At 41.3% G+C, this 72,089-nt stretch overlaps 1 pseudogene; it reads right to left on the reverse strand.

Annotated features, from left to right (window-relative positions):
* Positions 1-36,340: 36,340 nt before the first annotated feature.
* LOC131268282 (uncharacterized) lies at positions 36,341-58,767 on the reverse strand (annotated as a pseudogene).
* Positions 58,768-72,089: the final 13,322 nt, after the last annotated feature.

Consider the following 72,089-nt stretch of genomic DNA (forward strand, 5'->3'; position numbering starts at 1 on the left):
ATTCCTAGAACACAGAACTTCCCCGGAATCGGTAACTGATGCGGTGCTGTTAAGCGCTGTGACTTTATTGATTCTATTGAACAGATTTACTTTCGCCCCGCTATTAGAGGAGATGGTGGACTTCGCGTTCCACGCAATTTCGGCTAATTTTACACTCAATAAGCTGTAGGCAGCTCATCAAAAGCCAGCCAGCATAATCCTGATAGCGAAAAGCAAACGTTATTGATTGATTGGCTATTGTAGTGTTGGTGGAGGGCAACAAAACACCAACGTACCAAATGAAGCGTCCGCGACGGACAAGCTTTCTCGCCACTTTGAACCCACGGGGCAGAAGTTGCTACAGGATAAAGGAGGAAAGTCAGAAGCAGAACTTCACGTTCACAGTCCGCATGCCGCTGGAAAATGGAAAAACGAGGAGCAAGATCTTGGAGCCGCTGGAGACATGGTGCCGGAAAACAACTTTCCCCGCAGCGCTTGCGAAAGAATTCTCAACTGGTAAGAAATTGCGAAGGAGCCATCGACTGTCGAGTATTTCGAAAAGCTGCTTTTCTCTTCTCAGCATCACGATTATTCATCTTTTGAAGGCTGATCGGATGATTGTTTTGACGTACCAGCGAACTTTGCAGAGTTTGGCTCACAGTTTTTCAGTCTACTGATCCCCACTGTATATGTGTGCCATGAGTCTATCGGGAGATTATTTCAGTATTAGGGCTTGAAGTTTTGTTTCTTGTTAAGTTTTTGTAAAATTTATTAATAAGTGTTAAGGACTTAACTCCATTAAAAAAACTTTTTCCCCTTGATTTGTAAAATGTTAATAAATCTACATGAAGTCTAATTCACTTATTGGTTTTTATTCATTAGATATATCAGTTTTGGCCACTAAACAGGTTATCGCATATCACAATGATACCACATAAAAAATCTCACAAACTATTTTCAACTCCAGTCCATATTATTCCTATTGAAATTAAAAGGTTCGTAGAAGTTTAAACGGAAGTAATAAAATTATGTATTTTTAAAATCTCAATTGAGTTTGCTATGTGCAGGGTAAAAAATCTTTATCGTATGTTTTGCTTTTTTTATATAAGTAAAGTGAAATTAAAAGAAATAGAAGCAAAGCGAGCAGAGCATAGCCATTTTAAAATGATGTACTGTATTGTGATTGCGTTTGCTGAACACAATGATGAACTACAGAAGAAGAAAAGGAAAAACTATGAAATTGATCTCAACTATAGTAAAACAATAAACTATAGATGAAACAATGGGAGCAAGCTATCGTTAGAATGCAAAATATAGAACTGATAACAATAAAATGAAAAACAAGTCTTGCCCCGGTGTATAAATACACTGGTCCATGATGTTGTTTTCAAGTTAAACATTTGCAAGATAATCCGTTTTCCCCCACAATTCATACCATTTTACTCATTGGTTAACTTGCATTCCGTTTTGCTATAACGATTGGTCATTGATGCTTAACAATATTTCTCGAATGGATTTCCAGCGCACCATTTTCCCGGCTTCTCGTGTTTCGTCCATGCACCGTTTTTGTAATTATTTGCATCCACAGCGAGAAAAAGTGTAGCACCACAATCCATAGTCGCTGCCAGTTTGAAGAGCTTTACTTCTGCACTCTTGGGCAGGCGTTTCCAATTGACTCATTCGACACTTGCGTTTTGTTTTCATCTTCCCCGTATATGCTGATGCATTTTCTGAGTGCATGATGGGTGGATGTATCCGATATCAATTGCATTTTTTGTGAACTGCAGCTGGCTGGCATTTGAGTTATGCCTGCAATCCGGGCTTGTTTCGTAATTATTCGCTGAACTTCACCAAGCTCCGAATACCACCTCGTCCATTCCGCTGGATGCTGGATATCTATCACTCACGTTTCCTCTATCCGATGGGAGGTCGAATTTCACGCTACGGCGCGCCTCGATGGCGTTTTAATCCTTTTTCAATTTGCATCGAATGCGGTAAATGGTGCACATTCCAATTATCGAGGACTGGTGGTACAAATACACTGTTGTGATTTACAACATGACAAGAAGTACGAAATAGGCGAACCGTTGTATTATGGAACAATGAACGGAACTTATTTAGCCGAAGGTAGCTCAATCTCTATACAATGGGTTCATTATAAAGGTGGCACATTTTCTCGTTCAACAATAAGAAAAATTTTGTCGTAATACGACATAAAATACATTACATGAATACTCTGAAAACTAACAAGAAACAATCTCGACGAATGCTGTTTCAATACACCCGGAAATCGTTTTAAAGAGCCATAGTGCCACAGATGGCAATGGAAAACCAAAAGCATACTCTTTCAAACTCGTCAGTTCCCAGACGTTACTAAACGCAAAAACGCGACATGCCACATGAAAAATTGGATGAATCGGTAAAAGTAACGACGAGCGTCGGAACTCAACGATGCCATGAGCTTTATGCTACTTCATCTTGTTTTGATTTCTTTTCGTCCTTAAAAGATCTCGTCCGGTGGTGAAAAAGGTGCTCATGACGTATTTATACCTGTGTCGTTCGCTCATGCCGACCAAAATTGACCGTCTTGCTCGAGGGAAGCAGAAGGTGCGCTGCCGGTTGGGAACTCAAAAATTCACCCGAATCAACACGTGGTTGTCTGGATCCTTCGGTTCGTCTGAAGGAAATCTTGTTATCTCTGTTTGTAATCCTCTTTGTATTGCTAAGCTCTCCTCTCCCTGTTCTCATGATAAACGCGCATGTATTTATGGTGAAAACAGAACGTAAAACGAATAGAGTTCCTACCAATGAAAGAGAAAATGAGCGAGAGAAACACTGTAGTAAAACTGAGAAAATTGCTTCACTTTTCACATTTATGTTGATTTGCTTATTCGCCGACCGTTGCTCTGACCACACTGCTTAGGGGGGGTCCGCGACAGCCGAGCGGTAGCGCCGGTTAGAAAATCGGCCCATGAGCGCCGGAGCTCACCGCCTCGACGGCGTGGGTTGGAATCCCAACCGAGACCGGACCCTCCCCTGTACGAGAGGACTGACTATCCACGTACAACAGGGACTTTCTACTTTAAAGCGCACGATACACATTTATTTGTGTTTTATATTCCTTTTTCCAACACTCTCTTGGACCCACACGAACAGACACTTACACGAGCTGCATTTTAGCGAACCGCAAAAGAGTCCCTGTCATGCACTAACATGCATGGTTCTAATTTCCACACATCAATCTAAATTAATTACGCCCTGTCTTCGGTACATGAACAATTTCTCATTAGTTTACACGCAAACGTCCGAGCTGGGGACTGCTTGGCGCTGGTTGTTCGCCCATTCTCAGATCGTTTGCGGTGTTTCCGGAAGCCGTATAGAGTGCGCTCCTCAATTCGTGACGATAATTTTCATCCACATGCTTCCCCGGGTTCGACGTTCACCTTTCGTCGTAGGCACGCACATGTTCTTCCACGTGCCTGAACGTGCGTGTGTACGCAAAGAAGTTTCAAACAGGAGCAAGGAAAAAAGAAACTCTTCTCCAAGCTTTTCACCCCGGGGAAGCCGCGTTGCGTTGAGAAGCAACGAGTGGTTGAATCCCGGAACCTTGCCCTCGTGGTGTGCCGATTTACACTTACGAACCCTAGGCTAGGTTAGGTCGCATCGAAAACGGAAAACGGACTGGAGGTTAGGTGTTAAAGCACCGGAATAGCCGTAAGCTGGAGTGACTAATTAATATGATTTACATCATTCAATGATTGCACACCGGTGACGAAATTCCGGAAGTTTTTCCATCCCTCGTTACCCGTTGCCTCAGGAATGATACGTTTGGCTGTTCGGGGCTGGATTTACCATTTGAGTGGTTTGTTTATGTGTCAACGTGAGCTTTCGCCGAGGTGTTCGCGTGTTGATGGTGTGACACATGATAGCAGAAGTTCTGCAATCAATTATTCAAATGATTATCGATCAAGGTGTGCAGGACACGACATCGGGTGGGCTTTTACACGGAGTTGTGGATCTCTAAACGACCTAACGTAACTGCGCGGCTATGTTTCGACGGAAAAGGTATTTATATTTTTTCGCAAATATATCAACTACTTGAAGGCTATTATAAGCTCCAAACAAATGATCCGGATAAGCATCAATCATCGGAAGGTGATGGAAAAATGGTTACCGATTTGGGGGAAGAAAACAAGTTGTACAATTTGAGCGGTTCTTCGAATTGTGTGCCTAGTCTTTGCCAGAATTTGATCGGATTCACTGTGGTTCATCCCCATGAATATTGCTTAATCCTATTTCGGATGCTTTGACTCCATGAATGGTAGTGTGTTGGAAATTTTCTTCTCCATTTCATCCATTTCAGTTTAGCAAAAGATGGTAGTATTCCGGCGTATTATGCAGTTAGATGATTGTGATTATGTTTTGCTTTCACACTTTCACATGTTTTGCATGTTGGTACTTCAGCATCGGCATTTCAAGAGACTCCAAATCAACGCCAGTTCCATTTTGTTAACAACCCCTTTCGCCGAATCAGCCGACAGGAAAATATACGCAAAATATGAGCCCACCACGGCGGAGGTGCACGATGCGGATGTCGTTGGTCCTGCGGCCAACACAGGATTTATGGTGGTTGGTTTCCTCACACGCTATGAGGACACTTTGCTCGATCCTCCGTGGGCTGGCAGTGACAGTGGGTGGGGGAAACGTACAAATTAAGATCAAGACAAATATAGCTCTACCGAAAAACCAAAGCGCTAGTTTAAAATTGGGTAGAATTGTTTCCGTATGAATCGTAGTAAACGTTGATTTTGAAGAAATAATATTCATCCGCGTGATAACAGGTTTTTTTTCCTTTTGGGATTTGCACATAAAACCTCTGGCACTAGACAGCTTAACCGTTGTTTTTGATATGTTTGTCTCTGTAAGCAAATGAACCATCAAGTATTTATGATAATAAGTTGTAATCTCAGTTTCAAAATATAAGCGAACTGTAGTGAATACATTACATCTCCAAAAAACCAACAATAAAAACAAAATTCGTTATTATATTGTCTGAGACTTATTTTATTTCAGCTGTTCACAGGACAACTAGCATATTGCTATTGAACAACTAGTCAATGCTGTCAGTAATGCATCAAGGAACATCTGAAGACAAACATGTCAGGCTGTTGTCAGTGCTTTGTAGTACGATATTTTATCGGACGTCAGAAATACCAATTTTTCTGTAATTTTTAAATTCTAAGAAAATTTAATGAATTTGATTATTTTTTCTAGTAGAATCATCAGTTACGACTATCAGATGAAATCAAACGCTTTTGATTTAATCGTTCGAAAACTTGCAGCTGTCAAATCCCATACATTTTTGTCGGTCAAAACCTGACGCGGTAAAGCAATGACACCAGCCTTATTCTCAAATGGAGGCGCCTGGTGCTTTTCATTTGTTTCAATCAACTTCTACTGAATAAAGGGGGTGAACATTTTTGCGTTGTTTATTTAGTTAATTAACAGCTCTTAAATATTAATGAGCTGTTTGTAGGAGCTATGTTATAGATCTAGGGAAACGAAAAAAGAACTAACCATACGGCTGCCTTTTTTATCTTGAGTCAAACAAGTTATTTCTGAATGGAGGCGCCTGGTTCTTTTCATTTGTTTCAGTCAACTACTACTGAATTTGTTGCGTTCTTGATGTAGTTAAGTAACAGTTCTTAAACACTATTGATCTGTTTTTCAGAGCTGTATTCTAGATTTAGGAAAACGAAACAAAAACTTACTATACTGTTGCCTTTTTATCTCAAGTCAAACAAGTTATTCCTGAATGGAGGCGCCTGGTTCTTTTCATTTGTGATAAAGAAATCACAGAAACTGATTGCGGGGTGAAAAAGGACTGCAAATGTAAAATTAATAAACCAAGATGCGGAGGGTAATCTTTTATTTCGAATGCTTTTTTAGCGGCGATGCAGATAACGTCTGTAACGACTGTTATTTCAACCTTCGTTCCTTCAGAATGTTGAAATGTTCGCTTCATTGAAATTACTGTTGGCGACACTAGTAAACATTTTTTCACAGTGTTACTTTATTTTTTCTTACCTCGAGCACTCTTCGTCATTGTTAATTGCGTTCCTGGACGTTTTAAATACACCATCATTGGGGAGCAATAGCAAAACCGTAACACTGGCACAATTCCCTAGGCCGGTTTTGCAGTGAGTTGCTGTTTACCTTTGTGCGCTTTTGCCGGTTTGTCTTTCCGCTACAGGATCATTGCGCGTAGGCTATTATATTAATAACCTTCTCACCAGCTGCCATCGTTCTTGTTGGACAGCCCTCTCAGACTACATTTACCCAGCTAAAAACTCCCACTTCAACCTCGACAGTTTCATCTTAATCATTTATGAAAGCTTATGAGTAACGCTGTTTCGCAAAGCGCCTAAGACAATGGAGAGAAAGAAACAATCAAGCATTAGGTGTAGTGAACGTTCCTGCAAGGCGATGCACATGTTTCTTGCGTACGAGTTGAACCACTTCTGGATGCGGACTCGTCGTTCCGAAGGCAGTAGATGTAAATATGGGAAAAATGTCCCCTAGGGAGACAGTGATATGGATAACAAATGGATGCAAAAACGAAATGGTTCTGGTAGAGGCCAAAACATAAATTAATTTTTAAAATGCGTATAACAAACAGTAAGAGTACCTAAATGAGTTATACAAAAAAACAGAAAAATAAGCATCATAGCAAATCAATGTAAACTTTTAAGAAAACCATGATGATGATTTTAAGCAACTGTTTACAAATTAAAAATTCAAGAACTTTCTAGCAATAACAAAAACTGTCCTGGTATTTTTTCACTAACTTACCAGCAATGCTCCCACTGTGCCATGATGTGTGACATTTGTCGCGATCTTTGACATTAAACAAAAGGCAAGAAGAATATGCAGTTTTGGTTTTTGTACCTTCCGCTGTATTTCTATCGTTTCTGGTTCTGATTTTGCTCAACGTCGACTTTTGCTTGCCATGGTTTTATTCCAGACGCGTCTCAAACAGCTTCCTTCAACACAGTCCCGGTGCCGAGAAACACATAAAAACTCGCGTGATCAGAAAACGTTTCCTTGTACAGAAACTTTGCACACTTGTTTGCAGCATTAGGCGTATGTCATGTTGCTTTACAATCACTCAAAATGAACCGAAAGCGTTCCAGATTCCAGACCAAGAAAATTGAAGAACTCTTCCGAATTCCACGACAGACGACAAAAAGGAGTGAAAAAGTGAAACATAGTCATATGAAAGAGACAGAAGAAAAACGAATAAAACGCAGTTCGGAACACCAGAACATCCGGGATAGAATCTGGCGTACCGTGGGCCAAGGTTGTGATCCGTTTTCCGCTTATTGTTCGATAAAAAAGAATCTGGTAACCGAACGTTTGCGTGTACGAATGTGCCCAAACCGTGCCACCAAGCATCGAGCTCAGGTGACACGTTTTCACGCTTGAGCCCAACGATTCCCCACAAGTGTAGCAGCGAAAATTCTGCAGCGGAAAGATTTTATGTTCGAAATATTTTTTCATGAAGTCGATATTCTTTATGCTCTCTTTTGTAATTTCGCGACCTTAGCGCGTTGCGTTTGCGGTGTATTTTACTTCAATGTATTCCAATTTTAGTGATGGAAAACACGAACTCTTCGCTTGCGCTTCGGTTAACTATCGGCGGAAGAAAATAAAAACATAAAAACTCACAAACACACAGATGCGGAAGCCTGTCAAAGTTGAAAAACGACTTTTATGTCGAGATCATAAACATCACACATCAATTCTTTGCAGACTGGATGAAAAATCTCTTACGGAAGCGTTATAGAAACGCGAAGAGCAGAGGTTTCCGCAAAGAAACTGTTCTAAAATTTACCACCCCACCGCAACTCGTCCCAAAACGTTCCGATGCTATGGTAAGTGTGGGGAAAAATAAAACCCAACCGCGTAGGGGCGTCTACCAAGCAAATAGCAAACGCGTCCAATGTTTATGGTGTTTATGGAAGATGTAGAAGCCTGGATCGTGCAGCAGCCTTGGGTTACCTGCGAGCCGGTCGGAAGTTTGGAAAGCACCGGAACGCAACGTGACTGGCGAACAAAATGCGTCAACTTCCGAATGCTTTGACTCGCGCCGCCAGCGGCTGACTCGGTCTTCAAGAGCTATGTGTGATTTTCCGGCTCTCCCGCACTGCGAGCCGTCGTACTTGCAAGTGCCGAAGCAGGCCCTTTTCCGGCATGAAGTTGCGATCCATCGAAACTCCGTCGAAACTCCGGTGTTTGCATGGCGCAAAGTTGGCGCCGACGATGATGCGCTCACATTTTTGAAGTTTTAATCCACGTAATAGCTCGTTTTCTTTGGAATTCCACTCATAGAAAAACTTCGTGGGATGCGTCGGTAGCTTTGATCTTGAAAGTGATAGGAACACGAATATTTGTGATTGTGTGTATGTGACATTTGGTTTACCTTTGAGGTCCCGTGGGTCGTCGTGTTCAAAACTGGCAAACTTAAATACAACCCTACGCGGGGGGAAATTCCTTCGAGCGGTTGATCTTTCGATGCTGCTGAAAAAGAACTCGCATGAAGCATGTTTCGTCAAGTTTTTATCGAAGCCTTGTGCAACAGAACCGAGTAGGTAGAATAATGATGTTGGGTGCCTTTGATGATAATTTGGAACCCACCCACCCCTGCTTGCATTATGTATCCGCTTTCATAGAAGAACTTTTGCATCATCTTACAAAATAGTATCAACAAATGGAGGTTGTAAGAATCATTTTTGCTCAGGTGGCAGACAAAACGAGCTGCTAATGCAAACATCAATAATTAAAGGGACTTGATCAAATAGCTAACCAAGGTTGAAGTTTCTCAACAGCGGTAACAACAGAAATTCAAATCTTTCCGATTTGGAAGAAAGAGTGATATCAATGATCAAAAATAAGGAGGAGATGTAAAGAGAGTGAATTGGTAATGCTGTAGAATGGTAATGGCTGCAATAAAACTGTCAAAACTGCAAAAACATTTCTGACAATAGCAACCATTCTTTTACAAGTTGTTCAAGCGCATCAGTTCATTTTGATTCCGAAGAACAGTTGTGGTTTTTTTTAAAGACATATTTTCAAGAATGCAGAATAACATTTTCCACTCATATACTTCTTAAGGTTCAATTTGCTAGCTAACGGTGTACTACAAGGACACCTTCCCAGCTGATCGAAATCAACCATCGCGTCCACCTAAATCCCGACGGGCTACGAAAGTATTCAACCAAGCCGAGCCGAGCGATCATGATAAATTAATATTTCCACTGCACTGATTCTGCCATAGTATATATGGCCGGTGATGAAGGTCCACCAAAAGGTGAATGGAAACCGCGACAGAACAGGGAACATTTTTAGGGTAATCCGAGATAGATGCCACTAGCGACCATTCGATCGGTACTGTTCTTCTACTGGCAACCCATTTCGGGTCAAACGATAACCCTCTTCTGCAGCAGATAGCCGCTCATTTGTCAACAGATAATATACACTTCACCCAGGGGTGGGAAGAAGAGATAGAGGCTAGAGGAGAAGCCAATCCGTTTTCCCCCGGTCCGAGGGAAATTTTTCACGCGACACGGAGTCGCCATGAGGAGGGGTCGTAGATAGCAAGAACGGTCCGGGCCCTCGAAGTTGGCATCACGCTGGAAAAACTATTCCACCACGCACCACGGGCTGACCTCAGTCCACCATGGCCAAATAAAGCAGAACGGGACAAATAAATTTTTCGAGATTGCATTCCTGAAGTGTCTTTCCGGACGGGTTCGTTGTCAAACCCGTGAGAAGAAGGGAAAACGGAATGCGGCGGTTGGAATTGTTCTGCAGTCGGAGCAGCAATTACAGAAAACAGCAAAAAGGAGATACCATCCAGGAGCGGGAAGCATCCTGCTAAATGGCGACATATTTGCTCAATAAATCAGTGAGAATTTAAATTTCAAACCCTTTGTTTTCCTGCCGGGTGGTCGAGTGGGTTTTTCCGTTCCTGAGAGCGAATTCTGAAGAGTTATTTCGGGAAAGGATACCTTCAATATAGTATTCTAGGGCTAATACTGTTGTTGGTTTTATTGAAACTGGCTACGATAACCAAGTGGTTTATTTAATTTGGTCCTCGTTGCTTTTTTCCACCGAACAATCCCTTTTCTTTTGTTGCCTTTTTGACCCAATCTGTGCTGTTGACTCCTTTTTGACCACTGACTTATGTGTTTTTTTACAATGTTGCGACTAGAAAGATTTATTTAGATCCCTATAAAGAAGAGTCAGTCTTATTTTCCTAGGCCGCAATCAGTAACAGAAGGTTCGTCGTCTGGAAATTTAAATCCTCGACCTCATGGAGGGCACATCCTACGGATTTGCACAAGTTTTTTTTCTCTTCTCGCTAATTCAAACGATAATTTCGCCAGAACACCGATAACGTTGTCCTCATTTGGCAATTAATATTCCCACGAGCTGCGAAAACTTTCTCCATGGAGTTTTTCCCGGCCCGTACGAGAGCCGTTGTTTTGGAGGATGTTTTATTAATTATCGATCAATTTAAGGGTGTAAGGGACGGAAGCAACGGGAAAGGATTGGGAATCCTTTTTGGAGGATGGTTATTCTTCACTTAATTTGACTTTTGTTGCCTCGCAACGGAAAAACGAAAGCAGATGGTGAAATGGAACTCGATGATTGTACGGATCGAGATAATGGTGGAGTTTTATGGTAGGAATAAAAAGCGGTCCTTTTTGGAGGAACCTTTTCGAAGTAAGAAAACCTCACCAAGTGAAACTTTCGTTCGGTTGCAGGAAGGTATAGCAAAAAGGCTGTTTTGTTCATACAATTTAATTGCAGGCTTCTTCGTTCAGAAGGGATTTCGGTATGTAAAGCAGAACTTTACAGGTGTTCATTATGATGTTGGGGTAAAAGAAATCTTAATAGTCATTTGGGCAATTTCTGATGTGAAAAGTAAGATTGATAGAATGGAACACAGCATTGATAACGTGTGTAATGTGATATGACTTTTATATTTACAAGCATACAATTTGGTATACGCTCTTTGAATGTTTCGGAATTGGAGAAATGAATTTCGCTACATCTCGTTGGAGAATCGAATATTTATTTTAAACATTCTTGTTTATTATCGCGCAAACCATCAGTTCTATACTTCACATTTGTTCATGAATGGTTTTTCAACCCTTCATTGAACCAACCCACACAATCCAAGCAGAAAGTTACGATCTCCGCAGTGGCTTTCTCTGTGATTTGAAGTGCGAGCTGCAAAGCAATGGATGTTTATCTTGCATCTTCATGAGGCGTGAAAAATCAATTACGTTTCTAATTTTTCCGACTACGGAAACTGAAGCACCCTCGTTCGGTCCAAAGGAAAGTGGCCGATTCTCCCTCGGGGTTCCCGTTCTGTTCCTACCCGTTTAAGCAGCGAGCGAAACGATGTCGCGTCTGGCGACAATTAGGTCAATTTACATAAAAATCAAATAACCACCAAATGTGCTGCCTTTTGGGTCAGCCATGTGAAAGGTGGGGTTGTGGGATGCCCTTCCATAGTGTTCTGATTCACCATCTTGATGGTAAGTCTCGGAAAGAACACCAACACCTAGCAGTTTTCTTCTGGCGGGACGAATGAAGACGCGTGCATGAGGGAAAACTTAAAAGAGCCGAAATAAATATACACTGCTGTCATTACAATAGAATTATAAGAAATAGACAATTTTTAGCACCTCAACTACGTAGGCGATTATACAGCCATAACGAACCTCTGTTAGTGATGATGCGAAACTTTAATAATTACTATGAGTACTTTGACTTTAACTCCTCTATGTTACGCTTTAAAAATGAATTGCTGCTTCTTTATGCTAGAGTTAGTCCTTAGTATTAAGCTCAGTGTCCAGGCCGTGATGTTGGCCACACACTTTATAAGGAAATAAATAAATAAATAAATAAATAAATAAATAAATAAATAAATAAATAAATAAATAAATAAATTACACCTTTCGGCGCACAAGGGTACGAACTTGGTGGAAAAGAAAAACATCGCACACTTTTTACTAGAACGAAATCTCGGCGAATAAACATCGTGTTTAACAAGCTACTTGAAAATTGAACAATCGTAATAATAATATCCACAGCACACGTGGAAAAGCGCCCTTAAAACACGACCCCGACCATGAAAAATAGGGTTCCGAAGGGAAGAGATGAATCTAAAAACATTGCACCGAGAGAAACATGAATCCGACCACGATAGGAATTCCTCGGGGAGGAGCGATAGGAAAAACGAAAATAAATATTCCCCTAATGGTAAGGACTCCAAATGTAATGGTAAGGTCTAAATGGTAAGGACTCTGAGCACTTGGTGATTTGTTGCAATTGAAGCCACCCTAGAAGAATCGAGCGGGAGAGAGAGGGCATGTCAGCCTCGCATTTTTCAGAAGCCCCAGAGGTCGTAAATTTTTACTTTTGAATGGTCTCTTTTGTAAGAGGCTGCACAGAATTGAGACACGCGCGCGTCAAATGGACTCGTTTATCACTCGTCTTGTAAGGATTAGTTTTGAGTAGATCTCTACAGGCGGGCAACCTGTCATCCTTACGTGGACTTTGTAGTGTGATTCTCAAATTATCCATTCGTAAAATGTTATTTTGATTTTAGAATAAATTTATGATGACTTTGTTTAATACTATATATCTCAAAGATAATCTGTCTCATCTCAATCCTGTGCAGGGGTATGAGGTGGGCCAACATCATCATCATGATGAGATCACAAATCAATTACAAAATGGTAATCTCTTTATTGAATATAAGGAAACATCCACGAGTAACTAAGCAATTAATTGATGGACCTTTCTAACGATGACAAGCTTTGGGTTTTGGGTTCATATGGAGCATAACTTGCAGTTTGATGTGCAGGAAAAGTAAAACAAAAGGCGAATGTAATTTCGAAGGTACAGCAAAATGCAAGTAATTCTGATGAAGGGAAAAATTTCTTTATGCTTGAATAATCTTCGGCAAGGGCTTCCCAAGAAAATTGGTTCACCGAACACGGCCATGAACCGGAAATAGCAACCCACAGTGAGTAGAAAAATGTTAAAAAATATTATTCACTGAGCACATTTTGCTTTTGTTTTCAACGAAGAAGAAAGTGACGCTTAAAAGCCTTCTGATGGGAAGTGATGGAACAGTGGAGGCAAGGAAGACGTTTGATAACTATGCACACAATTAGAAATGTCAGTTCCTCATAGCGTACCCTTCTCTATTTTGTTTCGCTACGCATTCGGAACGGAAAATCGGAAACTCTTATCGAAAAACCCTTGGTTGAGTTTGTCGGGTGGGGAAGCGAGGATTGATCGTCCCTTGTCCCTGTGTATCGGGGATGATTTGTTTTGACATAGAGGGATAATTCCGGACACCGGCTGTAGGAGGAATAGTTGCTCCCTGCTTATATGGAGCGTATCGGGAGTACTCCCTCTGGGGGCTGGTATCAGGGTAAAGAAAGTTTACCCGTTTGAAATTGAAATTTATGATCAAACGCATGACAGTTTTGGGAATTCTTTGACTGAAATTTACCGGAAAGATTGAGGTTGAGAAATTGATCCCAGCCTTCGAGAGAACCCGGTTGAACCCTTGGATTGGATTCGTTAATTAATTGGTTGTACATGCATTGTAAAATGGTAATGAATAATCATTGATGCTCAAATATGTTGAAAGAGACAGTTGCACCAGTACCGCATTGAAGTTACCGAATTTAGCGTGACTAATGGGGGTTTATCTGTGCATCAAATAGGTGAAAGAGGAGAGAACTTTTTGCATGGTGAAAGATAGTGGATTGCTCGATTGATAGTTACAGATGAACAGTGTGAGTTTTTAAAGTGGAATGGTTTATGATAATTCAACTTGTTCAATGACAGATTTTTCTACTGTGTGATGAGAAAATAGTCGAGTGGCTCTCATACCTAAACACCTTGGAAGAACACTCCAAAGCAATGCGATCAAGGGATCCTCACCCATATCAGAATTGGATACACTTGACTAACCCGAAGCAACACGCATCACCTGTGGATCTCAACTAACCGTAAAGCAGGTTACAATGTTACACAAATCACAATATAATTTGTTGAGCAAGTAAAATATTATTCAATTTGATTAATTTTCCAATATGTTGTTTGTACTCTTTACAGAAAATCACAAATAAATTAAATAAGAAAAGGTTTGAAATTAAATGAAACCGGAAGAAGATCATTTATCGGTTTCAACGGACAGCCAACGCCGACATCTTGACCAGCTCGGAAACAAATTGTTCACAGTGACATTGAACACAGTTGATTGCAGAAAACAAAACTTAGAAATGCCACCAAATACTCAATGGCCTCCGAAGCGAAGATCCTCTTGAGGTTCAAAAAGTGGCGTACACTGTTTTGTTGTTTTTTTTTCACGCACACGCGGTTTTTGTATTCTGCCAGCGACAACCGAGAACGGAGAACGAAACCGAAAAACAGAAAGGTAAAAAAAAACACATCTCCTTACTCCAACCAGTCAAACTCTAATGGATGGGTTTTCGCTTTTCGGCTCGTGGCAAATGGCAGAAACGTAAACACCATTCTGCATTGGCTAAATGAGTTAAGGAAAAATGGGGCACTGGTAAAATGAAATTCACCCATTTCACCATGTGTTCTGAATCCGTTCGTTCCAGTCATTTTTTTTTTGTTCTATTTTATTTCTTCATTCTATCGGTTTGCGTCCCATTTTCCTGCACTCTTCAATGCCACGTTTCTGGAGGGTTCGGGACGCCATGTTTGAACGGCAGGACGCGGAAGGACGGAGGAAGGAAAAAAAATACTTTCTGCTACAGTACTGCTTAAAACCACTCCACTCCAGCCTCCATCCACGAACGAACTTATGAAAAACGCAGGCCAGAAAAATGGCGCTTCACACCGGTTGGTATCGGAGTTCCCTGTGAGGTGCACCTTTGCAGAGCCAAGCGCCAAATGAATTGCAAACTTCATACAAAGCCGACCTTGCCAATTCTCACGTCGGTAGAAAACCTTGCGCGCGAACGAGCGTACGGATTTTAAATTAAACGTCAATGCTAGGCCAGCTGCCATTGGCAGTTCCCCTGTGAGAAGTGATTTTCGATTTGGCCCATTCCCGTTGAACTCCACATATTTCAGTGCACTGGTCGGGATATAGCGGCTGGGAGGAGAAGGAAGGAGCATTTCCTCCTCCAGCATTTTCCACGAAATGCATAAACATGCCCCATGTCAATAGCAGTTGTGCAAAATGCAGCGAGAGAAATGCGGGCCATCTGGAATATTTGCACATGAATGGGTATTTCGCCATTTAACCATTTTTTGTTTTTCTGTTTCCACTTTTCCGCTGGATGGTGGCTCCGGGTTGGCATAATTATGCTTCTTGTGTTTCACTTTTTCGCAATCGACATGAAGGAAACTGTAGTCATTCTATGCGCGCCCGCTTATGAAATTGAATGTACTGAAATTGAACTTCAGGATAAGTGCAGAAAATGAAAGCGCAATGCATTCATCGATATTCAAAAAATATGTTTCCTCTCCCTGAAAGCCCTTATTATGTTTTACCATCTACTATAAGCGTCGCTCACGTTCGTGTGTTTTGAAACATTATTTGAAAGATCAACAATGTATAACGACAATTGGAACTCTTAATTATTAATGTAATGTAAGAGTCTTCTTCTTGGCGAAACCTCTTGGTCATGCCTGCCCGTTAAGGGCTTACGAGACTTGTTTCCCTGTTGTACGTGGATAGTCAGTCCTCTCGTACAGGGGAGGGTCCGGTCTCGGTGGGGATTCGAACCCACGCCGTGTAAATAAGAGTGTGGAGAAAATTTATGTCACAAAATAAATTTCTAAAATAACATAGATGTTTGTACGAGATTGCATTTTATTGTCATGATAATTCTTGTACTTTAATGTACTGTGAGCGTTTTGTCAGCCCTGTGCAACTAGAATTTAGTCAGTGTCGAGAAGATGCATTATGTTTGGTTTTTTATCATAAGCTTTAAAATCGAGACGTATAAAGTTTAATAACAATAATATTAGTGATTATCCAACAGTCTAATGAAAAGTATAGGGAAGTTCATCAATTTGAAATTAAACTGTAATTTGAACTTATGCCAAGTTTGGTTACATACTTTTCAAGAAATACTGCTGAGCTGCCAGTTTCTTCGGATGCAACATTTTTGAATCAAGAGTATTTTTACTTAACATCGATTTACAACTAAAAACTTCCACCTCTAATCTAGTTAATATTACAGGGTTTACCATTTGATAGGACAAAATAATCAGATGATACCACAAACGCAGAAGATGATTCCACAAACGTGACAGATGACAAGCCAAGTGAGGCATGTATACAACAATCGTGGCAGATGATATCACAATTGTGGGAGATGATAGCACAAGCCAGTACGATGGTGTCAGTGAAGTACAAAATCGCGCGTATAAACGAAAGTCAACGCGGGTCTACAAGTCTGCCGAATCGCTGTGGATTCGTTTATACGCGCGATTGACAGACCATCCGTACCGGCTTGTGCTATCATCTCCTACAATTGTGATATCATCTGCCACGATTGTTGTATACATGCCACACTTGGCTTGTCATCTGTCACGTTTGTGGAATCATCTACTGCGTTTGTGGAATCATCTGATTATTTTGTGCTATCAAATGGAAAACCCTGTATACGGAAATGTGATCCACAATAAACAAAGTTGTTTTATGATTCATAAAACAGTTACAACTGTCTCGCATTTTTTAGAAGTTCACATAGGTAACAAATGGAAAGGTAAAACGTTAAACGATGAATAACCATCACATGCGGTTTCAAATTCCTGAAGGCTTTCTTTTGGCATGTTTCATTTATCATAAAATGAACATCGCGGTTTCCGAAAAGAGGAAAACCCTCGTTTACCGATCTTTTCCCTCCATCTAAATGATGCCTCTCAAACTGTCAGCTGTAACAAGCGGTATATTTCGTACCATCCGAACGAACGAATCTTCCCAGAGTTGACAAGGTAATCCCCGTAAAGACCACCGACGAGTCCGAACCCGCATGCTTCTTCGCATTACACCATCATTAATAACGACACGGTTCCGGTAACGACACTTTCTCGAGTATCCATTCCGGACATTTCAAGTGTGAAGGAGGTGTTTTGCATCCGACGGCATGATCTCGCCCTTCTCGACGTGCGAATAGCAGAAACTGACAGCCGGCTTGTGAACGAAAACGAACAGCGATCGATACACATTTAGCACAGTTTACTTTATTTCTTATTTTCTAACCCCAACCCCTACTCAGCGTCCTGAACCCGTCATCGCCTCATCGGAAAGAAGTTATCTTAAAGCCAATACACGTCAATAGATTATGTTTGCACGGGAGATACGGTTCTCCTTTTCCTCTACAAGCGTGTAACGACAACAGTTGTGAATGGTTCCGGAGAGCCATAAGGGAATAAGGATACGAAAACAACCCAATCATCCGCCCGGTGATGGCGCCGACAAACGTATGCCGATATTTGTGTACGACGATCGGTGTTTCGATGAATTTTTACCCACCTTCTCTCCCCAGGGGCACGAGAGGACATTACAAACCAGCGAAAATGACGATGACGACATGGGAAACATCGCACACCCTCCTCAAATAGACACACACCAGCAACACGCGCGGTTCCGACCGCCTGCGGTGTGTTTAAGTTTAAAGGCATCCTCCGCTGGGACTTTGAAGGACGCTTCCCAAGAAGAAATGCAAGGAGAAAAAACGGATACGTACAAAAAAAAGGGCAAAGTAGATACATTTTCGTATCCTTCCGCCGGTAGCTAAAGAAAACGATCAGCCAGCATCGTTTCGTTTTCAATAGATTTATTTAGGCGTAACATCAGTCACATCGGAAATCTTACGTGGAAAATTGGGGAAAGCGCGGGAAATTCGGAAGCCATCAAGCAAGAAAGTACATTAAAAACGGAACCCCGACCGCGAACGCTTTGCATTGATCATATCACCGATGTTATTTAGCCTATTTTTGCCGAATGCGCCCGGGGGAAAACCATCCGAACCATCCGCTATCATCAAAAGCTGTCAGTTTCCAATATTATTTATGAATCATTGTATCGGAATCGCTTTTGATTTACTTATCATATATATTATATTTACAATTTACAACAACAATGCAAATTTTCTTTTTTGTATATGTCTTTTCTGTCAAACCTTACGAATGTTGTTTTGTAAATGTTATGAAACAATTTAAAGATGCATATGAGTTAAAAATTAATAAATTGCTTACTTTTCCTCTTGATTCTACCGCAAACTTAAAGGCATATGTTCCCCAAGAAGATGTACGCAAAAAGATAAACTTTGGCCATATGTGTCAAGAAAAACTTTTGCTACACTGAAAAAGGTTTCAAACTGTAACATTATTAATTACAAGACTTCACAGCACACACATCAGTTTTCCATAAAACCGGGCTGCTGAAGGACGTCTGTGAGTTGTTTGAACTTTTCTACTTACACGAACCGCAACGGTCTGCAGGCTTTTGGTGAGTTGGAAAACCAAAACGCGCCAGTGGCAATTGTAGTGTCCTAACGATCATTATTTGCTAGTCGTTCCTATCTCCCACCAATACAGACCGCTAACGAGCAGTGGTTTCTCATCAAACAATTCAATGCAGCAAAAGGACGAAGGCTTAGAACAATGGAGAATTACAGCGAATGCCGGAAGGAAGGAAGTACAATCAACGCGGAAAAGAATCCTACCACCCATCCATACACACGAAGCAATGAAACAATTACAATTAGTTGGAACTTTTAAATTCCAATGACAGCAACTACATTTTCATCCATTCTTTTTCGTCACACCGGTAATAAATGCGCTTTGCTGCACGGATGGTCAAAGAAAACCAGGAACCAACCGTCGATGGAAAACCGGAAAAAGACCCATCATGTTTCAGATGCAGTTTTGCAATACGCCAGCGCAAACTCCGCCGTCCATGGAACGTGTTGTATGCTAACGAACAGCATTTTAGTGGCGCAATAGCAAATGCAAATTATTCAATTAACTCTCAATTGCTCTTTGGAGTATGGCTTTGAAACCTTCCATACCATTTTTCTTCTCGCGTTCTAAACCGTTCGCTGCCTTTGTGGTACCTTTTTTAAACCCAAGGATTTGGGACGTTCAGTTTTTCACGGGAGATTTTGTCTGATTGCATATTTGTGCTTGCACCATTTCCTCAATATCAAGCAGATTGGAATGTACTTTATTTATCTTTTTTTCCTCCACCACAAGCACATTCTAACGATCGATTGAAGCCCCGTATTGTCCTATAAGAGCGGCAAACAAAATCACGCACCGTTGAAGTTACGTGGTTTTATTACTTTCCTTCGTGAAAAACGAACGGAAAAACGGACAAATTTATTTTTTCATCCACCAACTAGTTCATCCTATCATTACCATTTCAATTGGAGCTGGTTACAAGTGTATGAACATAAAACAAAAAACAAAATGTCGGTATAAAACACCTATGGCACGTTTCAAACCTGCAGGCCATCTTCGATTGTGGAGGTGGGATGGGTTTAATTATGTCTTCGTCGTTTTCTCTTTAGCCTCCGTCCATAAAAAACACAACGTACAGGCTGCAGATGTATCAATAGGTGTATCTGTGTACTCCGGTCGTCGGAAAAACCAAAAACTGCAATAAATTTTTAATTTTCTCAACTTGTGCTGTTAGCTTCGTGTTCTTTTTACTCTCACCCTGTGGAGTGCGGAATTCACTTACTGTATATTTTAGGTTCACAAATCGGGTGCGAAAAATGTTGTACAAAATCATCTGTTCGTTGTTTGAACAAGGACTAGTAACATTGATTTTTTAATTTAAGTTTTATTTAAAAGTAAAGTCCCTGTAATGGTAGTGAAAATATCAGTGTTGGATGTTATTCAGAAGTGGATATATTTCCTACGATTATTTTTATTAAAACTATTTTTGCCCATTTTAGAACCACAATTTTTCCTGATGTGAACGTATCAAATTTGCGGAAAGTGCTGCGGACAAATGGCGTGATCTGTTTTCCACCAGTTTATTACAGCACAGGAACGTGTCTGTTTCGAATCTAACATGTCTTCTTAACTTGCAAGTTCCTTCGGATCGAAACCACCACCCTCTGCAATCGATACACACAAAAAAACTACCTCACACATGTTCACAGAGCCGTGTGAAATATGGATTACGAGTACGGACGACTATAGTGGTGATCATTTTAGTAAAAATGTTTCTATTTGACTCAAAACTGAAAAACCATCGTTTTTAGCGAGTATGTAACTGGATTTTAATATTCATGCCGCGGGGGAAAGCTTGAAATTTTATTTCATCATAGTTAGCTACGATAGGAGTGTGTTTCGTTCTAGAGGATTTCTTTTCTATATTTTTATTTTCTCCACACTAAACACATTTCCCACAATATTCCTTTTGCCGACATGAAACCATTAAATTCGTCGAATGATGCTTTCGTTTAGCGCCGATTCAGATGGTTCAGCAAGGGGGAATGTTGTTTCCGTGCGCACCGAGAAGATTGAAAAAACATTACATAAATAAAAACGTCCCGCAAAACACCCGGGAGGGTCTCATACGATACCCGGGGCCGAACGGCATGTTGGCCTCGGTTGGCCTCGGGGAAAACCCGAGCATAAATTGAATGAAAACAGAGACTGATTACTTTAGATAATAAGACGCAATTTTCTTTTTCAGTTACTGTAACAAGTCGGACCGTCCTTTCCTGAAATTCGTCAGTAGTTGTTCTTCTGACGACCCGACCGAATAATTCCGTCGGCAGTCATTCGTTGCCCTCGGTTCCATCCGCTGTTCTTCGCTCGCAATCGAAGAGAAGCTCTAACTTTTCCCAATCCCTCTTATTTTTACTCTTGCCTTTGTTTGGGCTCATTTAATTATCAAATCTGATGCACGCTAATCCTAGCACCTCCATTCATCTTTTCATACATTCGTCTATCGGATCACCGCTAGCGAGCGTACGAGTGTGCCAACGGGCCAGGAAAAGACTTCGAACGAATTCCGATGGGGATTTCGTTGGTGCGGTACGATAAAATGAATCGCAGATCCGCCTGGTATTACGCAAGCGGTCGATGACAGAGCACCGAGAATTAACACGTCAAATCGTCCAGTGAAACATTCATTTCCTCTCCAAAGCATCGTTTTTTCAATTTAAAAACCAAACACGATCTGCCACGGGGCGGTATTCATCCTCGGTTCTGATTCTTTCGCACTCAACATCCATCCGATTTTGGCTGGCAGCGGTACTAAACTGCAGTAGGATGGACGAAATTAATTTTGACATTGTTGATTATGTCATCGTGTCAATGTGGCATTGGAGGATGGATGGAAGATGGACGCAAGTGGCGAATTACTCGGAATCAGTACTCATCATGTTTCAATTCAATTGAATTAAATAGAAAATTAAGCTGTCAATGTCCGGCATCGTTTAAATGTACTTTGTAAAACCCATTTCATATAGCAACTAGATTTTACGAATGTATCCTTTATTGCATATATCATGCGCATCAACAAACATTGATTTTTGGTAATCCCTCTCTATAATTAAGTAATGGCCATAGAATATTAAATCATTTGAAAGATGAAAGAAGTATCTTAAAATCATTTCCATTGTAGATCCAGACTTTGTACAAGTTTAATTCATTGTTACAAAGTTTTGTTTTATATAGTTGGGTATGGGTTCCAATCCCAACCAAGGCCGGACCCTCACATAGGGTAAAAGTTTCGTAAGTCCTTAACGGGCATGCAGGACCAACAAGGTCGTTACTCCTAGAAGAAGAAGAAGGTTATTTCTATTCTATTATTCTATATTGCACTTCTATTCATTTAAATCAAAGAGCAAAACCAATCTAACCATGTCTTTAAAGATAACAACATAGGTTTTTACCTATGAAAAGTCTAGTCGTCTAAACCCTACATTGCATCTGAAATGGAAAACCAAATTCTCACCATTTGAAAAATATTTTCAATAAATCATAACCAATATTTCTTATTGTAGTGTGAAAGGTTGGCCAGAGCGAGTTTACAATTTCTTGATTTTAAACGAACGGGTTTAAAGAATAATCCACAAGTTGAATTATTTTAAGGTCTCAAGTAAAGATGCATCAAAAGTAAACAATGATCAAACTGTAATGAAACTGCAATGAAATATTTTTGTTTAGATATTTCTATGATAATGTACACTTCTGACGCTTACAGTCACGAAATTGATACCCAAAACACCCTTCTGAGATTCTGAGAACAAAACGAAAACCCTAAATGTAGATATTACAAAACAGCTCCAGGTCAAATCGATACCGGTAAGCTCTAGCCTTTTCTTATGGCGCTGTAAAAAACATACACTGCATCCAATTCTGTACAGCTTTTCCTTGCATTTTCAGCTCTTAAGGAACCCTTTTTTCTTTGGGCACATTCCTTCGAGTGAGAATGCCAAATATTTCCCCAACAACGTGCATTTCAGACAGTTCCCCCTCGCCGTGAAAAACTGCCGTTACTGCCTCGAGAAGGATCACCCAAGGCAATTTTTCCTGCTTCCCACGCTGGAGCACTCTTCAAACACGATTCGGTTCACTTCATTCTCCCCAAAGTTCTCAAAACCAAAGTGACCTCCCCAAACCAAAAGGAGGGGGGGGGGGGGGGACCAACCCCTTTAGTTTGATGCAAAACCGGCACAACCCGAATTGAATCCAATGGATCGGAAAATAAACTTAGGTTTCTCGGTTCTCCTCCGGAAGTGTTCGTACCCGACGTTTAACAAACCTCCTCCTTAAGTTCTCTTGTCGGAATGCGGGGGAATTTTGGTAGATTTACTAGCAGTGTTTACATAAATATGAAGCATGTGTTGTTGCGGGGTGTTCGTGAGCGGGAGGTTTTTTGCATTTTTGCTGGTATGCACAACGCCGAAAGTTCTTGAAACCTGAGAATCGAGAATGGAAGGCATAACCACCAAGATAAAGAAAAACTAACACTTCCTGTTTCGCGCGTACCAACAGCTTACCAAGGAATGGCATATCGAACCATGCACCATATTGTACCCCAATGGAGAGTGGCCAGCTCAATCTGTCGAAAAACTTTATGTCTGGTAACGAGAGTGAATCCTACGAAGATCAGCGCTCGATAGAAGGCCGAGGGTGGGCCGGAAAAGTTTTTAATATTTTCTTTTGCAAAACGAGTATTTTTCTCGGCTTTCTCCAACATTTAAAGCCCTGGAACATCGATGGCGTTCGCTGGTTCTCGAAATAAGGGGATGAACTAATACATACCGCCTTTTTCAGTACGTCAAAGTTTGTCTGATCATCTTTTTTTCGGTGTGTTTCCTTTCCGTTCTCGATCAATTCAAAGTCGGCTTCAAAGTTTCCAAACGACCACGACTTGACCTAATGAATATCTGTGATAGACACAATTAGTGACTTTATATCTCTGGTCGAACGAAGCCATAGACGAACTTTACTTCTCCCGTTTGGAGTTGCTGTTTGTGATTAGGACTAAATAAAGAACGAGCACTTCTGCTATCATATTCACTCTCTTTATCCATAGTTAACATATTTCTGAAAAAGTTCTTTATTGAGGTAATGCAAAGTGAATATTGTATCAAGGGAGCTTTGTCAAGCTATCCTAGGATTTTGAGGTATGTTTTAGCCTTCAGTGATCCAATTCAATCTTAATCCAAGTACATGCCATTTCGAACTAGCTACACTTTGTGTTGCAACGACAATAAACGTATGTATTGTGTAAATCAATCCCTTCCTGAATTATTACCAATTTACAGCATTATGTTACTAATTACCATGTTATGAATAAAATCACCCACAGCTTTACGTTAGCTTATTATTCCATAAAATTATTAACAATGCCTGTGTCAATCAGAAAGTTTCAATGTATCATACTGTTTTCAATAATGTTATGTTGGGTAGGTTTAAAATAAAAAAATTACAACGAATATTACAAAAAGGGATTTTAAACGGATGAGGTTTCATTATTCATCGTTTGCAAACAACAGAATGGTAAAGGTCATCTCACGAAACGGCCCGAGCCACGTGTGTGCATGTGTGTGTGTAATTACCACCCAGTATTACCGATGGGAAAACTGCCATATGCGACACTTTGTTTCGGGAGGCACGATTTTTACAAAATCCATTACAAAATCTCTCTGTTAGTAGGTTGTTAAACGTTTGTCAAACGTAAGCAGGAAATTAGCAAAACTGCACAAATGATGAGCGTTTATGGAGCTACACCCGACCGTCGGACATTCACCGTTTAAAGGCCACCAACGCTCGCCTATGTGTTGGTTAGTTGTACGACATACACTTGTCTTCTCGCCACTAAATATGCCTACTAAAATATCCGGCTGTCCATTTTCAGCCGACTCTGCACATTGACACTGCTACTCCCCATTTTCCTCTAATCAGATATACACACACACACACCGTGGAGTCACGTTGGACGATAATAACCATATTATGCTCTTACGCCTCGAAATGTAACACGTCATCAGACGGGGGGAAAAACACCCAACCACAAATTGTAGAACCATGCGCAATCAGAACGCGAAAAACGCATCATTTCCCGGGCGCGAAAAACCACACACCCACATTTATGTCCCTACTGTCAAGCCTTCCTTTCTTCTTTCCCTTGTTTTTAGTATAATTCTTTTTGTCCGAGGTAAAAAATATATGTTTCATTGACACACCCGACAAGCTCACACTACGGCTTTCAGCCCTCCCCTTCGATTTCGCCAACAACGTTGCGAACACTAATGCGAAAAATGCGATGAAAAACGAACTTCTTTTTCGCGTTTTGTTCCGAATTGCGTTGAGCGGAAAAACTATTTGCTTCGTTTGAAAAATAACAAAACTCACCGTAAAAAGCAAGTGTACAGTATATTAAAGGTATTAAATACGAGGCCTTTAATACCTTTAGGGGTTCCGCGACAGCCGAGCGGTAGCGCCGGTTAGAAAATCGGCCCATGAGCGCCGGGGCTCACCACCTCGACGGCGTGGGTTCGAATCCCAACCAAGACCGGACCCTCCCCTGTACGAGAGGACTGACTATCCACGTACAACAGGGAAACAAGTCTCGTAAGCCCTTAACGGGGCAGGCATGACCAACTGGTCGTTACGCTAAGAAGAAGAAGAAGAAGAAATACGAGGCCATCTCTACCGAAAAACGGTGCGGTGTGAGGATGTCGGGGAAGCTGGAGGAGGCCAAGAGGAACGGGACGAGTAACAATCATAAACTTAACAAATTTCCCACTCTTATCATGCCGTCTGCAAAAGGGTGCACGGCGTTTTCACTCGTGCGGTGGCCGGTGGCGATCCTTTGGACGTTGCTGTCCCATATTGGTGTGTGTGTAAGGAGAGGGAGGGGTGCAAGACTGATTACACCACGAACACGTTACACTTACACCAACAGCGTGCGATCTGTGATTCTTGCACCATTCCCGGAACAAAGAGCGATGGTCACCGATGGTAAAAAGCCAATGGGGGTGCAAAATTCATCTCGCGACGTTCATGACTTTCCCGACGACGATGACGACGACGACCGCCACACCGACCGCCAAGTCAATACGAAGATATACTGCCTCGGTTTCAGTTAGCCTGGCCACTCTCACCCTTGGTTTTTATCGCCTATCGTTTCTGAAATATGCAGCAATGATGCGCCACCCGTTATTCTTTTGCGATTCTATACTCTGTTTTGTGTTTTGTTCATGTTTCTCCCTTTCATGAGTCCCTTTACAATGGCCAACTTTATGTGCCACGTGGACGAAGGCGGTCGACAAACTTTTGGCTGCTATAAAACGGACCACCGCGAGTAAAGGCAGGTAAGGTCATTCAGAATGCTGGTGGCTCCTTTCTTCCATTTTTTCGCTTTTCCGCGCTGAAAATGTAGAAGCCATAAAGTGTGTCAAAATTGCGAAACAATCTCCTGCTCGGTGCTGGAAGCTTTCATTGTTGGTAACTAACTAACGACGATGGGTTTCCTGTGCCGCAAAGGCCCGCGAGGACGTAGAACGGTATGAGGAGTCCTTTTTGTTGATGTTCTATTACGTTCAACATCGGTGGGTTCAACTTCAAACTAGGAGCATGAGAAATCAATACCCAGTGACAAAAATTTGATAATGTGTACTACGTGCACACAAAAATTGCTTTTAACCTGTTCTTGGGAAGGCATTCGAAGAACCTAAAAAATTCATTTAAAAGATTAAATTTCATCGGTAATAATAAGAAAACTACACAAAAAGTGAGGCTACAAAGTAACATCAATTTAGTATGTCAAAATAAATATTCCGAATGCAGTGGGTGATCTTACAGCATCTGGCCGGAGCTTAAGCTAAAGTTCTTTTCTCTGCCGTCTCGGCCACTATTCCCATCCCGTTCTCTCGTTCGTTGAGAACGCGAAGTGACTCACAGATATTACTCCGCGATAAAACAAAATTGTTTTAATGCATACGTAAGTGAATCCTGGATGATCCTGGATAGATCCATCCTGGACAACTCTATGAAACACACGTAAAAAGTTCATCGTTTCTGGAATATGCAAAAACTAAACTCACAGACAGATAGTCAACATACATTTTACCGACACATTTGATGTTGGTGATGCGTGGTTTATGTGTACAATGAAATAAAAACAATCAATTTACATATCGCAACCATTGTTGAACCGAACTCCGGAAAAGCATGCTAACGATTGAACTATGCGGACAGACAGTGAAAGAACCCGTCACGTAACGAACTGGTATGCAGCGAAAATGTTGAGCACCATTTCTTCCCTGCAGCAACATTCAACCTTTCTTCCACATGCTGAACAGGGATGAAATACAAATGCACCAGCATAATAAATGGGCTTAGATATGGAATTGAAAAATCTTCCGGTCTCAAACGACCACCAGAAAATAAGGCGTTTAGGTTCGCGTTGAAAGACACCAAAAGAAACCGGTCTTCCATGCAAGAGGTGTCGTCTGCTGCCTGGTAGGTGTTTGCCACCAGCACCACGACGATAGCGTTTACTTTTTGCCTCTAAAATAGCTCTTGCTGGAAAATACTGCTCTACGCTACCGAAAAAGACAAAGTGCAGATGTAAATACCCTCAACTCACACGAAAAACCTCTGGTCGGCTTCGCAGATGGTCCGGTACGATAGTGTCCGGATTAATAGTGTGGCGTTCCGAGCGAGTTAAACAACATGCCGATATTCTTGGATCTGGGAAATTTTGGAGCGTCTTAAAAGATTTCGGCCCTCCGGATCCCGCAAATCCTTCTATTTACCTCCTTGCAAGCGCTGTGTTGTTCTAAGTGGAGTATTTTGTGGTATTGTTAGGGATTGTGGGAAAACAGTGAACCCAGAAATAATGATGCTGCTATACCAGGGGTAAACCGCACTATTGCAAATAACATGGCAGGATATTCCATTGCACACTGTTACACTGTTGGAATATGTTCAATGACGGAACACGCTTGGCGAAACAAACGTAAAAATGAGATTGAACAAAATAAGAAACCAAACTAGACTACAAACTGAACATCATTAAATTCAAAAGTAATTTGCTAAAATCTTTCCTAAGAATGTCGTGATTTCCTAAAACATCTGTTACAGATGAAAATAAACATCCAAATTGTAATCAATTTATTTCGCAACATAAATGCTATATTTTAGTTCTTTTCTATATTGCATATCTCCGCATTTAATTGGTAAACTAATGAAACTGAATCTTTTGACATACTACTATTATAACTTGAAGATTAAAACCTTCTCTCACAAAATTTCATAAATGAAACTCAATTTTAAATTATTTGTATGTCCTTACCAAGCATACAAGGGACGATACCTCACTGTTCAGAATATCTTGAGTAATACTTGATGTAGTATTTATGAAGAACCTTTGCAGACCGTCTACAAATCCACTGGACACCGAGCAATGGATCTGGTTGCAAAGCTGGGCACTGAGCACAAGAAATTGAATCATGTCCTCGAGCTATACAAAAATATCTGGATCTTATGGATCATTTGACGTTCGCTGGATGCGACTGCTGGAAACATATCTTCGCAAATGTACTAGTTCCCGTGCTCACGGTCAAGTTCCGTACCGGTGACTTGATTGTATTTTTTTCCCTTTGATAGTGAATAAAAAGAATGGTAAAACCTTTTTCCTTCGTGAGAATCGAGATGATGTCGTTTGTTCTTATCTCTTCAAACGGAGCTAAACGGCATGACTCCTTGAAGCGCGCCGCTACCTTTCGTCAAAGTTTGAACGTGGCCTTTGCGGTTTTCCCAATAAAATTTATCATGCTGCATAAAAAGGACTTTTTTTCGCCTTCGCCCAGAGTCATTTTCACGCACGGGGTTAGAAAAACAACTTGCAGCCAGAAGCGGGGAATCCACGATGGAGCATGGGTGAAAGGAGAAGGGTAGAGGGAAAAAGAAACAGGAAAAAAACCCGCCCTCCTTTGGCCACTCTCCAGTTTGTACGGTTTTATGGTGAATAAAGGTAAAAGTGAAGTTTTATTGTTTTCGCGTAATGTTTATGCCTTGCTAGATAATTTCGAACATCATGGAACGCCACATCCGGTCGGGCAGCTCGCAGTAGATCAATAATTGATGCGTCGGGTCGCTTCATCTACCCTCGTGCGACCCTTTTTCCTCCTGGCACGCGAAGAACCCACCTTTTGCAAGGTATCATTGTACAGTCGAATTGCATCGTCTTTCTTGCGCCTCCAAATCAGTCTTCTTATTGGTGGGATACCGCGATTTATCTTCTTACTGCTTCCGTGTAGTGTGAAGAATGTGATTTGGAATGAGAGTCTCTTTCTGGGGAGTGGTTGCGTGTTTCTTCGCATGCTCGGGAAACAAAAGGGAAAAACCACCGGATGATGATTGAGAATGCACGTGGAGCCTGGTTGTGAAAATCGTGACCAGGATATTGGCGGCCTGGTTCCAACCCGTAAGAGAAAAACGTTAATTTTCCAGGCGAAAGCCAATGCCAGCTCTCAGTTGCCACACCCATGATAACGAAAAACGGTGTATTGCAGGGAATCGTGTACGAGTATTCTTTTTTTATTTTGCACAACGTATATTTTTGCTTATGCGGTATTTGCATTCGGTTGTAAAATCGTGATCGGTTAGGTTGATACTCCCCCATCATTTATACAGAGAATGTATAAATGATAAAATATGTACAATTTTTTTGGAGCCTCAAGTCAGTCATGGTAGAGACACATTACTGCGCGTCCGAGCTATTTCGATCACGTAATGCACATAAACTCAATGTTGCATTAGCATCGGTCCATCGCCGCTCGATAGCAGATTCCCCCTTCCGAGGGAGATATACTCCAAAAAGGAAGCTTTCTTTGACAACAGTTTATTTTCAATTTTGTTTCCTTTTGCAAGCATTTGAATGTCGCTGCTGGCTGAAGGGAAAATGAAAATAGGAATCAGCCATTGTTTTCATTTTTACAATCTGTCATCTGCATTTTCAACGCGTCGAAATAATATGGAATGTCGAAACGGATGGAAGTTGTACCCCATTCGATCACGTTGACAGTTGCACGCCCTCGCAGCTCGCGGATAAATGATCTGTCGGAGCTGCATTAGCATTGATTGATGCATGAATGATACTCGATTTGAATGCCCGGCGCCAGCAGGGTACAAACAAACATTACGGAGTTGTTATAGAAATCCTGAGCAAAACTGGTATCGCGCCTCATGTTCGAAAATGTTTCATAAATGTTGTTGTATTGTCTTTTCTGCTTTCGTTTTTAGTCTTTATAAACCTCATATTAAGGTTTACCACATTTTGAGTACATTCATTATTATACTCAACAGACCTATTCATTCATACAGGAAATATTCATTAGCAGTGCTAGTTTTAGCAATCACAATGGATTGTTTGTCTTACGTTTCAATGTTTGCCCACAAAAGTTTTACATCTCCTTGTGTATCTACATCATAGTGATAATGGGGATATTTTTAAAGTGAATTAAATACCCCGTCAACAGAGGTTTCAGTGACCAATGTTATTCTCCATACCTCTTTGTAATTTGTCCACTTTAGTGTATTGTTAACTTGCTTCCAACAACAACCCAATGGACAACCATAATGACCCAAATTGGCAACTCTTTGAATTTTATGGCTTGAAACGGTTTCATGTACTTTAATTAAATCAAATAAACCAACTCAAAGTCTATCTGCAACGAGTTCCGCATGGGGGGCTTTTTAAGTCTAGAATTTTCTACTCCCGATCTTCTCCACCCCCAAGGGAGAACAATAGGACGGCGGTGACACCCACTCGATGGCTATGACCTATCATCTACCAGGCAATCGACGGTTCATCTAAACAATCCGGAAAAAATATTGACTCCGCCGTCGAATCAGAACCCTTTGATTGCAAGATTTATGCGGCACCGTTTCCCTGAGCGCTTCGGTTGACAGCTGAACGGAAGGGCCTGCGAGAACCGGTTGGTAATAAATTCAGCTCGATGAAGAAACACCGGAAGTCTCCTTGGCATCCCGGTGGTTCCAGGGTGTGGAGTCCCCATCGGACATTCCCAATCGGAGTGACTAGAGAACCATCCGCGAAACTGACCTCCTCTTTGGTCATAAAAAATGCGCATTTTCAACTCCTCCCGATGGGCAGCGGAATTCAGAACCCTCGTTCCTGCTAACTAAATTATTCAACCAGGTTTTAATGAAGCTCGCGCGGGATGTGCAAGAGCCTGGAGGATCACGGGAGCTTGGACGTTGAAAAAAATTTGCAATTCAATACCACAGACAAACACATAGATGTAACGAGCAGCCTCTGCAGAAGCCGGACACTCAGCTGACCGACAAAGGTTGACACTGACTCCCTTTCCACGATGGTATCGGTACTTCCAGTTTTTCCAACATCCAACTACGAACTGCCCCTAAAAGACCAGTGTTCAACAACAAATCCACGCCAAAGACCAGCAGGATCTGTAACCTAGCGGGGACGACATCCTGGACTTCCGGATCCGATACGGCAACTACGATTCGTTGCATCCAATTGCATGAATTTCATTGTTGGATCCACTATAAGTCAGTGCGAACAAAAGCGGAGAAGATAAATATAATCGAGCAATTTCAGGAATATATAAAATTTGGATGCAACTTCACTTTCTCTGCTAGCAAATATATCGGTTTGCAATCAAACACACGGTTGACACATCGATCCCTTGCACGTTTGAAGCTGCAGTTTTAAGCAACTAAGCTTTTAAAATAAAATAAATTGACTATTTAAAAACACACACTGCCTTCATCTTTCGTTGATACTAGGACTTTGGGATTACGAATAAATTTAACCTTGCAACAGTTTTTGCTGATGCTCACTCGAGCAAACGTAGTGTTTTTGTAACGCTTTGCTCGAGTAAGAATCGGGAATTCTTACGCCGTCCGTTTGGTGTCTGTTATCGCTATGTCGTGTTGGTTTGAAGTGTCGCCGCTTCTAAAACACATTTGTGCATATTTTAACATTGTTATTCATGCATTTATATGATACTAATCGATGCAATTAAACTATATATCTCACATACAACAACTGCCAGTCGGTGTAAGTAAAATTTATTTCGCCGATTATTAACTTTGGTACAAACATTTAGGTAACATTTTATTCAAATCATGCGGTAATATTTTTAATCACACATATTTTTCCTCAGCATTCATCAAAACAAAAATTTCAGTTTAAAAAAAGTAAAAACAATTCGCCGTGACAAACCATTACCTGTAAATAACAAGACTATGAAGGAGACAATCGGCAAAGAATGTCTCACAGGGGTTGAAACTGAAAACCTGAGATACTTTGGCATCTACTGAAATGTAATCCAAAAGTAGAAAATGAAACCTTACACTGTCATATTTGTAGCTAAAACTACCCATTGAGCTGTACCTTCTTGGTTGATTGATGTGGGACAGCTTACACAGACGCTTTAATGGCGGTTCGGTCCACCGCTAGACATGATCTACGGGTATGCAAATAAGTTTCATCTTATTCTGGCGGGTGACGTTTAACTTTTAAAATCGCCAACCCAACCCAATGATCGCCATGGGGAAGCTTTTTTAAATAGGTTTTGTGCACTGAGCAAACCAACTAATGGAGAGCCTTTAAAATCCCATTAAAAAAATGTGTTCATATAGTCTACTTCCCGTCCCCGAATGAGGTATGCAGCCATGCCTTTGACAATCAATTTAATTTTAAGCCAATAGTTTCCGATCCACAAAACTGACCTTGGATTTGCCATTCGGTGAAACCAAAGGGTTTCCTACCACCCATCGCTTCGATGGAATTTTTCTACGTATTTTTCACACAGTGTTTCCCTTATGCACTAATGTATTTCCGGTGGAAAGTTCTCCTGCCCTTCCGGCAACAAGGAAACTACCAGATCATGATCCTTCTCGGGATTCCGTTATGGCCCTTCCCTCGTATCGTATCTCCCCCACGTCCCTCCCGCTCTCACGAACTCTACACCCGAGATAGTGTAGTCCGGTAAGGATCAACTTTCGATTAGAATGATGAGCAAACTTTCCCTGCCACCAACGTTCCGATAGCTGCGAGCAATTTTGAAACAAAATGGTCTGCATTCAACTTCGTCCCCACTACAGACTGGGTATTCATCCTTTCCTTATTTTTTTTGTTATGTCATATTGTCCTTCCACACAACATGGATCAAATGTCCGCCGCAACGACAATTCAGTTTCCGCTGCGCAGACCAAGATATTGCTTTAACAAAATTTCTCAAATGGAGATTATGCTCTCCGCAGCCGGAAGCGAAATGATCATGATGGTCCACCACACCGTTCAGACAAATGCCGGACAAACATCAAGTACATGTTGATAGAAAACTTTCTCCTGCTTCAACAATTTCACAGACAAATAGAGCAAAAGATGTTCTCATCACCGTCGCTATCTGGTGCTCTAACTCCAGTGCATCGAATTAGTGTGCGTCGAGTTTGTTGAAAAAGCTTTTCAACTTTTCAGATTAATCAGTTAAAACAAATATTTTCGGAAAGCAACCGGATAGCAAAGTTTCTCGACTACTTATCGATAACAACAGGAAACGAACCTTTGATTGGAGTTGGTGTGTTTTCAATATACGTTGTGTATTACATCTCCGTAAGCTAATTATTGTAAAAATAATTCTACGGTGATTGATGCTATTTGAACGTTCCATTTGAAATCAAGACCTAATTTATTTTCAAGCATCAGATTTGGGTTTGGTTATGAATAATTCATTGATGTCAAAAAACTAACAAGTAGTCATCAATGCAAATCAATGTTAGCAGAAAGACCTAATTGGTCTCAGATTTTAGTATAGTTTACATTTTAACTTTCTTCCGAATTTCCCTGGTTCAGAACGATGAAGTTCAGATCCGTCGAACTTTTGGATACCCTGATCTCTCCACCGGAAACCATTTGGGACGTTAGAAGATGGATTCATCCTTATACTTAATTTATTTTACTGCTACCGAGAACTGCTGACCCAAGCCACGCAAAGGATGAACAACGCGGCAGTGTAGGATTGCAGCGGAAAACATACATAATTACTTGCTATGAGTTTTCGAATATGGTTTTGGGCGCACGGTGTTTTTACCGTTCTGCTAGGTTCAAACCATAGTACGAAATAAACCAAAGCTTTTATGAGCGACAAATACGGAAAAAGGATGCTTCAAAATATAGCAGAAAACGACCGCAATCCGGGAGAGATCCGCTCTTAATTTTAATTATTCGTTAACCGCGATGCTGTATCCGGGTCTCCGGGGAATGCAGGAAACGCGTTGCACCAGATTGCACCGAAGCACAAGTACCGGCGATGAACCATTGCTAGCCCCGGTCGATCGGGCACCGAGTTCTCATTTCGTTTAATCATCGATGAAAAATAAATTGATGCAAACATTGCCAATAATCGACCTATGTAATAAATGTACAATGCAATGAATTGAAGTTATTCGGATGCAATCGAACGAAAGGCTGCACAGGAAATGGACCATTTTCGAGGCAAACGTACAGGTTTGTTACCTACACAAAACAAATATGACTATTCAGACATGCACATAGAGTTCCTACAATTACGACGGCAAGGGAGATGAGATGAACCAGGCGATATCAAGAACATACCGATGCTGATCTTGATATGACTTTAAATCTCCACAACCCGATCGCTCTACGTTTTACTCATCCTTGCTAATGTCATCGAATATCTTGATGATCACAGGATCACGAATGCATGATTCATGTTGAAAGCATCCGATGTTACGCAAAGCTTATCCAAAGTGCCCTGTGCCGGAGCATTTGAAAACTATGATTCAAAGCTTGAGTTTGAACTGGCTGAATTTATTAACACATGTTGTCATAGGAACGAATTAATATTGAGGTTTAATAACAAACAGCCTGTACTTATCATGACTGAAACCTTTGATAAGTCATTGCACAAATAAATTGAAAATGATTTGGTTCAGCAAGATTTTATTATAAAAATGTATGGAATATTACGTAAGTGCAAATAATTTACAATCTTCATACTATATATGGCCATGCTGTGTGCAAATCAAAGAGGATCTCATATTCAAAGTTTGAAATCATTCAATTGAGTAGATAAATAACTTGTGCTATTACTGAACAAGTCTTAAGTCTAGTCTCAATTAGTTTTCCTCAGCTAAGCGTGTACAGTAGATATCCGACAAACACGGTACTCGACATACGCGGATTCGGAGATACGCGGTTTTCAAAGTTTGGCAGTAGGTTGGGTTTATTACATTGATGTAAATTCCTTAGATGTACACCCACACGAATAAATATGTAAATTACACATTTGCATAACTTACGCTTTTTATTTCGTTTATTGCAATTTATGTTGTTTGAATACGCTTACATTAACGGACAAAGTAAAATTTTGAATATGCTAAGATAAATGTACACAAGAACTCAATCTCTTAACTCCTAGTATAAGCTATGTGTCAAGCAATATTCGAGATACGCGGAAATTTGAGATACGCGAATTTCTCTGGTCCCCATTATCCGCGTAAGTCGGATAACGGCTGAACTTCGAAGTAAGGATCCTTACTTACACTCATCAACTATGGTATATTTATTCCAGTTTTGTTTCCTTTACACTTTCTTATCGATTCAACGCCACACAGCGGGTACTTTCTATATCATCTAACTACACATATATGCTAACTTGACGATGATGATGATAAGTTCCACCAATTACCCCTACTCAGGTTTGAGAGGGACGAAAATAGCTATAGTACTTAAGTATTTACTTTCTTAGAATCTTCCTCGTTATTTGTGGTATGTTTTACTAATTTGTTTACCTATTGATTCATCTATTTATGATATAATTTATTAATTTCCGTACAGAAATATGTGGATTACATCATAGTATGAACACTGTGCCTAATTCTAGGGACTAACTCTAGCGGAAGGGAACAGCAACTCAGTTACAAGTTGAATTGAAGAGTTGAAGTAAAATATTTATAGTTGAAGTTTCCCACAATCACTAACAAAGCTTCATTGTGTCTATATGATCGTCGAATGAATATATATCGCGCAACTTAGCGTCTGTAGTCAAGGGATTGTAAGCCTTGTTACATACAGCGTGTTCAATAATCAAGCCAAGAAGTGAAAGAATGAGACAAAAATCGCAAAGCAACTCAAGTAGGACGACACTGCACTGTCCCTATTCTAGGTATCCAGTAGCCTGTAGACGGAAACCAAACCTATTGTCTCAGTCTCAATACATTCAACAAGCAGTTATATTGTTGAAAAAGATCGAAAACAGCAGAGAACCAAGATTGCTTCCTTGTAGCACGCCGGAAGTACACCTAAGCACTGTTGAATACCCGTCTCCTATCTGCACGGAGTATCGGCGGTCATAGAGGTATCAGCTGAACCACGTAATCAATGAGGGAGACATACCAAGCCTATGGAGTTTAGCTAGTAGAAGAAAAGATTGACTCGATCAATGATTGTTCTTAGGCCGGCATACTCGGGAAAGTCAGTGGTCGCAATCTAAGATCTCGAGATGAACAATGACGAAGAACTGTTTTGAGCAGGCGCACAGGGAAGTAATAGCTCGATAATTTTGCTACGAAAACTATCTATTCCATTTGAATTAACCTGTTGTTCTTTTCGTGCCTCTACTGACCGATAAAACTGTTTACTTTTGTGTTCAAATCGCTTATATCGTGTTCGTAGGAGGAGAAGATAGCAGCTAAATATGCGGCCAGTTAACGTTCAATTGTTACAGTCGAGCTCGTTAACTCTCATCAGCCGCCACACGGTCGTCACTAAGCTCAGGAGGAATGCCGTCGTAACCTAACTTTCCCGGAGTGTTCCGCTTCCACTGATTGCCCGGTGGTCGTTTCCGTACGCTGTCGAACCGAGCGTCTGCTCCACGTCATCGTTCAGCATATCGGTTCTGTAAAATTGGAAACTTTCGCTAACCTAGGATGGAGGATAAACAAAACTGAAATCGAAATTAACGTTCGATAATCGAGATGAACGAGTCTATTTAATTTCAGCAGATTATTCGTTTACAAATGCCGTATAACTCTTATTAAGGCGAGAAAACTGAGCGAAAATTCGTCCCGGAAAATGGTTATAATGGAATTGAATGAAGTGTCGCAGTCACACAGCGGTTCAACTCTCTGCGTGAGTAATTAAACCGAGTCATTGTTTCGATGAAGATACCCATGATACGCTTTTCCTGCGCTTTCCCTACGGGGAAAGTTACGAAGGGGCCATTTTGTCTATATAACAGTATAATCCGATAGAAAGCGGGTCAAAAGCGCGTACATAAGAAGAGCAAAAATGAAATGTCCGAACATTTTGGAATATTTTGTGCAATGGACGCTCGGTCTCATTGTTTCAAGCGACCAACGCTCCGAAAGCACACATACAACCTGAAACCGCGTTGCAGTCGTTCCTCAAAATCTCGTTAGTCGCAACGTGAGTGTGCAAAATTGCGAAACAATAAAAAGGCGGTATTTCGGCATCTCTCCCTCAACAGTGCGCTCTCTGTGTCCATTTGGTGCTTGCATTCCAGCATGGAGTCGTGTTGATAATTTACAATTGCGCTGGATGAGGTAATTAAAAATGTTATGTAAATTATATCGAACCATGCGTGATGATATGGAGTGGATGAGTCGATTGTGCCTCGAGTGCATGATGTGAACGTGTGGTTGTTTTTACAATTCGTTTGAAATGGTTCTGTTTATTTAGCATTGGTAACATATGGTTCGTTTTTTTGTGTTGCAATCTCTCTCACTATTTCTGATGATCAAGACCGGCCATTAGTTCGTTTATTCCTACTTTTGTAGGCTAATATTGGATCACTGTGCGCGTGCTGCGTGCTTGTCGGTAGGTGGGTCCTTTTGGACGTTGGTTTGCCTGCAGTGGGCCGAAGTGAAAGAGGACATCGCACTGATGAGATCGACGGAGTAATTGATGTTCGTTTTTGTCTCCCTAATGAGGTCCAATGCAAATGGTCTATTTACGATGTAATTAACTGATGGTGTGTTGTAGCATCCTTGATTGCTAATCAATTGAGTTGTTTCTAATATTTTGCGCTCGTTGCAGGTTAAGTGGTTGGCCCTATAGAATAGTTCCGCTAATTGAGTGCTATCTCCGCTTAGACAACTACACAAAATGACACTTAGCTCAACTTTTCGCATGATTTTAATTTGGTGTGGTAATGTGTCGTATTTTGCAATCGGTTTTATTTTGTAATGCTTACCATTAAAGCCCATAGTGTCATAAATACAAAAAGGCAAAATGTCAAAGTTATTTATACCTTTAAGAATCCCAAGCTAGCCAGAGTAGACTCATGTCCATGAAAAAATTAGTAAATCCTTGCACCGTAAGACTTTCAATCCATTCGACGTATTTTGAAAAGCTGTATTGCTTTCGAACTTAAATATTACTAATAATTATCATGTTAAATAACTGTTGTACTAGCTTCTCTGTCAATAGTCCGTAAAACAAATTAGAAAACCCTATTATGCAATTTAAGGATCAGGTAACACTCACCTCATTCCAGCCGGAGCGATTTTTTGCCTGCACGATCGTCTCGAAGACGGAGTTCGGATCCAGTCCCTTGATGGTGTAAGTCATGATGTGCCGATAGGATTCAGAACGGGTTGACGAAGGGTCCAGGATGATGTCGTGCCATCTGCTCAGGTGTTGATAAGACTCGTTCATCTGAATTTGTGCAACACGGCACCGACGGCATTATTGATAGAGTGCATGGGAGTGAAAAGAGTTGCGATAATTATGTCTTTGTTAGGTTTCAATGCTTTTATGCGAATGAGTTAAAGCATGAAATGGGATTGTCTGGAACGAAAGCTGACAAGAGCTATGATGGTGGGAAAGGGTATAAAAGGAATGTTGACGACTTGCAGAAGTCCAGACGGGGTCTAGACCAGTAAGTTTTGATTAAGCTTGTTGAAATGCTTCATGATCGACTCTATAGTGATTTAGATTCAAGAAAATTAATCGCAGTTGCTGAATACAACTCTACGAAGGACGTGATTGTGTGAGACAAGGAAATATTTCTTGCGAAAAATGTGTTTGAATGAAGCCATTTTATTCTCACCAGCTATTGTTGTAGGCAATGAAGTGTATACATTTATAAGAATATAAAAAAAATCACCTTGAAGGTATGAAAGCTACTAAATATCTTTATCGTTAACAACTGTAACACTCAGCTCATTTTTCGTCCTAATTGAAATCGGTAATCAATTCAAAGCCTATCTCGAGGTTTCAAACATAAGTAATTTTCTCTCAATATGGAGATGGAAGTAATTTTTCTCCAGCAGTGCAAAAGATTCATCAAAATTTCCACAGAAAAACCTTTGAGAGAAGCTAAAAGAAACCCCACGAAGCTGTAGTATCAATTATTACTTAAATATGAAACAATCTCCCGGTGCTTTGCGGTTTGATGATGCTTCCGTGGGAGATTGTAAAATAATTGCCGGTGCTATAATAAATTACTTCGAGAAGGGGAAACCCAGCAGGAACGAGTGTTTTTCATGAACGCCGTGCCGCGCTGCTGTGGCTATATAAAGCAAACCCTGACGCTCCAGCATCTTGGAAAAGGTTTTACTGATAGTTATGGTGGGGAATAAATTTGTAACCAAAGATAAGTTTTCCTGTTTCTTTAGCGACCGCATGATGCGGAAGCGCGCGAACGTCAGGGTTTGCGTATGGGACGGTTTAGAATGGGATGAAAAGGATAGCGAAACTCAAGTAACATCGAAGGCGAGCAGGAATTGTTGCTGGCAAGCTTGCTGCACACCCCCAGAAATACTTACCATTAATTTTCTGTAGAGCAATCTTATTTCCTCTATCAGTGGGCATGATTCAATGCTCCATGTTAGGTTGTACATTTCCCGATATCTGCTGTACATTGGTGAGTGGAACTGGGCCGGTCCAGGCCGTCCCGACACTTCGATCGGCGCGTCCCAGAGAATTTTCCGCCACACAACTGTGAAAGATAGTTCCGGTTGAAATGTGGGTTTTGTGAGTTAAACAATTTTGTTTCCTTATCAAAGCTGCAGAAATAACAGTTTACTATGCGATGTAAGTATCGCTCAGAGTTGTAGCTACTGATTCAAAGCGCACGCTTCATCCGGGGATACCAAAAACTGCGTTAGTTACGTTAGTGTATGTATTTGTAGATCTGTTGGCAAAAGCCCAGAACATTGCATTTAGTAATATACCCCTGACAATCGATTATGGCCAGAATCGTGAAGTTTTATTTCGTCTTCTTGGTAATGAAATTTCTTTAAAATTGAGTTGAAAATGATCGCTAGATCGCAAAACTGGGCTTGCCATCGATTTATTGCGTAAAAAAAAAGTGGAATCGAGTAGTTTTTCGATCACCTAAATGATCTAAGCACAATAAAGGTTTTTGGTTGCTTCTTGGTATATACAACAGGAAATTGAAGCAAAAATAAAAGATTTTTCTCTTAATGAGCTAACAGAAAACCACATTGTATGGAACGGTTGAAGAAAGTACTTGTTTTAATTGAAAACCATTTCTAAAATGATTTTGATCGTAATTGCCATTTTATTTTGTAGTTTGATAACATAATCTTTGAAAAATGGTTTTTGTTGTTTACGTGCCTAATAGTGATTAAGATCTGCGAAAAATTCGCTTTCATTACGATTAAGATACTGCGTGGCTCAATATTCGTAATAGCGCTGACCTATAAGACGTGCATTCTCATCAATTTTGCAAAGTTATCTTTTGCGGATGCTGCAAGAAGTGCAAAGGTTCGTTTTGCTTCTGTTCGGGGCAGTAAATTTTTTTTAAAATTAAAATACAATAACAGCAATTTTATTTTCCATACACTCGCACTCCATACCGTATTTTCCATACACTCTGGCAGTAAGGGCTAATGTATGCCGATGAAACTTTCCACGGAGCTCTTTCCGCCATTTTGGATAGAACCGCTTCTGCCGGTTGGCCCTAGCCAAGGCAAAGTGGCGCCACCAACTACTCCGAGCATCGTTACCGGTTGCAGTGAAAATGGATTGATTTATTGGTTCAATTTTTCAACGCTCTTTTCCGAATGCATTATGCACCAGCGTTGGAACTTTGCTCAGAATGCTTTACCTTTCCCGTGGTATACTCTTTTATTTTATCTTCTTATTTGCCAGGAATGTTATCCTGTTTTTTACATTGAAAAAAGAATATTAGAGTAAAAAACACAGTATGAAGTTCTGAAAATACTGGAAAAGTTATATGACTACAAAAATTAAGTATCTAGAAGTCTTTTATAAAATGTACGTATGTTCGTTTAAAAGTCAAATTTTTTTTATTAAAATAATAGTTTACATGAGATATTTGCTGACGTGTGAATGAAAAGAATAATTTTATGATCACAATCTAATTTCTAAAAAATCAACAATTCCATTTTAAGGATCATCAACCATGCAACTCTTTATGTTTAGTTTTTCAGTGTGCAAACAAACCAGCTGTGAAACAATACTGTTGGAATGTACACGTTTTTAGAATGTTTTCCCTTGACCCTTATTAGTTTAAAAAAAAAGTGAGTGCGTATGTCTGGAAAGTATTTTTTTATTTCAGCCTGGACTTACCTCCGGATTAGCATCCGCCGTGAACGGTGCAGACGAGCTGAAACTGGTATCGTTCGCCGGTGTGGACCCATGATTTTTCCACTGTGATTTCGGGTGAAGCTGCGAAGATCAAGAGTCGATGAAAAAGGTAGAAGAAGAAAACGCAAAATGTATCAAAAGCGACTAGTTTAATCTATCAAACTCCAGCTTCATTCGAACATTGTGCGGAATTTCACTCGTACCAACGATTCCGAGAAGGAGCACTCAAGAAGCAAGACCTAGGCAAACTGCCTAGGGTGAAAGTGCGAAGACCAATCGAATAGTAAGACAAGTTTTGACCGATGACCGTAGGCAAGCTTGTATGAAGAAAGGGACCCTATGGGTCATATGGAAATATATGAAAAATCGGCTAAGTCCCAAAATTGGGATGTCAGAACTACACTAAAAAGTTACCACATCAAGCAAGGCAAACTACCTAGGTGAACCCTAGCAAGAAACACGGACCAAGTCAGATGGCCTAAGTCAAGAGTACAAGTGACCTAGGCAAAGTTGTATGGCGCTGAGGACCCTGAAAAATCGGGTTAGTGTAGTTGAGACAGGGGAGGTTTTTGGCACGGCTGGACCTCCTTATTTCGGGTTTTGGCCTCCTCAAGAAGCAAGACCTAGGCAAACTGCCTAGGGTGAAAGTGCGAAGACCAATCGAATAGTAAGACAAGTTTTGACCGATGACCGTAGGCAAGCTTGTATGAAGAAAGGGACCCTATGGGTCATATGGAAATATGCGAAAAATCGGCTAAGTCCCAAAATTGGAATGTCGGCACTACACTCAAATGTTACCACATTAGCAAGGCAGACTTGTATGAAGAACGGGACCCTAATGGGTCATACATTATGACAAGAAACACGGACCAAGCGTACCGAGAGAATCGGTTCAAATAAAGCCCTGGTGAAAGTAGCAAATATCCCAAATATTATACACACAAGAGTACAAACATAAAGGAACACGGACCAAGCGTACCGAGAGAATCGGTACTATAGAGCCCTCGTGGTTCTACACAAAGACTTTATGTTAGGGGTTCAAGCCCCATAGTACTCAAACGGTGACAGTAGCTTCTTCATCGATCGGGAACATTTTTTCACTTTTTATGTTTTACCAAGAAAAAAATCAGTCCAGAAAAAAGTGAACGCTAGTGAGCAAATGCAAAAACTCATGTTAAAAATAGTTTCATATTTGTACTCTGAAAAGTTATGCAAAATATTACCCTCAAAAAACGAAAGGTAACGCCAATTTATACAGTAACCGCATACCGAATAGTTGAACGATGAACTAAGAAGCACAGAATGAAAATAAAATGTGTATTATAAAAAAATCCCCAACTTAAAAAAAACTTAAACAACTTTTCGAAAATTGAAGCGGTAATAATGGAGGTAATTTGAGAAGTAAAAGTTACTTCAAATGGATATTTTTATGCTGTAGCTATTATTAACAACCACGTGATGAATTACAATGAACAGACAACATTCAAAGGCAGTTGTTTTAATGATAATTTAATAAACGACCTAGGAGAATGTTAGATTGTCCTCTGTTTGTTTGATTGTGAACCGTTTCTCATCGACATCAAACCCATATCATGGAAGAATCTAAAATGAAAAATGGTGTTCCAACCATGGTACAATCGAACCATTCGAATTTCATTCGACCAAATCTAATTCTAATCGAATTCAGATCCATATGAAGAAGGATTTAGGGCGGAATTGGAACCTTTGCAGGCAAAATGACAGAACTTTATAATGTCACGGGACAGGCGATCAGGCGAATGATGAAGGCGGCTGCCCGAAAACTCTGGAAACCGACGGGTGTTTTGTCCAATCATTTCACAATTAGTGACTGATTGCTTCCGGCGCAATCGGAATAGAGTTTGTATGGGCGGTTGGACTGAAACCGTCTCCAAGGCCGGCCAAATCAATTACTCACTAAGGCCCAATCAGCTGCATGTCGACGAATACCGGCTCTCGGATGCCGTTGCCCGCGTAGCACCGGTACGTTAGACTGTCCTGCCGATTGACGTTGTCCAGCGTCATGGTGGGACCCTCGGAGAGATGTGGCGATCCGTGTGTCGAATCCTACGTGGTGGAAATAGACAGAGAGAGAGGGAGAATGCGAGAGCGATAGAATCAAAAATCAGGAACAAACGCCGGAAGAAAAGAACACATGATTTTCCGTCAAAACCCGAGGCCCTTTAGATGGCACGACACCAACGCTGCAGCTAGCGTACCTTCCGTGTCCAGCTGATGCTCGGCACCGGGTTGCCGGAGGCCTTGCACTCCAGCATGGCTGTGCCGCTCTTCCGGACGGTGACGTGGCCAGTTTCCGGGTTCGAGCGCACCGAGGGCATCACGAGAATCTCGACTGTGTGCACCAGATCCCGGTTGTCGTGGTCGCCGATCTGGCAGTTGTAATCCCCGGCGTCCTGCAGGCGCACGTCTTTAATCTGCAAGCTGTAGCCCTCGAGCAGCTTGAACCGTGCGTCGCGGGTGATGATCAGATTGGCCGCCGTAACGATGGCGCTCCCTCGTCGCCACAACAGGATATTCCGGCCTGGAAAGAGAAAGTTTCCAAAAGACGAAAAATAAAGAGCGCGTCTTCTGCTAAGAGAAACGAGTGAAGTTGATTTGAAATAAAATGTTGCCATTTTTAAAATGACATTTTTCACTTTTCACTTAAAAGCGAAATTTTACTTTGTATCGATTATCAACAAAAAATCATACTTTTTCCTATACGAAACCTATGCGTTATGCGAACCTTCGATTTTCCACAATGACCATGAAATGACACACAAAAAACTGAACCGTACAATCCGTCTGAGTTTCATCTGCTTGTTCTCTGTTGCAGAAAATATTCGAAAAAAAACAGTGTCGAAACGAAACCCGAATGACTCGGGAACCTTCCAAGGTCAGTCTTATCCTTATACTTAAAATAGTTTTGAGCGTTACTTAGCGTTTTTTTCGTTTGACGCGTTTTTTCGACCATGCGTTTTTCGACCGTCGCGCCCGCCACAGCTAAAACCAAACATGCGATGGAAACACTCTCTCTCTCTGAATCGTTTTCAGCAGAACATCAAGAGCAAAATCACTACAGCATAACACAAAACCTCTGTGTCTTGAACGATAAAGTTTTCATCTTCACTTAAGCACATGTTTTAATGTATTTTAGAAAAAACTTTTGTAAACAAAACCTCCTCAATCACGAATGAACAAGTTAGAACTGCATTGACAGCTTGCTTTGATTTCCTTTGTAAAGGTAGGGTAATGAAAACCAGTTTCATGAAAGTGATATTTTTTCAAGTCACTGACAGGGCCAAGGTATGTGCATCGTTGCAAGGTAACCTAATTTTTAAATCAACATGTTTTGTTATCAAAACAGATAACGAATGATTTTATTGAAGCTTAAGCGTTGAAAAAAACTTTTGCTCTATTCTTGTACATTGTTAATCGATCCTTTTATCATCGAAAAATAATAGATACGTCAGCTGTCCCAACCTAGGCTATTTGAACCAATAACTATTTTAGGTAAAGCCCAAGGTATATATGTAGTGTTTCAAGGTAAGTTTATTATAAAATCAATAGTTTTCGTGATCAATGTGTACCGACAATGTCGGGATTTTTGGTGTTGCAAACTATAAACTGTAGAAGCATGGTTTTCATGGGCACTTTATGATAAAATCAGTAATTTGGTTATCCATTAGTGGGCCCAAGGAGTGTATACAGGTGTAAGGTATCTTTGTAAAAGTAAATTTTTTGTTTTCAAAAAGGTAGGATGCGTTCCGTAAAACAATTGTTTATGCGAACAACAATCAGCAGAAACACGATCGCAATCGTTTTTTCTTTCTATTTTATGTAAATATCTCTGGGCATCTGAAACTGATCTTGAGAAAACCCAAGGTGTACACACCATATCAAATAGAGGTAATGGAATATCATCATGGGTTTTCAATAAATGGAATGCATGAGCTATAAAGATTGTTAGGTGCGAAGAGAGACAGCATTGCAAGGACAGCTTAATTTTTCGTCATAATTTTGACATCTTGCCCGCTAGGCAGCTCGAAATATCGTTCTCAAAACGTCCTCCGCGCGAACAAACGTCCTCCTTTTTTGTATGGGGATGAAACAAAAGGAGGACGTTTTTCGAGCAATCGCCCTCCTCGTCCTACTCTCCATACAGAACTGCTCGATGTTTGTGTCATGGAGGACGTTTTTGAGGACGATTTGCTCGAAATTGCCTAGCGGGTGATGCAAAAGTTTTGGCACCTTGAGGTTAACTGGTGACAAGGTGTATATATTAGAAAGTGAAGTCGTCCAGCGTAAAATGACATTTCATGACGTGACGTAACACTGCTGTTGGTACTGTTGTGAGTTTTGAGGGAGTATTGGAGAAGGTTTGAGGTTATGACATATCATTACTCAAATATGGAACACCTGCCAAAGCGACATAAAGTCACCTTCTATATTTATACACCTTGGGCTTGAGAGCCGAAAAAATGTGAAATAGAGTTAGAGTAAGAAGAAGCAAGTGGGAGAGGAAGTTAGAGAGCAAGCGGGAATGAGAAAGAGAGAGAGCGAGAGAGAGAGAGAGAGAGAGAGAGAAAGAGAGAAGGAGAGAAAGAGAGAAGGAGAGAGAGAGAGAGAGAAAGAGAGTGAAAAGGGATGGGAAGCGTGTGAGATAGTGGGAGAGAGTGAGAGGGGGGAGGCGTGAGAGAGAGAGAGAAAGAGAAGTTAGAGGAGGCAGCATAACACGGGGAGAGGGAACAACCGTGCGCATTAGGAATTTGGTAGCAACGTGGTCAGTTAATTGGAACGCGCATCTACATGCATCCGCAAAACTAATAAGGCAGATACATCCTTCCGAGAAACACAGAAGGTGGGAGATAGCAAACGTCACAATGTTTCGGCCTTCGAGCTGATACTGCGCCATTGACGAATTATCACATATCCAGAAGGATCCTGCAAAATAGTACGGAGAGACACGGATGTACACCGGAAGTATTCGTTTTTCTGTAAGCGTAGGTAGCGAGTCATCAATGTGTGCTCTTTACTTCTCTTAATTTTTGTCTCCCTTTTCGGAGAGGGTTTTGTTCAATGACCGATACAATGTGGCAATCGCATCGCAATCATGTGGATTATCATGCGTAGCAGGAGTTAAAAACCCGGCACTTGTAGTAGAGTTGCTATGTGTTGTAACTCGGCTTGGCAATGAAGAACCTCCTGCTGTTTTAACCGAAAGGTTTGGTAAACGTGATTTCATGAGCAATCGGTGATATAACACTGCTTTTTCATTTATGTGGATAGGGGCTTCAATTAAAGCAACACTCCTGTGCGCCAAGATCAGGCACTGGTCGACCAGGAAGAGGGCCAGAATGTTTCGCATCTAATTTTTGATTCCGCAATTCGAATTTGAATTTTAATTATAACCGCCATTTGACACAAAAGACCTTCTGCAGAAGGCACTAGAAAATGTAACGCGAACGACATGAAACCTTTCATGGGGCGGAAGGGGATCCAGGAGTTACCGACGGGCCAGGTACCTGGCCTCCAAAAAACTAGTCCTCAAGTGAGCGTATGGTGTGGAAAAGTTTCTGCTGACGCAAGCTACCCGGAGCCGGCATTAGGCATAATCGACGTTAGGACTTTTGGCTAAGAAGTGTCGAAGCCGGAGCTGGCGAAGATAAAACGGCTAAACTTTGTGCTGTCAAAAAAGCTCTAGGCTAAACAGTAAATTTTAATGCTACGTAAAGTTCGAACGTATATTGATCTTCCATGTGTCTGTTTCGTTATCCATGCATTGGTTGATCCGCCGTCGGAATGGCTTCAAGGCACCTGAGTGACATTTTAGAATGTGAACGTTAAACGGATTGGATTTTACTAGTGTTCTACTTCTTGGCGTAACTACCTCTTTCTTGGTCATGCCTGCCCGTTAAGGGCTTACGAGACTTGTTTCCCTGTTGTACGTGGATAGTCAGTCCTCTCGTACAGGGGCGGGTCCGGTCTCGGTTTGGATTCGTACCCACGCCGTCGAGGTGGAGCCCCGGCGCTCATGGGCAGATTTACTAACCGGTGCTACCGCTCGGCTGTCGCGGACCCCCGCGATTTTATGAATCTTCTGGCTGGATTCATTCATATGAATCTTTCACCAAAAAATGCATTTAGATGGATACATGAATCTTTTTTGATTCGAATCTTCTAACGTTTACAAATCTTTCAAAACTTTAATAAATCTTCATGAATCTCTTTCACGAATCTCTATGATTCTTGCATTGGTGGACCATACGACAATAAAAACCAGATCTACACAGTTTTTGCTCATCACTTTTCATCAGTTAATTGATCTTTGGGATTCATGAATGTCTCATTAACAGATTCATTATCCGCCATCCGTTAAGGAGGTTTTATGTTGATGAAAATGGAATGAAATAAAAATAGATTAGCATACAACAAAAATGTGACTTTCGTCGGTGCTTGGAAAGCAACATCGTTTCAGAATAAAACAATAAAGATAGTTTTAAAGCATACAAAAATATAAATGTTTTTTAAGCTTTGGGGGCTAACCCTGTTATATTCAGGTTTTTGTAAATTTTCTTAGTGGAACGTCAGGTAAAAGTTATGTCTCAGCTGCATTCCTTTACGTCGCACAAGTAGTTCTTTATTTGCTCACCTGTTCATAAGAATGTTCTGTTCACAACCTTGAGATAAATTCCTGCCATATTCAACCCTCCAAATATTCCCATCCACTTGAGGTCATATTTTCTCCACTGTTTGTGGAACCACATTTTCCAAGACTCGCCACAAAGACACTTTGAAAGTAGAATGGAACGCACCTACCATACCATAATTTACTGTTCTTCCCAATTTGATTTAATTTTTAACCGTTGGTATACATCCTTTTCGCAAATGTATAAATGAATAGTTTAATATTAACGAGCGAATTAAAATTCACTTTGCCTTTGCGTGAACATTTAAAAGTGGTTAGTCTTTCGTTTCCTGGTAATACAACACGATTTTTGAATTGTGCCGGGAACGTTTTCCCACCGTAGCCCGCACTGTATTGTTCCAAGTGAAGCAGAGCAAAATAGGAAAAGTCGGCCAAAATAAGGTAAGGCAAACTAAAAGAACGGAAAATACCATCTTCGTTTGCCTGGTACGGTGAAGAATCGTTCTGCAAATTAATTTAAAACTTCATTTCAAATAATCTCTTTCATGTCGTCCCGTTTGCAAAAAAGAAGTCGTTTCTATGAGATAGAACAGGAAGCACGGAAAAATAAAATTAAAGGTTCTCGCCTCGTTCAAGACCGCAACACATTCCACCGTCTTTTGCCACACCCCCGAGGCTGAAGGATGCACAGAAATAGGAATAGGATTGCTAATTTCGCGAAAATTGCCGGTAGCACTGCCAGCGGTGGAAAGTGAAAAACCAAAAACTCAAATACTCTTGTACCGTTGGGCCTCCGCTCTCTGCTGGGACAGTACTGGAAAACCGAACCGAAAACTGTAGTAATGGACGATAGAGGTAGTGAGCCGGAGTAAGGAGTTCGCCAATGGCGTATTGGGATTGTGCAGCCTTCCCGGCAAATACGTGCTTTTGTTTTGTTTTGCTGCATAATGTGTTTGAAGGGCATGGCAATGCATTAGAAGTTCAGATAGGAACGGTGGCCGTAGGTGCGGTTGGGGAAGATACGGGGGCAACATTTGCCTTTGCGTGAAAATGTATTTTATCAAAAGAAGGCTTACTGGTGCTTGTAAGCGTTTGATTGAATAACTCCGCCATTCTCAAACCTATGCTGTGGTAAGAGGTGGGACTCATCATCATCGTCATATCAACCTGCACATATCACGAATTACATAATAATCCTTCTTTAAATCTGTTCGAATTGCAGTTTCACAGTGAATCGTATAGTTTTTTGACTTAATAAATTTGTTTTGAAATCAATATAAGCTTATATTTTATACATTTTTATGTTAAAAAAGATCTATTTTATGATTTTTCTAGTGGTGTTTCGAATTTAAAACTTCAATTTCATTTAAAAAAACTTCGAGTTGGTCACTTTATCACACCGCGTACTATAATTCAATGTAGGTTCAAAAACATTTAAATAAAAAGAAATAAAAGTGAGTGTTGTTAAACAATCATTAACGCAGGGGTATTAGGCTCCACAGAAATCAATAAGTATACTAGAACGAGAAATCCTCTTTTTAATTCAACTTAATTTCACCGTTTAAAATACAGGGTCCCTTCAAAGCGCTCAGCTGGCTGCATAAATGGATTGTAAAATCATGGTACATAGACATGGACGCTGCACGTATGCGAACCGCTATAGAAATTAATTACACAATCGATCTGTTAGTGCTAGAAACAATGGATGGAAATCAAAGCCCGTAACCGAAAAGAGGAGGGAGGTTGGCTAGAAATGGTAAAAACATAATTATTTGAACTCTAATTATCATTACCGGGGATTCCCGAAAGTGCCCTCGAACGGAAGACAAATGAAGTAGCGGTGGAATTCTGCGAGGAAGATGGGTTAAAGCGGCGTACAGCGCGCGGTCAACTGGAATCGACTGTAGCATGCTGGTCGTACGCAAGTGGTGTACATTGCTTTACTCCAATACCACACGCATACACGTTCAGTACGGGGTCAGTTTTTCCGGGTAGCGCAAGGTGAAAAGAATTCCGTAACAGGCAAATTAGGGGGTCCGCGACAGCCGAGCGGTAGCGCCGATTAGAAAATCGGACCGTAAGCGCCGGGGCTCACCACCTCGACGGCGTGGGTTCGAATCCCAACCGAGACCGGACCCTCTCCTGTACGGGAGGACTGACTATCCACGTACAACAAGGAAACAAGTCTCGTAAGCCCTTAACGGATAGGCATGGCCAAGAGGTCTTTACGCCAAGAAGAAGAAGAAGAAGAACAGGCAAATTACTGGACAGGAAGCGGGAGCCGTGCAAACAAAATCCTGTCCAAAGCATTTCGAATGGGTCTTGTTTGCTCGAACGCTGTAGCGCCGTGTGTGTGTGCGTGTGTGTGCGTGTGTGTGGGAGTGTGTGCCGGTAAATTCTGAACTTCAGATTTGCAAACGAAACCGAAACGTGTCGGGCATATTTTCGATGCTCATTTGCTAAACTCTGTTTTAATGAAGCAAGGATCAGGTACTTCCGGCGCCTGGAAAAGTGGACCGAAGAAGAGCTCATGCCACTCCTTCCCTTTCTCACTTTCAGTGATCCATCGTAGGAGGGATTAAATTTGAAATAACATTCGCTCTAAAACGAGTCACCAAAAAGGGAATAGGAGCCCAACACGGCTCTTGCCAGGACTCCCCAAGGACTCCGCAAGCCCCTGAACGGGCGAAAACCGTGAGTCGTAATCGGGAGGGAAAAGTGTGTTTTGGGTGCTGTCTGTTGGAATCGGTTCATTTATTCGCAGTTCGATTGCAGTTTTAGCTGGCCGAACTGGACATTCGCCGTAAGCCTCCCTCGGACTCTGTTGGGTCTGATGGATGGATACACCAGTTTCGAACCTACGTGCGAAGGGATACACTGTGCTGGCATTCCCGAGGTCGGTTTCCGAATAATTTATACGCAACTTTGTGCTCCCACACATAAGGCTACCATTACGGTAAGTGCCGCATCCCGAGTGGATGCTGGTTGGTGGAAAATCCATCGGTAACACTAAAACAGACGCCTTTTTCTGGACTCGAAATGGGTGGGAAAAACGCATAGCGGATACAAACGACGAGAAAATTCACGCCGCCCGGAGTGTGCGGTGATATGAAAAATTAATTATCGTGCTGTTTGATTTAGTAAATGCGTGCGTGTATAGTTTTTCACGCATCGCCTCCACTAATCCGCTGAGCAAATGAACTGCATCCATGAATGATTCAATTAAAATAACATCCTTAATGTACGGATTTAAATCCATCCATGGGCCAAAGGGAGGCCCACGTTTCATTTCCATTCAACGTGCAAATGGAAATTAGTTCACATTTCTGCACGGAATTGGAAAAACAATTCAATTTCCCATCGGCTCTGAAAACGGTCCGATTGATGAAAAACGTTTGAAATGTATACTATAAATAGGCGCTGGCTGTTATAAGCTTGTGGACAAAACGCAATGCAACAGGTGATCAGATGTGTGCGTGGCGTCCCTTCGTTTCCAGTTTGAAGCACGACGTCTGCATTTGTCTCCCTTTCAAATTTGAATCGTTTTAAATTAAATGCTCGTTAGAATAATTTCCAGAGTGCCGTAAATGGCAGCTCTTTAATCATTGTAACTAGTTTATCCTCATCGTGTTCCGTTCTACACTGTCCTGCCTGGAATAGTGAATGTCATTCTTCGTTTGTAAAACTCTCCTCGAAACGCTCGACTGATTAAACGTGGAAGCGTTGGGCGAAGAATAAATTTAATTTCCTAAATAACCCGCAAACTACCGAGATTCTCCGTAATCGTCTTTTCCCGGGCGTGTAATTTCTCAATCCTTTCTACCCGGTTTCTTGGCATAATCATGCAGATTCATGAAAATCCTGTAATCGGGCAGATTATGGGCGACATGGTCGAGGAGCATGCGAGAAAACGAACTGACATTGGCGAGTGAAGCGAAGAAAAGAAAGGAAACACACGACGCTGGAAAACCATTGCCGTGTTCTGCTCCGGGACAGGTGATCACTACACGAGAATTGGCTCATTGGAAAACTTTTTTGCATAAACCACCTCCTCCGTGGCCTGGTTTTTGCATGAGCCCGAAGTCATTGCTAATCCGGCGCAACTTTTCGTCATTCCGATGGATGTTTCCGACGTCGTGCCTCTTGTTCCGGACGAAGGGCAGCTCACCCATTTTTGGACAGTGTTAATGAAACGGGTGGGAAGGAAGGGGAACATACGCAGGAAAAGGGAGGCATGCTGAACAGGATGAAAACGGTTACCAATTTCTACATGATACCCTACCGACAAGTATCGGTGTATATTCCGATATGTCGTTCGGTTGAGGTAGAAACGCGTGTGTCCACGACGACCTGGTGAACGAAAACGAGTCGGCAATAGACATCCTACCGTCTCCGACTGGGAAGTGTCTCCTTTGGATCAGCTTTTCAGCGTGTCCGTCAAGAGAGTCTCTTTTGCGGAAATACAAACCTCCGACCTATCAAGCTCTAGAGTGAGGTACGACGAAGAGATTGTTGATCCTTTCGATTTTGTTTTGTTGTTGCCTGCTCTGACATTGAGGGGACGGAGACAGGCAGCAGGAAATGGAGGAGAAAACGGCGGTACTCACCCAGATTTTCCACCTCGCAGGGAAGCGTGTCGCCGATGACGGCCCGTATCGACTGCGAGCGGGAGGTGAACTTCGGCTGCACCATCGGCGGACTGTCGATGAAGTCTGGATCCAGCAGCGTGTCCGAGAGGCTGTTGCCGAACGAGGTGCCTGCAAATTGAAACCAAATCGAAGCGAGTTGTGTATGTGAGTGTGTACTGCGTGTATCCTTCATTCAGTCTCCCGAAAATTTGCGATAATCGATCACCGCGAGGCAGTCTCCCTCAACAACGCCATTCGGAGTCCAGTGATGACCAGATTAAAATTGAATATGACACGTTTTCTGCCGGAATTCACTGTCGTACGCCAACACGCGGTTCGATTACGAGAAAAACTGGCACGATTCCATCGCCATCACTACGCGGGCTCGAGTCAGGAGTGGGCGACATCGAAGCTACGGTAATGAAATTCCGTGAAGCGTTTCGAAACGGGTTGCTGCGATTCATTTCCTCGTTTTTATGGTATTCGATCACTCACTGCTTTTTGTTTTGTTTAAAAACCCTGATTTATTGCTCCAATTCGATCAACGGAGGTAACTCTCTCGAACGTGATAGTGGCAAGTTGAACGCTTACCAGTTCAATCTCTAGCATGACAGGGCCATTTATAACACCACACTGACGGAAACTAACAGTCTCTGCTGAAGGTATCAAATGATTCATTAAATTGCGCACGGAAAACGCGGACGAGCTGGACAGCGAATTAAATTTCAATTTTGTTTCCAACCAATTTCCAGACGAATCAAGGAACAGAAAGAGAAACGGGATTGAATTAAATTGAAAAATCCTTTCATTAAGACACCAAAAAGTGAAAAGTAACATTGTTGTAACTGGCTGATAGCAGTCAAAGTAGTTGCAAAAAGGTATCGGATTGTTAAATCAAAAGGAACGCAACACTACACGTCAACATTAAACTAAGTACTTTAGGAGTTGTAACTCTAACATTGAATTGAAAAGCTATACTGGCAAACGTAACCCATTCTCACGTGTTAAGCTTTTCTACATAAGGCTTTTCTAACCAGGTCACACGCCATCGTCATTTGTCATAGACACCAGAAACCGAATGAAACGGATGTGGCGATGATATTCCGAGGCTTGTTAAAACTGACACACATACCGGGAGAACATCGACTTCGATGTCCATCAGTCAGCAAAATGCTCGGGAAAGTCTGGAACTACAGGAGTTAAGGTAAAAAGTTAATTGGCACTAGTTCGGTCGCTCGACAAATAAGTCCGACCAATCCTTTGGCGTCGCTCACTATCGAAGCTTTTGCTTGCGCTCGTATGGTTTCATTCCCACGCGTCGTCGGGCAACATCCTTTTCGACTCGCTCCGCCGATGGGGATGTGCGTGCGAACGGCGAGTTTGTCAATATTTGAACACTGATGATGTTTAACTTAGTTTCCATCGCTCCGGTGTCCTAGCAGTGTTCCATAGGGCCGATTGCATAAATAGCTGCAAGTGGGAAATAGTTTCAGCTTCAGTGCACACCTACTCATTCGTCCCCGCACATAAACACACAAACACAAAAACACACGTACCGAGCGTTGGTGGGAAAATGGTCCTTTCGTAACCTTTCGTCGATGGACGCCCGTTAGTCTGTTGTAATACGCGGTCGAAACCATGGAATCGTGTCATCTTTTTCGATCGCTTCTGCTGTTCGATTTTCCACTACTGTGTCAAACGTGCCACCGAATGATGCAGAACTTTGAAGGGAACGAAAAATGAACAAAAAACCAAAGGGACATTGACGAACGACAGACGCGGGAAGTTTTCGCGTCCTAATTCATCGAATTGATCAACCACATTTTCCCACCAACTAGTTCATGAGCTGCCGTTTAAGCTCGCATTCGTTTACCTTTTTTGCGCCCGGTCGAGAAAGAGGCGTTCGCTTTTCCGCTGGCCAGTTGTTGACACGAAACCTTTTCCATCAAGTGAAGTGCCTTGAAAAGCGACTTGCAACAATTTGACATAAATTAAATTTACTATTTCCTCTCGTGCCTTTTCAGGGTTCTTTCTTTGCTGGAAAATAGATTATGATGGAATTGGTTCAAGTGGAAAACTGTCGGGGGAACCGAATAGAAGGGTACGAAAAAAGGCGCGATGCGTTATTCACAACCATTATGGTATGTTCGAGCACTTGGCGTCAAAACTATTGCTTTATACTTGCTAGGAAAATACCACTTTTTAAATGTTTCATGCCACTTTTCACTCTAACACGTGGGTCTTACTTAGTTTTTGCCACTTTATCCTTATTATTGGACGCCACTCGGAAAAAGCTAGTAGTATTTTTCCTCTTTCATTCGTCGTCAACTCGCCAGACGGACAGACGGAAAATCTTTAAATTTTAGACAGAAAATATGATTTGGTTCCATATTGAACTTTACCTTTCTCTTCCATCCCCGTTTACAATCACTCGTTTTTCTTCTTCTTCGGAACCGACTTTTGCAAAGTGGCAGTGAAAGCATAATGTTGTTAGCGAAGAAAGTGGCTTACGACATTTTAGGATTTAGACTGTCAAAATAATCGAAATGCAACAATGACATTCCATGTTCGCTGACTGGACCAATTTCTTCCGTTGGCACTATTTTTGTGATGTCGCCAATTTGAAGGCTTTCGATTGCACCCTTTCGTTGGATCGCTGTAATGGAGCAAGGTGAAGGAAAACTAGTCACAGCTGCTGGCGAGCCGATGGGTTTTTTTAATGCTGAAAATTGAATTAAGTTGTCACGGCCATCTTAATGAAAACGGGTAGAAAATTGACATTTTTTCATGTTAAATATCTGTTCTCACGGTGTTCAAAGGAAAGACAGTTCGAATATAACGTAGAATGCAGTGAATGAGACTTGAACACTGCTTTTCTTCCGTTTTCAGCTTACTATACTAACTAAACTCATTTCCAAAGGGCATTGGCAGCTTTACCATTTTCAGTAGAAGAAAATAATGCAAACGGTGCTGGAAATGAACCATAAAGTAGCATGATTGAAAACAAAAGGGTAAGTTCAGCTGCGCGAGGAGTTGAACTCGACAATCAATAGTGGTCGAGCAATAAATAGTGAAAATGGGACAGTGAAAGGAAATGGATGAAAAATCGGACAAAAATTTTCGCCAGCATTCCCATCAACTGCTGCTTAAAATACAGGAAGGAGGGTAGAGAAGGATGTCGGTATTGTAAAGAAATCGTCAATGAAATCGTGAAAGCGTCGTTAAAAGTCGAAAAAACTCACAAGCAAACGAAACAAGAAAAAAACAAACAGAGTTCCGTTTTTGAAATTTTGATGCCTTGCCGGAGGGTTGAATGGACAAAAGGGTTCTATCCCGATCGGGTGGATAGAAAATTCTGCCATGGGATGCACTATTTCTACCACATCAGAACCAGAGGGAAGCTGCGATTTGCAGCAGTTTTTCGTTGCCGTATGCCTTGATTTAGCTGATTCTAAATTTTCCACTGCCAAACCCAGGTGTGCCACGTGTGCTAACATTCGCCGGAAGGGGCCGGCTCTTCGTGCGCTTCAAAGGGCCGGCGCAAACCAAACACAAATAACACGAAAGCAGCCTCACCAGCAAACATACCGGATGCAAACGCTTGGGTAGCGCCAGTGACCGAGAAAGGAATTAAAAGGAAACTCATGACACCTTCGCAATGGGAAAATTGCAGCAGCTCCGAGGTTGCAGCTGCCTCGCCAGGTGTTAAATTGTGAGACGTCTGCCCTGGTACACCATCCCTCCCTGGTCCCCATGACTCACTATCACTCCCTACCATTCCTCTCCCGCACAAGAACCGGCCGGGGGTTGTTTGGTGTGAAATAAATCGAAAACAACGTATCCGCATGCATTAAGCTCGGTTCTATCCATTTGAACAACATAATATTTTACCCGACTGTTGATTTTTTGGCGCAACGCGCGAACGGTGAGGATTTTTGCTGGGCTTCCTAAACCCCTCAACCCCCTACCGCCTAAACGGCAACAAACAACTGAACAGTCGAGGGGGGGTTATAAATAATATTTCCATTATCACACTCGACTCAATTTTGACTCCCGGAATTCTCACCGACGAACATTCAACTCAATATAATCACGCGATCGTCAAGCCGTGCCTTGGGTGAGAGTTCGCTGCGAGGAGGAAAATCGAAAAGAAGTAACACGGAAGAACGTACGAACACCGGATCATGGTGGTTTTCCTTTGACTTTGCAACAGGGGTTAGTTTGTGCAGTTTTCCGAACTACGCGTGGAAAACCTCAATGTGCCCAGTTTTTGTACAATCAATTATTCAAATGCTAATTTGGACTGGCTTCGCGTTTCGATGGAAACTAGAAGTCAGCCCCAGTGATTAATTAACCGTGAAACCAGTACTCACTTCCAGGAATGGGTTGGTGTTTTTTGGTTTTTTATTTTTGTATTTTGTGTGTTTCTGTTAAGTCTCCTCGTCCGGAACGCTACAACTTTGGGTGAAGTACGAGATGTGCGGCATATGTTTTCCACCTTCTGCGTCGCGGGAAAATTGATTTACCGTGTTGGGAAATTGTGTTATTGTACGCTACAGTTACAGTTTTTCGGTCTCTATTTTTCGTTCTGTCACCCGCGCGCATACGTTTGCGATTTCCAATCCTGACCTGCTCCAACTTTCGCTTCATGCAATGTGGGTTAATTAAATATTGAAATTATTATTTATATTCAATAATGAATAAATCTTTATTGAAGCTCGCTCGAAACGAGCGAATGCCGGTAATGGAAAGCAAACAATAAGCAAGCGACTGTGTCTGTGCGTTTTCCTCTCCCCGATATCTCGACACAAATTTATTACCACTCTGGCTAGCAAGCGCCGGGTCAAACACATTTTCCGCCAGAAATATCTGATGTGACGGCGCATGATTACATGAAACGGTTCGGTGCACAAAATGCGTTCGGTTTTTCCGTGCAAAAGCATTTCCGTGGTCTCGAGACTACAAACAAGGAATAATGAGATATATCTGCCGGTATAATGGTAATTCTAGTAACGGCTAATTTTCGACATCAACACATTTCATTCACACATTTCACAAAACGTGTCCATTGCAACAACTTAAACCATCTACAATGAAATTTTATACGCACTAGAATAAGAAATGATTTCTGAGTGTTATTTCTCATCACGTCCAATTTCGACTAGTTCAGTCTGCAGCTGATCGTACCTTACGCTCTTGATAAAATTTAATATAGTAAACAATTTTTATCATTCACATTTCTTTCCATCAATTCTATGGAAGACATCCATAAGTGTGACCTTCAAACAAAAGATTGAGCAAAAACAATTTATTTTTAAATTTTCTGAGGACAAACGAGACAAACGAGACAGTTGCGTACAATTCAATTACATTTTTGACAATTGTTCAAGCACCAGTATGCGATTTTCTTAAATTTAACGTATCATCATCCTTGAATATGCATATCCCTGAGAAGTATATTTCGACCAATGAATTGAATAATTATCAACAGCATTCATATATTTTCCGTTCAGGTTTGAATCAGCGCAATTGTCATACCACCAGGCACCATGGCGGATAGCGGCACAATCTTCTTTGTCTATAACATGGTCTTTGTCTTTTATACTAAATTTTCTTCCTTTTTGCCGACTCAAAGCATCTTCGGCAGTTCCGCTAAATACTCCAAGTTTCTTCAGAGAATATTTCTCAGATTCGCTTCCGATCTCAAACTCATTATATTGAGCAAAGCTGTAAGTACCATTGAATCCTTTCAGTTCTACCAGTAGCTCAAAGGGAGCCTGCGATGTGAGTTGATATAAACGCTCCAATCCGAGCCAGTGCTCTTGATAAGGTAACCCGAATCCATTCCGATATTCCGTCCAATTCCGATAGAAGTCCAAGGATCCGTCGAAGCGGTACTGTATCACTAGCCATCCACCTCCGAAACTGTTCTGCTCACAAAACGCTTCGAACGGGTTGGATTTTATACTCGCTTGGATCAAATAAATTCCGGATACACTTTCAGGTGCACCTGAACGCGATGTGTACGGTCCTTTGCGATGGTTTAGTTTTTGGGTAAGCTGTGAGATCTCATTCCGCATCCGTTCGTGGTTAGCACAGGCTGTTTGTTGGGCAAGAATCTTCTGGGAATGGGTTTCGATCGAGCTTTCGATTTTCTGTAACTTTTCGGCAAACTCTTCGTTGCGTTCCTTCAACCCGAGATCCATTTCATGTAACTTGTACTGCAGGTAGTCAAGTTTGGCCATGATCACCTCAATGTCATGATCACCATGATCAGTAACTACAACAGATGAACATGCGACACTTGCAAGAAATGCACCAAACAGCAAAAAATAACACCAGTTGATCCCGACTCGTACGAGGGGAGACATGTTCAAGCACAAATCGTCTACTCGACTAGACATACGACACTGAACTCGCACACTTTCGTCGTCTTGATTTGGATTTTGACCTTGAAGAAACCTTCTTTATACGTCTCATTGCAGAGGCATACCTCGTATGTTCTTCGAGGCCTTCTGTTGATGCTCGTTGCAAATACATATTTAGTAAAGTAGGTCCCCACAGTACGTTAATGTTTGGGACCGAACGCTATCGCGTATATCGAGATTTAGCGTATTGTGGATTTCCTCTGCCATATCGTTTATACTTCATATTGAAGAGTTGACACTGATAGGAAACCGCTTATTTAACATATCTTCTACCCAAACCACTAATAAGTGTTCCATTTCTTCTAATATCTCATTACGTTTCCGAGTGGCCATACTCCGTTCGCAGAATTCCGAAGATTATCTTTGCTTTGGATAATGGTCCGCACTGTTGATTTTGGTCATTTTATTTGCCGGATTATTGATGCATAACTCTTTCCTTGTTCTAACATTTTTGCTAATTCTATCTTTTCACTAATTGTTATAGCACACTTCTTTCTACTCCTTTTATTATTTGATGCCATATTAATCGCCTCAAGATTATACAGCTTAATGAAACAAATACCAAAGTGTATTGATTCAGGCAAGCGTTGCAGTCATGGTGGCTTCAAACGGCTGTGTAAAGCTGCGTATTAAAAACTTCTTCTTCTTCTTCTTCTTCACTTCGGCGAGGATTTACTCCAGTACGGCTATTGAATCCAGCTTCCTGGGCCTTCGCAAGCTAACCTGGAGACATAGACCTCTATTGTTTAAGGACTGGCTACTAAAGGTCATATGTCCTGATTTTTTGTGTTCTGATTTTCTTTGATTCTGATTTTCTGTGGGCGTCACATTTTGACTACCACCATGCGGCCAGGAGCACTGCTAGCCAACCACGCTAGTGTGCAGTTAAAATGTGGCTGTTCACCCACCGTCACGAAAGGAATATTTCCTTCCGTTTCTCAGATCGGACGAAACTCGTGATCCGCTTGATTACTCAAACAGCCCGAGATGTGCGTCGGTATTAAAAACTTCGTTCTACCAAAACAAACCAAAATTGACAACAAGTAACAACGGGACCTACTGTATTTTGTTAAATACCATTTTTTTTATGGGTAAGTAATGTGGTTAATTTTAAAATAATGTATAAGGCAGTTTTTTTAATTGTTCAGTTTACTTGGCGGTAGAAAAGGTTCAATAATTCACTTCTTCGCATACTTTTTTGCAGTTTCATAGACTTTCTCTATTCGTGGGATGTTCACCCCTGGTTTGTTGTTTGACACCAATTTCAGATGGGAGGAACAATTGCGATACGAGCATCTGCGCAACTGCGCTTGTGTTTGAGAACTAAAAATAACTTAAATGACTTCTGTCTCGGTGATGATCATAAACTTAAAAATATATAAAAACAATCTACATCAAAACTAGAGTAGGTTTTGCAAAACGGTAATAACATCGTTTTCATAGATTATTCCTTTTAAAAGAACTTCAATTTAACTAGCCTGTAATCTCTGCGTAGAAAATGTCGTGTATAACAAACGGGATAGCATTGGCCTAATTGTGAACCATTGCTCAGAATAAGTAAAGTTACGCATTTTTGCTTTCTCAGCTGTTCTGCTATCGTTTTTTGGCGCGCATGAGCCTCTCGCATCTGTGTGGTGAAAGTGGGAACCGTTCAATACATGTTAAAATAGGAGAGATTTATTTATAACGCTTTATGCTTATCTATCTTGCTCCACTCGTCAGAGAGGTTCTAGTTTTTTTGATGATGTTTCTTTTCGATCATTATAGCTCTTATCATCATTATCCTTCATTAATAAAAATTCATCAGACGAATTAGTTGAAAGTGAGAGCGTGCACTGCCACCTGGAGCTGGGTGAAAAGATCAATTCTAAGGGTGATTGAAAGGAAAATGGACATGTTTAATAGAGAAATCCAGACAGTTTTTTAATTTGTCGTCGTTGTCATACAAGTGTTTAAATAAATTAAATGGATCTAAAAACCTAAAATATTCCTAAAGTTATCGCAAAAACCCAATCCAACACTTGATGTTTTACTCTAAATAAAAGATTGCGTGATGATAATTTAATTTTTTATAGCCTGAAGAGTCGTTAGGTTGTGTCCATCCTGATCGTGGCGAATGAAGGCTCAATGAATGTTATCGATCGAGCCTTCAAGTTTAGTGAATTTATCGGCGAACTTTTTTAATTTTATTGAATTTTGTGAATTTATCGGCGACTGCACGAGTTCCATTTCGTGTAGTTTGTATTTCAGGTAGTCACGTTGGGCCATCATCACTTCGAATCCTCTGTATTTGCATCCTTTGTATTTGCTCTGTAGAATTTGCACCAGAAGCACATGCGACACTTGCAAGGAATATCCAAAACAGCACAAAACGATAACAGTGGATCGTACGTTGGAACACATGTAACACATGGCAAATTGGTTACAGTAACTCGACGTACTATAGTACTGTTGTCTATAGATTAAACTCTTTCAATTCGGTCGTCTTGATTTTGAACCTCTTGATAATGGTTGTTTCAACTAAATAATTATTTCCGGATGTAGTAAACAAATTCTACGTGAAACGAATAGAACTCGTGTGGTGCAATCCATTTGTATTCAATTGAGACAAATACAATAATGGCAAAATAATTACACCTTATCTTTACAGATTTTTATTAACTCATTTGATTTATTACATCACCAAACTAGGCGATATTCGTGATTGTAAAAATTTTGTCATTTGGTAGGTAGTTCACTCCTGGATCGTCGACTGAAACCATTTGAGGACGAGTTTTTGACGACGGCAGGAAGTAAAACTAACTTGACTTAACTTGATACATTCAGACTTGGTGATAATGCATGAAAGGAATAAATACATAGACTGAGTAGCAATTTTATGGAAAATAGAATAAAACTGTTTTCATCTAGGCGTATTGTGCATAAGCTAATCGAAGATTGTTAAAAACCGTTTTAAAAAACCAATGATTGATTAAGGAACTTCAACAGGAGCATCCGTAACATTTTTCACAAAGTCGTGCTGCATAGCCGATTTCAATTTCGCCTCAATCTAATAGCTCCTCATGCGCAAGTATGGTGGCGTAAACTTATGTGCCATCCTGTTCTGATATCGTTTGTTGAGAAGACTTTGCGAAGTACTCATCAGTGTGTGCTTTTCAAACTGTATGAGTTAACGATATGCTCTCTTCGGTTTACTCCACTCTTTAGGCATACCGACACACATTTCACGAACTGACCAACACTGTTTTACACATGAACTACACAATGCTTACCCACCTCTTGGCTCCAGACATAACTCTTGCTGTCTGCACCAAGGAATTTGCAGATAGAGCAATTAGAATGCGGGCCGACCAGTCCGTGTTAATAATCAAGTACAGCGGCGCCACGAAATGGATTATGACGCTACGCGAGTTAATGAGCGTTTCCCGTAGTTCGAAACCACTGGGTCAGGAGATTTTCTAACAAATTCCATAATCCTCCGAAGGTAGTTTCGAGTGTGAGTCGATTCGAAAATTTCCTTCTTGCACGCTCTTTGAGCTGGTGTGTTTCGGAAGGTCTGCAACGACTCGGTGGTTGTTTTCAAACGATTGACGAGATGCTGGCACGTTGGATGATACGATGGTTTGTCTGATTGAATTCAAGGCAACGTAGTATGGCCTCCAAGCACTAACGAAACGTTAAACTTTTCCCAGACAAGAAATCCATCACAATCCCGGTGTGTGGAGCAGAGGGAAAAGGTGCGATGAGATATTTGTGCTGAAACGATGCCCGGCAGTGTGCGGTCTTTACTTCGTTTGCGAACTTCTTGCGCTCGAGTCTTCCCCGCATCGTCAGTAGAACGGGGACAGGCCGCAGATGATACTTTGGTCCTGGCTTGATAGACCTCTCCCGTTGTGAGGCATGCAGTATTTTAGTAATTCGATGTTTTCGCCGGTCGTATTTGCTACGCTGCGGACGTAGGAGGCAAAACCCTACGCCTGGGCTCACAGCCGTGCTATGAAACCTGAGCCAAACGGACTGAGGACGGAGAAGTATGGCGGAAAAAAGGACGCGCGCTCGACGGATGGAAGCAGGCACGATAACAAGGAGCGCCAGCTGCCAACGAGCGGCTCGGCCTGAAATGTAATCCTTTTATTTTGTAAATATTTGTACACCACACGTGATTCTCATTTCTTGCAGGCATTCTTCAAATTTTACCAACATGCCAAAGGTTTCGCATGCCGACGGTTAGTGCGTACTGCTTCTTTCTCTTCGTAGACAGACAGATTTTGTTAACCCTGGGTTGTCGGCAAGGGAATCTGGATTATGCAACCCGATTCTGACAACACAAACACGCGGCGCGATGATGCCGGAACGTCGGGAGGCTTTAGTGACTTAGGGAAAGATTTGGAATTTGTATGTTGGACAAGTAATGTTTTGCGTTTTTCTCTTCCTTATGGTTTGATTTTTTTTGTTTTACTTGCTTACAAGTGATATTTAAAGCTTTCTTCCCTTCCCATCCCAGCCGAGCTGCATCAAAAAGATTGAAAAAATAGTCCTCACAACAAAACGGACCAACCCCGCGTCAACTCCTGACACGCTGTGGATTCATTGTTTAGTAGGAAAAAAGCTGTCGTCGTTTCATTTTTTTATCAAGCTTTTTTTTTCTTCATACATAGCTCTGTGTACACTAAAAACTCGACCGATACTGAACCGTAGCTTCTGAAACTTTCCACACATATAGTTTAAGCACTGCAGATATTATTGAAGATTCGTTTGACCACTTTTTTGTAATAAAATTATCTAAATTTTACAATTGAAACTCAGTTTCACTAACTGTTGCCAAATCAGCGAATGGTCCAATGGAGTGAGACAACTGATTAATATACGAGGAGGTTAGATGAGACACGAGGAGTACGGTCGGGTCAACGTCCCATCATGAGAGGAAGGAGAACGAGAGCGGTCAGCTGATCGATGAGTTTATCCATTACTCATCGATCAGCTGATAGCTCTCGATCGAAGCTGATAAGCTATCGAGGCACGTTGACCCACCAGAATCAAAGTAAGATAAAGATAGCAGTGAGAGAAAGAGATGCTAGAAGTGAAGCCTTCCTCGGTGGTGTGCGGAGAAAGGCTTTCTTTTGAACTGTGCCACCGCCGAGGAAGGACTACATAAATTTTAATGCTGGTGTAAAAGTATTTAAGGTTTAAGTCCTAAATAAAAAAGTTAAAAGTTACTAAGCGGTTTAGTAAGACTTAGTTTTTTAACACTAACACAAAAAAAATTAACACGTACGCATTCTACACTGCTTCACATAAAAACAAATTGTTTTTTTGCAATTGCAAAAATGCACAAAATATGTATTTTTGTAGCACAAACCAAACAATATCTACAGCTTTTGGTAGTTTTTACGAAGAACCATGATTAATCGTAGGAATTTCGTAGGAAATTGATGAAATATTTAAAAAATTAAATGCTTCGTTACAGCAACTATCAAATTAAAATAAAACTTTCGAGTACAGGGTAAAAACTAAAAATCTTTTCTCAAATCCTTCTTCGCTGAACAACGCCGGGGCGTCAAGCTATAAAAGCAACCATCCGGTTGAATTTTGTGGGTATTTTCGTGCAACAGAAAAATGGTTCGCCCCGAGGATGGAAAATGTGGAAAGCATTTTTTTTAAAAAGGGCTTCTCAATGTAAAGTAAACGCAGGGTAAACACCTAAATTAGCGAAGTTCGGACATCGTACGACCCGCACAGTGGGATGGTGGCCTTCAATCTAACGGGCGTCAGAAAATATTGGAATGTGCCGAGGTGCTTTTAAATTTATTTCTTTTGAAATGTGTTTCGGGATAAAAACTTGAGATGGTTTAAAACTCGCTTTGGGAACAGCATTTAGCAGAAAAGGAAGAAACGTTAAAACTGGTATTTGTTCTTAGCCAGTTTTGTTCGTCGACGTTACAAGTTGAAAACTTTGTGTGCCAACCTGATCGGAGTTAGAGGTTGCAATCGGCCGTTCCCGAACCACACCCGGCCTCAGACTGTTAGAAATCGTTCGTTGTAAATTTGCACTAAGCAAACATTTATCTTCAATTAAAATATCCTGCAGACCCGTCGATCCACTTTCCGCTGATGCCTTACCATTTTTGCAAACCCTCTTTTCGTACCTTCTATTATCCGGGCAACAATGTGCCGTTAAGATCGAGCGAGCATAATATATGGATGGTTTTCGATGCCCAACCTCGGAAAGGCTGTAGAAAGTGCTCCCGAAACGAAATCAAAATTGACAGGTCGATTGTTTTGGTGCACGCGAACATTCAATTACGGCCGTTCAGCCAAATCTAAGCGATCCCGTGCTGATTGAAGGACCCTATTTGCCAAAGTTTTGTTTGTGGATTTGTTAGCTGTGCGTATTTTCTAGAATCAAACATATACTGTATCTTTTTTCACAAACCTGTTTGATATAATTGAATATTTTTCACCAAAATCCAAGGGTTTCATGTAAAAATAACGGAAACAATTATTAAAGAAATTTCAAACTCGAAACGCTATCGAAAACAATTAATAAGAAAGCAGAGGAAAAAATAAATCAATATTATCTTCACTCTGTCGGAAATTAACGAATACGAAAGCCAAACTCTTCCATTTTTCTCATTGCCTATTTATGACCGCGCGGGTAATTGCAATCTCGCCAAGTGCAATTCTTTGCAGCGGAATGTTAACTAGGTTCTTTAAGCGGAAGACCGATTTTCTTTACGGACCAACTCACAAACGACAGGTGACTGGCGAAAGGAAACCCCATCTCCATCAAATTACGAAATCGAGGCGATACGAAGCTGTGAGACATTAATGATCACGAAGAACATCTACCGGAAAGTAAGTGGAAAACGCGGGAGTCCTCCGACCAGCGGAGGAGGCAGGTTTGTTATTGTTGAAGGAGGCGCGTTCTCGTTGTGTAGCGACGCATCACACGACATGCCAAAATTAATGATCTGAAGTGGTTCGCTCGCTCTCGGGGGGAATATGATACAAAAGCAAAGCCACGGTGGACGGCACGATGGGCAAGTGCGAGTACCTTTTGGTATGAGATATTTTTCTTCTATTTTCCAATGTGCACTATTTGTACAATTACAGCTTAAAAAAAGTCTCTTGGTTAATGTTTTGTGCACTGCTTGATGGTGCTCTAAAGAGGGTGGCGATAGGTCATCAATTTATAGTAATCATTCGGTAATGAAATTTACATAAATTGAAAAGGATAATTGAAGGGCATTAATTGAGTAAATGTCTTGTCATTCAAAACACGAAACACGATAACTACGAACTTATTTAAATTCATTATTTTGTGGTTAAACTGTACTAAAATGAAACAGGCTTAAATTGCAAAAAGAAATTCCTTATATTGGGAAGTACAAATGCAGACTCATAGTGCCTACAAGATCTTCAAAACCAGGTATCATTATGTTGCACAGTGGAAAAGGGCAACGAATGGAATCAAAAAGTGGCGAAAAGAGCATGATTAGACGCAGGCAAATAATGATAGATCGTTTTGGCTTTCGCGATGAGGCATTTCTTTTTTTTTCTCTGGCCTGACCCAGAAGCTGCAAAACTTCCGGATGCTCCACACCACTTTGCCATGCCCATAAACGTGGTCTTCTTCGAGAAGGCGGTTCGGTTAGTTGGAGCCATTATCATGTTTTAACTGGCGTTGCTTTATCGAAAGACAATTTTCTCGGTCTTCTGTGTATATGTGTGTGTGTTTTTTGTGGACACGTTAGGCTCGAAGGTCCCAGTGGGAGATCTTTTATATTACCACGAACCTTTTCATAAATCATGTTCGGAAATAAATGAGATGCCTCCCGGTGTCACTTTCCCCCAGCTGACCAGAATAAATGCCTTGGTTTTTAATCCCAGTCCTTCGCCCTCCCTCGGTTGTAAGACTTTTCGCGTTGATTTCAAATGATCCGGGACACTTATTGAAACCGGTAACCTGTCAGGACTTTCGGCTCCTTTCATCACCTCGCGAGCAGGCGTCCGAATTTGATGGTGTTTGATTTGTTCGCTTGTTAGCCAGAAACGCGCAGGAGAATGCGACCCTGCCGGCTGTGTATGATGAGTTTATTGGTATTGTGCCGATCCGTTCGTTTTGTCTGCCAAACTGTTTGGGCAAACAACATTAACAACGGCACGTCTCAAGGTGTCATCGGGCTGCGTGAGTGTCACCATGAGTCCACCGGTTCGACTCCGTACCGTAAGCAATTATTGATATCGGCTTCGAGTTCCTGCCGGATCGAGCAGGTCTAACACCAATCAGCTGTGGGAGACAACTGTGAGAGGTATCTAGAGACGAAGACGGAAGAGCATTGCCCCGTCAATATTCGAGCTCGTAACGGGAGGTCGGTGAAGCTGATAGAAACAAAAAAGTCTCTCTTCATCCGAGCTTTGGCGTTGAAAGGAGGATTTCCTTCATTGATTGGGAAACGACCGAGCCTTAAAGAACGAACAGTAGGAAACAATTCACCAGACAGCATAATCAATATCGAATTGGTGCTGTGCTTCATGGTTGGCGTCATGGAGAGAGGATTGAACATTAATTTAGTTAATTTTGCTATGACAAAAACTTTGTCTGGTGGTTATATGAAATTAAAATATACTCAAGCGAAAAAGACTACGATCGAAACAATCCCCCTTTGATGGGATAATGTTTTCGCTAAACACATTTAAAAATAAACATGCAATCATTAATGTCAAACACATGGCAGGTTATGATAAATATAAAATATAAAAGAGATACATTGCTCTCCATAACAATCATGGTTAAATTGTTTGTTTCAGATATTACACCACACAACACAACCCCTCCGCCATCAAACATAAGTCTAACTACCCAGTTTCATCTCCTTTTTTCCGTTTCTCCGGGCGTCATGTTGAGTAGGAAAAAAACGTACCATTTTCCAACTAACACACCAAATAAATTTATTTACTCACTTCCGTGTCATTAATTTCGGAGCCCTTGAATTCATGTGAGTTTGGAAGCGGAGGTTTCTACCTTTGTTCAGCCCGCCGGAAGCTTTCTATCTACGGAATGGTAAATATGATGGCGGTTTACGGATGGCAAATTAAAAATTTACGACGTCATATCAAACGGTTACAAAATATCTCTCTGTTTACCAGGCGAAATGGGATAATGTCGTAAACATAACCTCGCATCTGGCAAATGTTTTCGGGAGAGGTGAAAATCAGGGCGTAAGGGGCAACTCGAAAAAAGAGGACAATGTCGGGAGGATATTGACGCATAGTTATTCATGATAATGGTTTGAACATCGAAACAAGGCTCCTAGTATACGCTGTGTTGTGAATATTTTGTGTATAGCCACATTGTATTGTGAATATAATACTCTCACATATGCACTACCGCGACACGTAACAAAGCAGATTTGTTCGGTGGGGATTTTCCCCCCAGGGACTTTGTTCCGCATTGTATGAGGTGAAAAGTAAAGTTCAGGTGTCACAGTGAACAGGGTGTTGTGTCCTCTTGTGCCCCGCACACACGCACACATAGTGCCCTACTGGCACGGTGAACTTCAGAGGTTTGGCTGATCAGCTATCGTGAAAATCGGAAATGCAACCGCACCGTCGATGATGTAATGATGATGTCGATGACGATGCTACTGATGATAATTGCGCTGAGGGTCGAAGCGGTACAGGATTTTATTTATTTATTCATTTATTAGAAGAAGTTTATTTATTTATTTATTCATTAATAATTCAACGGGCTACGTGGTAGTGAATGTCTTACGAACTAATTTGCAATAATCACAAAAACTTAATCTAACGACATATGCGGATCAGCAAAAAGTCTGACTTTGAAAGTGTCAATAGATATGTGGAAGTCAAATGCTGGATAGGCTTTGTTACAAAAATCGGAGAATGTTGTTGTATTTTAGTTGAAAATAACTAATACGATTTTCGAATATTTAATTATCCAAAGCAATATCATCCCTTGGCATAAAAATGATGAATTTTGTGAAGTTAGCAGCTCCCTCCCCCAACCAGTTGCAAAGCTCCCCGGTTTGTCTGCACGATTCCCCTAGCTGTCTGAAACATTCCCCAATATGATTGCAACGTTCTCTCAACCGATTGAAAATATCCCCTATGCTTTTGAAATGTTCTCGCTACCTTTTGAAACATTTCATTATATGCATCAAAACCCTGTAAATGCTCTGCACATGGCGGTCATCGGTGCAAAACCTCCGTAGTCCGAACTTGTCGGCATGGTGCATTAAATTCAACTAGCTCCAGCAGGGATGGCGCGTCAATATCTCCACGGATTAATTTAGCGAATTTTATAGTTCAAGGTTGGTGTAGGGAAACCGAAGTGGGTGAAGGGAGAGGGTGGTGGACGCGGCCGGAACAAATGCAAAATGCAGCACGCAACATTGATACGAGTAGGGGCAGGATCTGATTCTGTAATCCCTAATCCTCCGTCCGAAGTTCAAATGGCCGATGGGAAAATTGGGAATCCCATCGGCTTACGTACTTTTCCCCGGTACTTGTCCGTTTGAATATCATGGTGCCAAGTCCGTTTGAATATCATGGACATGTGGGGAAGGGTATGCGAGGGTGGAATCTCTCCTATCCAGTTTGCAAGCTTCCTTGTATAGGGTGGCACCATCGAGAAAGGCTTTTGCGTCGCTCCTTTTTTATCCGTCGCTCTTATCACTCAGCACGCATTGCTCGGGAAATCGACGGAAAAGTGAGGAACGTGCAAATCTGAAAATGCGTTGAATAGAGGGAAAAGGTGGAAAACAGCAGCTTTTGGCAGACAATCGATCACTGTTCGGTTCGGTTGAGCTAAATGTTCTGTGACGCACTTTTCGTACGTGTGCTTGGGCAGCGTGTACGTGTGCCCCGCGAGCTGAGCCTACGGTCTATTCTGGGAGGGGTTAGGGGGTTAATTAGTTTAGTTATAGATACAGTGCAGCCGCATCAATCGGTGAGAGGAACAAATGCGACATGACGCTTTTTAGCTGATGGTGGGAGACTCCACCTACCCACCGCAGAAAGCTTTTCCTGCCGGGGTAGAGAAGACCAGACCGAAGAGCGGAAAAAAAATAGCCAGAAGCAGACATAAATTCCATCGTCTAGCTAATCGCAAGCGAAAGATTCCCCCGGTTGGGTGTAATGCTGGGTCGCTAGTTAGCAGCTCGTATAACAAAGTAGTATTGATTGATTAACGCGTCCCGGGCGTTGGAAACGGTGGCTTTCTGGTCGGTTCGTTTTTCCGGATTACATGACAGTAAAAGCTGAACTAATATGGGCTAGAAAAATTTCGTTCACGTTTCAATGTTTATATTGACACCATGATTACCGATTGCTACTTCTTTTCTGTTTTAATTTAAAAGTTTATCTATTGTAGATTTTTGTTCATCTGCAAGTAGTTCTTCTGTGAGAATAGTATGCTTTCGTCTCTCTGTATCGCATGAATTCAGGTCGAAAATCGACTCATCGCACCGATTTCCCTGGTTGAGCGGCAAAGAACGTTCAGCGTCCTGCATCGTCAACATTGAGATGCGGTTCAAATATCATTTTTGGTAGATTTGGCTTTCGGGTGCTCCTTTGACACTTTGTGATTGTGAGTTGTGATTCAAAAATCAATATCGCGTAGCTGCTCCTTAGACACTCTGATGCTTCTTATTATCATTTGCTTTCGTTTCCGTTAGTCGTTTGCGTGCATAAAAATTAAGGATTTTGTGTATTTTTCTGGATTTTTACTCGTTTCGTCACCTTCGTTCAACAGTTTTGGACGCCATCCGAGACCATATAAAAGTGAACTGAATTTTATCGCCTCGTTGAATATTTGCCATTTTCCCATTTCGATGGAGTCTGCACCGTTTGGCATGAATGCTGCCAATGGGGAAACATTATCAGAGATGTTTCAGCTCCCATGGATTGTTTCCGTGTGCATGTGTATGTTCTCTTATCACGCAAAAAACGCACCAATGGCCGGTAACAGCTTTTCCAGCCGGAATCAGCTCCCTGTACCTCCTCTATTTCCCGGATTTTCCCTCGAACATAAAGCGATCGTTTGCAGACGGACAGCGCTTGGGAAACGGGTCCTTTGTCGCTCCGGCGCGCTATAAATTTGACGAGTTATTGTTCGACCTGGGCATCGTCTGCTTGTCCCTGCTGTTTTCCACCACTGGATTCATCGTCAACCCGCCATCGACGAATCAATCGACTACTTTGAATAACGCAACCGAACGAAGTCAATGGTGGCAAATTGGACCGAAGAGGAACCCAATTTTCAGACGTAATCAATAAAAACAAGAAAAAAACACAATTCGTTTTAGTGCTGATCCCAGACGAGTAATTTTATAAAATTCCCAGTGTTTCCTGCTGAGAAGGTGCGGCTACGATCCTTCTTTATTTACTTTAGATTTTATTCATTGTTCATTCGATCGTTATCCTTCCCATTTGTCGGACGGCTTAAGTAGGTGTTAGTTATATAGATTTTTTATCAGCTACGCCATTTTTCCTTCGTTGGACGCAGCAGACAAATCTTTGGCAAAAAAGTCGATCGAATTGGTGAACGAAGACAAGGAGACGAAAAATCGGAGAAAAATCCTGACGTGGGTAGCATAAAAATCAAATTATTGACCACGTCGGTCCTGACCTCGATTTCGGTTTTGGTAGGGTAGCAATATCTTTCGATTTTTTTGCTAACCATTTCTTGGAAGTTCTGAAAATGATAGCTTTACTGTAGCGACAAGTTCCACGGGAACGGTCCGCATGTTGCGCTGGTCAAATATGGCCGATCGTAAATTCATTAAATGGTACCTTTTTTCGCCTGCTGTGAAATTTTGCCCCATGATTTTCCGGTGAACGTTTCGACTGTTGCAGAAATATAAAATTGAATACATGTCTTTATTTATTTTCAACAGAACCAGTAAGGAACTTTGCTGTTAAATGTCAATACGGGGAAAAACTCATTTAGTTTACAATAAATTAACATATTTGTGTAAATTGTAAGTCTCCGTGGATGTCCAATTGTTCATTTTCTGTTTTGTTTTTTATTTTTGTATTATTTGTATCACATTTCACTCATGTTATTTATTTTCGCTAATCGGTAATTCTGCTTTTTTGTTTTCAATTTGACGATC

Source organism: Anopheles coustani, chromosome 3, assembly GCF_943734705.1.
Source record: "Anopheles coustani chromosome 3, idAnoCousDA_361_x.2, whole genome shotgun sequence".
In the NCBI taxonomy this organism is placed as follows: Eukaryota; Metazoa; Arthropoda; class Insecta; order Diptera; family Culicidae; genus Anopheles; species Anopheles coustani.